We start from the raw sequence: 72,089 nt of genomic DNA on the forward strand, positions 1-72,089 counted from the left end.
AATGGGGTGGCGGTGGCGAGGAGGTCGTGGTGGAGTCGGCTTGGAGATGTTGTTTGAGACAGCAGGCTCTGTGTAAACAAACACGGTGTTATTTTGGGAAAGGTGTTTGTTGGTTTAATGATAATGATCTTGAGTGTACGTAGTGTCCAAAATAAAAATGTATGTACTTAGCATTGAACACTTCATATAAATTCAATGCGAAATAACTCTACCTAATGTTTATACTAAATGAAAATACAAAATTTAAAAATAACTTTTCTGGATCTATGTATTTAGCGCTAGTATTTTATTAATAGAGAAAATATATTAAAATTTTTATAATACATACAGTTTGACATCGCACAGTCTATGAAATTATTATGTAGATTGTAAAACGCCAACCAAAATTTGTCTGATCATCCTCATCAATAATTTAATGATTCCATCTCCAAATTTTGCATGGTAAAGAATATTTATATTTATATTTAAGTACATTATTTGGTCCAGTTGGAACTTTACAGGTAAGATACATCTGGAAATGTCACCGAAAACAGTATCAAAGTAGCAAACATTTTCGAGGTACTTTCTGTAAGTGCTTTACGAAAGAGCAACTATCATGCCTAAAATTTCATAAACACCCAGTCTAAACTGATTCGGTAGACTTTCCAAGTAAAATAATTTATGAAAAATTAAAAAGTTAAAAGGGTCGAAATGCCCTGGTCCTGATTTCATTCCACCTAAAATTCTGAAAACCTGTGGTGACGTTCTTCGTAATCCCATTAGTGTTTTAACGGATCAATCATTTCGTTCAAACTCCCTGTCTTTAGAATGGACCATAGCCACAATCCGGCCAATCATTAACAAAGACGCTAATTTCGACGCTGCCAACTAAGATCGATCAGTCTCACTTCGATTATCGTGAAAGTTATGGAATCCATTATTTATGACCGAATTATGAAAATCCAATGATCCTTCCCTGCCTGTCTCATTGGACAACAAAAATCGAAGTTGGAAATACAGTCAACGGTCTTTAGGTATGTGGATTTTTCCAAAGACCTTGATCGTGTCCCTAAATGTCGCTTATGGAATAAACTCTAACATCTGGATTTAAGAGAAAATCTCTTAAGGGTCCCCAGTCGTCGCAAAATCGGTTCCAGTGAGAAGAATTATTTTTTGTAACTATGCAACCCAAAGTACCGACCCATCGCAGGTACCGACCCAAAATCACAAGAGATTATGGTCACTGTAGGGAGTCCGTCATAAAATGCAAATCGGTAAACACCAGATAAGCTTATTTATTTTCAAATGAAGTTTATAGGGAAATAACCATCGAAATTCATTTGTATGTATTTTGAAAGAAATTGAGTTGAAAGTTTAAAATGGTGCGGAAAATAGATTGAGAAACCCACAAGGTTCAGTCTAATACAACTTTTTATTTTCTTTATAATGTTTTAAAAATAAATAAAATAAACTGTTTATGTTCAAATATAACAGCAAAAAAATTGGTGGAAAGTTGTTTCGACAGAACTTCCCTAGCACCTAAAATACAATGAAACATATCCAGCATTTTCGAGTTAAATTTTTACTTTAGGTACACAATTTTGTGATGAAATCATCAACATTTTGTAAGGACGCGTAAATCAATGTGGATTAGACTAAAAATAACAGTATTCCCAAAATTTCTGGGAAAATGGAGTGAGTCGTTCCTGATTTAATCAATAGAATAAATTGACTCATTCATTAATTTTTTGTGCCACCTAGGTATATAAGCAAGTGTAAAAAATATAAATGCAATGATGAATTACAAGTAAAAACTCATCATATTTTGCACATTTTTAGTAGAATTTATTCGGCAAAATTTTGAGATACGTTATCAATTTTTTAGTAGCATCATCCTGAACTTGTGGTTAATAAATACGTTATTGAGATTTTTCGGCTTTTCGGTTTTTCGATTTTTCAACTTTTGATGTTTCAATTTTTCAATATTTCAATTTTTGACAGTTTCAATTTTTCCATGCTTCAAATTTTCGATTTCTCCATTTTTTTATTTTTCGATTTCTCAATTGTCCGATGTTTCAATGATACGATTTCGCAAATTTTCAACTTTTCGATATTTTAATTTTTCATTTTTCAAAATTCTAGATTTTTCGATTTCTCGAGTTTTCAGTTCTTTTATGCATATTTCAGTTTTTCAATTTTCGGAATTTATTAAATTTCTGATTTTCCATTTTTTTTTAATTTTTCGATGTTTCGATTTTTCTATTGTAGGATTGTTCAGTTTCTCGATTTCTAAATTTTAGATTTTCCAATTTTTATTTTTTTGATTTTTTCATGTTTGGACTATTTATTATTGCTAAAAATAAAAGTAAAAAATAACTACCAAAATTGTGACTAAAAATATGTAAAAATTAATAGAAAATAGAACACATTGCTGCTAAAACATAAAAATAACTGTACTTTCCCAAAAAAATCAATTGCATGATTACTGTTCCACTAGGATTGCTAATTTAGGACGTTAGCATCAAACGCAATGCAAGAATTAATTCTTAGTTAAACAAAAAAATAGTTGCATGTCAAAATCGAGTGAAACATGTGAGATGTGTCTAAACAAGAGCATCTAAATAATAACTATTTCCCGCAGAAATTCTGGAGGCTTATAGAGTCGACATTGGCGTGAGCGCGCTCCGGTCTGTGGATCATACAAGTTCTCGGGCGTTGACGTATCTAACCAGGCGACTGAAATAACTGATATGTCATAGCGCAAAAAGTATTTCTCAAAAAACTTTCAAACGTTGATGTCTTTTTAATCGAACAAAACACAATTCGCGAACGCAATAATCCAGAATGGTGCGCAGAAAAATCCTTTAGACTAACCGAACGTTATTTTGGTAAAATTTGCAAAATGAGAGAACAAGTAACACGGCTAATCCTACTGTACTGTGAAAAACATTTTACATCCCTGCCAATCTAGTTCAGTATGTACTCTTCCAAAATCTTTACATAGAAAATGAAGCAAGGGCAACTGAAGCATTTTGCAGTAACACCAAACTGACAATAAGACAATGCGGTTTGTACATTTTTAGCGGCATCGCCAGACGGCTTAATAAACAAAAACGCTATCGTAGAAATATATAAAATGTCCAATTTAAATAACGCTTAATTCAACGAGATGATAAATTTTGGAAAAATAATATGATAAGGCCCTAGAAAACTTTTATTTATATGCCCTACTTCCGGAGAGAGTAGATTCTTGTTATTAAACAAGTCAACTCATTAGACAAATTGTAAAGAAAAAATTGTACAATTAAAATTTTTTATTTGCATTCGCGTTATGTGCAGTTCATATAAATCTTTTGACCTTTTAGTATAAACACACACAGGAATAAATATTAATAGTGGAATAGGTTTACTGGAGATACCACGTAAAAAACGTGCCTATAATACTCTACCTCATAGGTGGTGCGGAAAAGAGTATCAAAAAATTAAATTTAAATAAATATGATTGTTCAGGTAAATAAGTGGTTAGTGAAGTGATGAGAATCTAAATCTTGTCAGATTTGTGTATTGATTAATATATAAAATGGCAGATTAATAAAAAATATTTGAATAATTTTTTGAAAGAAAATGTTTTAGTAGAATGTATAAAATTATAAAAATTTGCATACTTTTAAATCAAATTATGTCAGCAATGAAAGAAGTCGACTTGTAAAACAGTTTCAACAATGTTGGTGAGTTAAGAGTATTTATAAATTTTATGACCTGAACTGATTACCTGAAAGGGTCGGTCGGCAAGGCTCCCTGCTATGTAAGACTCAACTATTATTGAACGGATCTTTGTAAATAGGGTTGTCTAGTTTCACTTTATTTTCATAATTCAGTATTTTTTTAAAAAGCAAATATTTTGATAACTATAAATTTTAAACAAAAATGAGCGGGTCTTCCCCATAGAGCTCAATGTTGTCTTTGCACTGATATAAAAATTGAAGCGAAAAATGCTCTCCCCTCGTCTAAAAATGCAATTTCCTTCGAAGAATGAACGATTAATTAAACACTAAACAATCACTTATTTTAAAAAATATTGTGTCTTCCTCAGTGACTTAGACATAATCTATCAATTGAGATGTCGATCTTTTTTTCAAAGTTGAAATTACGCCCGTAAAATGAAATTCTATTTAGCTCATTTTTCGGTCTGCTACTGAGCACCCTTAAAATGGATTGATACATTTCTCTCAAATAGAATATTTAGGATCAAAGTGGATGGCGGTTTCAGTGAGTGGTTTGAGGTGCAGAGCGGGATTCCACAAGGATCAGTCTTAGGTCCGTTGTTATTTGTTGCATGCATGGCCGACCTAAAATATGCACTCGCCTTTTGCAATGTACGCAGATGACATTAAAGTTAGCAATGAAAATAGGCACATGAAAGTTTCAAGATAACGCTATCTCCTTGCCTAATCGTAATGTAGATATTATTAATTATGTGTTCATTAGTCAATGCTTCAAATATTTTTTTTTCATTCGAGACTGTCAGCGAAATACAAGGACATATATGGTTTGAAGGTATGTGTAATCAAATCAGTTAAGGACTTATTAATACCATCATTAATAAAATTAATTAACAATTTATTGGTAATTCCACTGTTCCGGATCGCTTAAAATTTGCCTCGGTCATTCCCATGCATAAACAAGCTGATCTTAATGATATAAATAATTATCGACCAATAACTTTGCTTCCTGTCTTCTCAAAAATTTTTGAGTCATTAATGTTTGATCAAATACTAAAATATTTTGATAATAATAAATTATTTTACGGATTTCGTAAAGGTATATCAACCGAAATCTTTACAATATCGTGAATACTTTTTAGCTACATTTCTAAACTTTAGTAAGCTTTTAATTGTACGCGAAATATTATTACGGAAACTTTTTTTTTATAATTTTGGTACGAATGTTACTAAATTAGTACTTTGCTATTCCTCTAATAGATATAAAGTAGTTAGTGTAAATGATAAACAAAACAACAACAAAAATGCAACAACTAACAACAATAAAGTTATGTACGGAGTGCTACAAGGCTCCATCTTAGGGACTCTGTTGTTCTTCATGTATGTCAATAATTATAATTTACCTCATTAGTTATCCAGCTTGTACGCAGATGATACGACAATTGGGCAGTGTTGGGGACAGATATTTTTACAATTATCTAGATACAGATATAGATATATGGAAGATAAAATTATCTAGACACAGATTGTTTTCAATTTTTTCGAAATGTATCAAGATAATAGGTACAAAGAAACAGATACTTTTTGAAATTTTGGCCAATAAAACAAATCTCACTCACTCACTCACTCACTCACTTACTAAAAAGTTCTAAAATAGAACTATGATCCCGAGGGCTGCTTCCACTTAATATTGACAAGGACCCGTACTCCAGCTATGTAAAAAATCCAGAAGTACCATATTATATGTATAAGGAATAAACAGATTTCGGTGTCTAATTGCTGTCCATCTACACCTATTGCCAAATTATATAAAATTATAAATGTATCACATGTTTCGTATAAACTTAGATACTCGTACCGGAGGTCATCGTTTTAGGTTATCCAAAGAAAAATTCACTACCACTGCCAGACAATATTTGATTACAAACAGGATGGGATCGAACTAACGAGAGTAGAGCTCATGTTCTTTCCTTATTAGGTTCATATTTGTCTAACCGTTATTTGTTTGTCAAACTTAATGGATTTCAATCTGAATTGTTTCATCAGGCAACGGGTGTTCCTCAGGGTTCGGTTCTGGGCCCCTTACTCTTCGATATATTCATTAATGATATAGTAGAAATTGTAGATGTGCATGCACTTTTATTTGCGGATGACTTAAAGATTTATAGTGTCATAAATACTCATGATGATTCACTACGATTACAAAAATGCCTTGATAAAATCTTTAATTGGTGTAAAGACAATAATCAGGTACTGAATAAAAACAAGTGTTATGTTATGACTTTTACGAAAAAAGTAGCACCTGTTCTCTTTGATTATAATATAGATGGCACTATTCTTACTAAACCTGAAGTTGTACGTGATCTTGGTGTAGTGTTCGATTCAAAATTATCATTTGGCTCACATATCCAATCTGTTACTGCATCTGCCTTTAAGTCCTTAGGTTTTGTTGTGCGCAATGGGCGCGAGTTTGCAGATATAGAGACACTGAAAATTTTGTATATTACTTATTGTAGATCTCGTTTAGAGTATGCTTCAGTTGTATGGTCTCCTATTTATAACATACATATCTCTGCTCTTGAGCGAATCCAACGGAGGTTTCTGAAAACGGCAGTATACGTATTAGATGGTGTTTACCCACCTAGAGGTCATCCTCAAGAATTCCTCCTCAATCGACTTAATATGTCTTCTCTGCTCACCAGACGTATTGAGCACTCTGTTGTATTCTTATTTAAAATAATTATTGGAGTCGTAGAGTGTCCTACAATACTTTTCAATACTCAATTTAAGATCAACAGAATAAATGCACGCACTAAAAACACTTTCTCCTTCGACACACCACGTACGAACAGTGGAATCAGTTCGCCACTTACACAAATGCTGTCTAATTATAATAATATTGAGAACAAAATAGATATTTTTAACTGCTCAATTAACCAAATTAAAAGATGCTACTCAACCATTTGTTTTAGCCATGTTTGAACCTTGTCCCATAATTGGGCTACGGCCTGTAGGACATTGTATGTAATAATAATAATAATAATAATAATAATAATAATAATAATAATAATCAATGCATATCATTACTTGGTCTTAGTACCCGTAATGATAGAAGTCTTGCCTGAATGCCGGTCATTTCCGGGTCAGTGGTGGGTCTTAATGTTCTCTAAGTAATCCACACGTCCGCTTGTAGTCGTTACGAAAGTAAGCCAAATATCAGTTATGCGCACAAAAATTTTTGTCAAGTAATTGTGATACAAATCAAGGCAGACTCATAAATCACAAATATAGCAGCATGTTATGTTATAAAGTGTATATATGAGTTACCACAAAAAAAAAGAGTTTACGTCATTGAATTGTTAATGCAGATGATTAGATAAATTTTGGTTAGCACGATAACCTGAACTAAATGTGGAAATTTATTTTATTTATTAAATCAAGAACGACTCACTCTATTTTCTCGAAATTTTGGCAATACAGTACTGTTCTTATTAGTATTGAACTGCATTTATCCAAATTACTGTTTGGGCTTGTAACAATGTTGATGACATCATCACAAATGGAATAGAAAAACTCACTTAAAATATCAATCTAGCACCTTTTCTACATTTACTTTATCACTGAATACATATTTTTATTTTGACTTATATGGTTTCTTATAAAAAAATAACATTCGCAAAATCAAGTTGTGTAAGTTTTCGAAAAATCCATCTATGTTTTATTGTACTTCAGGGGCGAGGGAATAATGATGAATGAGAAGAAGAAATATATATTATCTTTTATCATTATATCTTATTTATCTTATTTATGAAATAGGAGTAACAATTTTAACTAAAGATAGAAAATTGTGTTAAAATTTGGACCCCAGACAAGGTGTTAATGTGGAAGCAAAAATGGGATAAATTAAGAATTGCAAAATTTGGAAAATTTAAATTTTGGCACAATATTCTATGAAGTTATCAAAATTTACTTCCCTCTCTTTTTCAATAGATCAAATTAATAGAAAGATTTATTTAGTCACGCTTAGCTCATTGTCGACCTTAAACACGATTTTATCAGTTTCAATTTTGAAAAGCTTCTTACACATGAAGCCACCGAAACAAATAGTTAAAAAAATGTTAGACAGAGCGCTAGACTCGGAACACTCAGAATAACCCCATTTTACGATGAATCTGAAAAACTCAAATGCAGTCCACTGAACCGCTTCTTAGGACAAAATGCTGGCGTCTTTCAAGTGGTGCCTCAGTGGTAAAATTTCCAAAATTATGTCCTCTGCAGAAAATTCATCGTAAATTTTTGTCAGATTTGGAACTATTCCATGAAGAGCTTTGTTTGATGACGTTAGCAGTGGGATTTATAAACTTACCGTTGCAGTTGCTGTTCCCGCTGACGTTGCTTTTACAGCTGAAAATTGTCATTTATAAACACCGTTGCCAAGTTGCCGTTGATTCTAACTTTGATATTCAAATTTTGACGTATTTAAAAGGGCTGTAGATGAAAAGTGAAGGATTTAAGTTGATTACTACAAAAATTTACTATTTTAGACATGTTTTAAGTTTCTTGTTGTCGAAATAAGTTTACACATACTAAGAAAAAGAGGCAAAATGTAGCCCCGCCCACCCACCCTTTCTCAATTGTAATGATTTTTTGTTTTATTCGTGGTGAGCGAAGGGAACGGAGCTTAACTGCAAAATCCTTATTTCTCACAAGAAATTAAAAACATGTTTTTGAGTATCGTACTGTTCAAAGGATAGGTACTAAGTATATTAAGAAAAAAAAAGAGCCGAAGATTAGGCCCCACCCATACCCGCCCCGATCGCAATTCTCAATTGTGATGAATTTTTCATTCGGTGTCAGATCGAGGGGCGGGGCATAATTGCAAGATCGATATTTGTCTACAAGAATTTACCTTTTTAAACATGTTTTAAGTTTCTTGTTTTGAAAAGACAACTATATATATTAAGAAAAAAGGAACAACATAACCCCCGCCCACCCGCCTTATTTCATTTGTGATGGTTTTTTATATACGTCGAGAGCCAGACGAGCGGAATTTAGATGCAAAATTCTTATTATTTCTCTCTCTACAAGAAATTACCATGTACCTTAAGACATTTTTTTGGGTGTCGTATTATTTAAAGAATATTATGTATATTAAGAAAAATTTTAAGTCAAAGATTAAGCCCCACCCATAACTGCCCTGATCTAAATAATAAAGAAGTTTTCATTCGTTGACAGTCCTAAGGCGGAGCCTAATTGCAAAATCCATATTTCCTTACAAAAATTTACCATTACAAACGTGTTTTAAGTTTCTAAAAATAAAAAAAAGCATCGCAATTAGGATGGGGTGGGTGGGTGGGGTTACATTTTGTCTTTTGTTTTAATATGTGTAGACTTCTTTTCACAACATGAAACTTAAAACTTGTTTAAAATGGAAAATTTGTATAAGGTTACCATGGTTTAAGTTTCTTGTTATGAAAATATGGCTATGTATATTAAGAAAAAAAAAATGCAAAATATTATTAAAATTAAAAGTTGGTCATCTCTAACGTCACTCCAACGGTGTGCCAACTTTCAACGGCAACGTCAACGGATAATATAAACAACGCATACCTTCGCTGCGTATTTATCTTACAACGGCAACGTCAGCGACAAATATATATATCGACCTTTAGTTTGAACAACACTAAATGTTACGAGAATATCTCATTCATTGCCCTGTAACGACGGTCTAGTTCTTCGTAAAATCTATCAAGACATTATTTTTACTTACCAGGCGTAAGCGCAGGAAATATTGTAATCAAGTCCATCTGTCTGTTTGTCTGTCTGTCTGTTCGTCTGTTTGCCGTCCCGATTTTTTTTGTATGTTTTTGCAGAATGATTCTTCTGTAAGTATTCTCGGACTGTGCAAGTGAATTGCCGTTGTCACCCCTTGGTGATGCTTGGCCCCCAGCACCCCCCTTTTACGTCACCACTGAGTATGGCACTCTAATTTTCGAATAAATGGGGTGAACCGTTCTTGATTTATTCTTTCTTCAATGCCTAGTTATGCATGAATTAGAAATATTTTGTCAAATTATTCTCCTCATTTTTACTTGCCAATGAAATATTGTATACTCAGTTGACATTACTTAGTTAGACTTTTAGGAGTTAACACAAACTATTCTTATAAATCAAACTGGCTAATGTAAACTGCAACAAACAAATTTTCGAGTACTTTTATTTAGAAAAATACCAGAAAAACCCAAATAGATCCAGAATATACACAAATATGCACGCAAATGCTCAAACCCAAAAAATATGCAAAGGATCGTCAAAATATGCAACAATTAATTTACGTCAATTAATTAAAAAAGGATAATTCAGATGTATACTAAAATATTTATTTGTCATGTCAAAAATACGGGATTACAAATTGCGTATTTGGAACTCAAAGTTTAATGTTATAATTTTCATAAATTTATGCACTCTGTAATTTGCTTTAAGATTTATTTCTTTACTTTTGTAGTAATTTATAAATTAACAATCTTTTTTACCAAAATGAAAAAAAACTTATCGATGTTAGATCCAACCCTCGATTCGCGAATCAGTTTCCAAAAGGCAAGTGAGCTCGGCTACCGTAGCCAGCCGATGCATATATCCAATAATTACGTGGTTATTATCCTCGATGGTCGGTAAATTATATTGCGGGCCCACGCACATATCGGCGAGATAGCGGGCGCTCGCTCCACCAAAGTGGCTTTTATCGTCTTGGTACAATAAGGACGAACGACGGAGATGAACAGGAGCCCCAGGTGACGCCCTGACAATGTCTTATAATTATCAGGCCATGCAACGGAATTCGGTCCCGAACCCGCTCAAGCCTCGGTTATTCGTGATGGGTTATTATTTGCATTCTTCGCTGGATGAGGACTTGATTGGGCCATTTTCTAAATGGAATCTCAACTATGTCACCCGATTTGTAATTAAGGGAAATTAATTTGCACGATTTTGGGTCGTTGGGCGGGCGAAGATGGAGAAGATTGGGTGTCATTATGAAGTGCTCCTGGTACCTGGTTAGTTTTGTTATAACAATGTTTTATCCATTTGTCCCCCACGGAAAGTTGTTGGTAAAGGCTTAAAAATATGGTTCGAAATTCACTACTGCGTTTTATTTATAAAAGTACTGATAAGACCTGTTTGTCCAGGTTATTTTTTGTACCTAAAAGGAAATTAATGTCATGAAAATTAACAGCAGCAAATTCAACATGAAATTTATTACAGTACATTTCCACATTTAGGGAATTACAGTAAGAAACAACACATTTTGAATGAGGCACCTAACCCATATATGTTTTTTATAGTGTCGGGTCTAAAAAATCCTGTCAATTGTAAGTAATTCAAAAAGTCGTTAGTACTTGTCTTTGTAATGAGGGACCATTACTCACGTGACAATCGTTTGCCACTAGAATATATTAGACATCCATTTGGGTCACTGAAATAATTAATAGTAAACATTTTCAGGAACTTGAAGTCATTATTTATACCATTAAAAGTCAATACAACTGTATTACTCCACGAAGTACCATCACGATACGTTTATGTTTTTAACCTTACCTAAAAAGTAAGGGCTGTGTGTTTAACACTTTTATAAATGTAGTGTCCTGCTTTCAGCTCGAGTTATTACATAAATAGTTTTGGATAATCCATTTCCTTTTGTTTTAATTCGTGATAAAGCATCCGGTCTTTCCCTCTAACGTCTATGCACACAACTATCCAGGTAATCATGGTAATCTTGAGAGAAGCACTTGTCCACTTGCTCATTATCTTGTCAGATCTTTTTTTTACAGTCATCCCTAACTGTGTTATGAAATTAAATTTTAATGTTTCTTGCAAAAAGCTGAATGCTTAGGGTAAAAAATCGAAGCGGAATCATAAACCACTAATATGTTTTTTTATAAAATGTAAATAACATTTAATAATATTTCAGTTCATAAAGGTAAGTGTCCACTTGCGAGAAATCGCCTCAAAATCAGCCCTGGAGAGCTCCGAGTCCAGTCGAGTAAAGACGAAACACTGATCGGCTGATCTCGCCGCGAACTATATTCTCTCCAGTGGACAAGCCAAACTGCGTTTACTTGCGAGAGATACTGTCCGTGTGAACAAGCTTCGAATTGGGGAAGTATTCCCCGAGAGTAAGCAGTTCATCATAAATTATTTCTCGAGTAAAGCCGACTTATTTTACACGTTTATGATTCTATGCAAACAGTCGTGAAAAGGACTACGCAATTCGGCCAAATCTGATCGTTTACCTGACTTCAACATTTATACAGCGTTTTGAGATAGGTAACACATTTTTATGAAATTATTAAATACTAAAAAAAATGTAAAACGAAAATAAATGACTAAATTATGTTCATTTGTCGCAAATCTGAAGCAAGTAATGTGAAAAGTAGACTAGATTAACTTTTTTAATTTATAATTAAACATCATAGTTTGTATAAGTGATTCTGATTATACTTCATTATTATTATTATTATTTTGTTGTAGTACGAGATTAAACTATGCACAACGAAGTAAATTCATTTTTTATTATTCAAATAACGTTTTTAAATGAATTTTTAATAATAATTTACATATTAGGTACTACAAATGTATTGTTAAGTAGCATGAGTATTCAAAAATTAATATTTATTTTTATTTTCGGTGTTTATCCACAAGTGCTTTTATAAATTGATACCTGCCTCACCTGAAAATATAATTATTAGGGACAATAATTTTATAGATGTTTTTACACACTACAACATTGCATGTAATTGTCCTTTGATGAATCATAACCTGCCGGGATGATAATCTTCAGGTGCGGGTCGTATTAAGCGCTCTTACCAATCTAACCCGGGAGACAATTTACCTATACCCTTTTTGCTACCTGTTTTCCCAGCATTTACATTTCAGTTGAATTTCTTGAAAGAGGATTAACAAAAAGCTCATAAAATCATAAATTATTTGTCGGTCCAGCACAAATCGCTCGTTTCTCTCGCTAGTGTACCCGAGCAGTGGACAGGGTAGCAAATTTGCTAGAACTTGGGCTCTAGTTGGAAACCAAAGCTGTGCCTCTCTGGAGGTACTTTCACAATACGAACACGTTTCGAATTCCTACAGTTCTGTCCGCGAGTGGTGAGCTTTGCCATGGCCAAATTTGGATGGTCAAAAGACCAAACTGCAGAACTAATTGCACGATATGGAAAAAAAGGACTATAGAAACCGCGTAGCATACACTAAAATTATTTTCAACTATACAGAGTGTTCTGTTTTTGAGGCGTAATATTCAACGTACTTTTTTAAATAGAATGCCTAATTCTAATTTTCTAAAGAATTTTTGTAATGAAGCGGTTCACAAAAAAATCGCAATCGTATTAATTTTAAGATCTGTGTTATAATATTTTATGGGGAGGTAAACAAAAGTACGTGCTTTGCTATGGTATCAATTAAATTCATTTCTAATATGCTGAGTCTTTATAAAAACAAAACAAAAATATTAACAATTTTCAAACATCGTTATTTCCGTCAGCCCATTCTCTACTTTTACGTTTTCTCGACCTTTCATGACCCCTAGAGTACGAAAAAATAAGTCTCTAGTTTCCGTCTGTCTGTCTGTCCGTCTGTCTGCCGTCCCGATTTTTATTATACAGATAATCTCCAAAAGTACTGGGTCGATTCCAGATTTTTGGAAAAGAAAACATAAAACAACATTTTACAATTTAATTTTGATTCTTACAGCTGTTTTAAAGTTATGATAAGCATAATAAACTTTTAATCAAAATATATTTGCTTATCCCCTCCAAAAAATTGATAACGTCAGTTCAAAATTTTGCCGAATAATTTCCACCCGAAATGTGCAAAATATATATGATCAGTATAATACTTGTAATTTATTATTGTGTTCATATTTTTTCGATTTGCTTATACAGGGCGACTCAAAAAAAAATGAATGCGTGATTTTAGTTTCCTGAATAACACAAGAATTGCAAAACTGAATAGGTACTTTGAAATCTTCCAGACGTTTTAAGGTTATTGTAAGCGTGGTAACTTGTTAATCAAAACATATATGTTTATTCCCAACAAAAACTTGATGACGTCATCTCAAAATTTTTCAGAATAAATTCTATCCAAAGTGTGCAAAATATGTTGAGTTTTTAATTGTGATTTATCACTGCATTCATATTCATCTACTGTTATTTTTAGTATTATACTGCACCAATCCAAGTTGATATACGTGACCTTGCAAAAATGTTGATGACGTCATCACAAAATTGTGTAAAGAAAAAACTCAACTCGAAAATGTTAGATATGTTTCATAGTTCTTTCGGTGCGAGGGAAGTTCTGTCGAAACAACTTTCGACCAATTTTTTACATTTTTAAGAGATATGTGGAAAGAAGATTTTACGTAATATTAAATAAGAGTAATAATTGCAATGTTGATTTAATCAAAATCAACTCTACATTAAAATTATATGACATTATAATAGAGGGTGGGATCATATGAATGTGACAACCTGTGACAGAAAAGAAAGGTCCAAAAACCCCAAAATGTACGTGACATAACCTATGGAGAACACCTTATTTTGTTCAATGATTTACATCATACTTTTACATATGTACCTGATACAAAAAAATCGTAATGTTACTATTACTCTTTCATGAATAGAAATAGCATCGTGCATTTGCGTATTTCTTAGCACAATTTTAGGTCCACATAATAATTTATGTCCTCTTACTACCTGTTTTCACAGCTGCAATATTTTACCGTATTTCGTGAAAAATAAATTAACAAAAGGCTCGTAAAATCATAAATTCTTTGTTGGTTCGAATAAAGAGGGTCCATTTTCCTCGCAAGTGCAACTGTGTAGTGGACAGGGTTTTGAGAGCTTTGTCTGATCGACATCTATCGGCGAGCAAAATTTGCCAAAATATCCTCTCAAATCGACAAGCCCTTGAAAGTAACTCTCGCGAATTCTCGCCAAGTCACTCTCCAGTGGACACGTACCTTAAGATATCTGTACAGACGGAGATGGAAACGGAAGACCTATTTTTTCTAAAAGTCATCACGTTTGACATTTTATTAATTTTATTTTATTTAAAGAAAGAAAATTTATTACTGCAATTGACACAACTTTAACTTTCAGATCTTAAAACTTACTTTGCTAAAAAAATTTAAACCTCATACATATCTACTTAAACGACTATCTGACAAATGATGATAATTTTCAAGTGATACGTTTCCAATCAGTGCCCATTGAGTTAAAATACCTCACTCAATAGATTCATCCGATTGTCAATCTACTTGTAGAATTTTGTTACGACTAATTGGATCAGTGAATTAATAATATAAGAATGTGCTTCTGCTTGTCAATGATACCAACCTGCCCCATGCGATATAAAAACCTCCACAGTGCTAATTAACATGTAATTTTTATTTGAGCCTCTACTAATTACGCAGAATTGAATGCATCGTAAATCAGTCAGATACTCGCACGGTCGTTATCAAGCACGTATTAGTACTTATTAGGGTATTTAAGTTTGGTTTATGACTTTCCAGACAGCTACACATTATAGATAGTAGTTACTCGGTAGAAGACAACCACTGCTGAAACAGTAGCAGTCCCGGTAAGTATAATACGGCTATTTTCAGGTTGTTGTGTCGGCAGTTTTATTACTATTATTAGGGAAATTGACTTCTTTTACGTTTATAGGGTAATCTTATATAATTTCGCATGGAAAATTGTTTCCGTCGCGAGTGGACGTTCAACATACCGAAATAATTACCGGTTTTAGTTTTTTAGTTTAGTAATAAAGAGATGATGTTTTTATATTGTCGAGCTTTATAAATTTCACACAAAAGCTAAACGAATATTCAAAATACTTGTTTTTATTATGGCGAGTTTTTTCTCTTTTCGGAGATAACACTCGCCTCTTTAGGGTTATTATTTGCAACCGTGTTCGTGCCTTCTTTTTCTTCTTCAAATAAAATCACGTGGGAGCTTTCAATTTCCTTCAGCATGCTCTGACAGGCAATGTTAGCAGATAGTCGTTTAGTACTTACACAATGCATTAAGGCGGGTCAGCAGGTGAAATTCTCGAACCGAACTCTCTTCTCTGTAATTATCAATCGTGTGTGTTCTCGCGTTAATACTTAGTGTAGCCCTATCTTTATCCTTCGTGGTTAAAGTACAGTTTTTTGTTCTTTTCCGTTATAGGTACTGGCAAAAATTGGATTTTTGAGATAAGTGGTTCGTCGACCTGGACACTTCCTTCACGTAAAAGAATATGTGCAGAATTTTCTTTCTAAAATAGTATAATTAATATGTAACGGGTGTTCATTTAAAAACTTCATCAAGTTGCCATTGCTTCTCTAATCTAACCTTACTTTTTACAATGTACCCCCAATTAGGCGTATTACTGGAATTCTTTAATATTTTTTTTGGTGGTATTATAATTTTTGTTCTTAATTTTATAGATGAAAAAAAAGATAAACAATGTGAATTCTACAGTGAATAAATGAAGACAAAAAAATCACGTAAAAATAGCAAGACTATTCAAAAACTGAGAAAAAGCTGTAAATGTAAGTGAAAACGAGTTTTATTGCTGGTAATATCTAGTTAAAGCTACAATTATCGATTATATATGCCAGTGAGATTATATACCAAAGGTATAAAAACGGCATTGATTTTGTTGTCATTTAAAAAATTATTGAAATCAAACTCGTTTTGACACTGTTGTCTATCACTTAAATTATGCTGTCGCCAGTAAATTTGTTATAAATTCTGATTTTTACTTGCAACAAATTTTAATGCGATATGACATGACTCGTTCACTATCATTACAGCATATGATTAAAAAATAATAGGGTAGACCGGGTACGAAAGTAACGCGGTACAGTTGTAACAATGGAATTATTTCCGAAAATATACGAGGTAGACACGTATAACTCCGACATATCTTTTATTTAGTCTGTGTAAGTCGTTCATTGCCACTAACAGTCTGCCATTGTAGTCGAGAGGTGTTTGACAAGAAAAGATCGGTTTTCCCTGTTAAAAGTAAGTATTTTCAAGGAAGTTTAACTATAAAATACTTGCACCCTGTCGTTGCGATCCGGTATATAATACTTGAATCTGATTTATGAAATAGTTATCTATGATTCTAATTAGAATTTGTCCGTTTATTACTTCATATTTAAACAAAATGTCTTCTTAAAATTAAAAAAACATGATGGGGATAATTGTAACACTAGTAGTCGGGGACAGTTGTAACATTACAACTGTCCCCGGATACCCCAGAAAAAAATGCCTTACAAGCAGAATATGATGCGAAAAAAAAGAAGACAGTGAAAAAAACATTAAAAATATCAGATGAAAGACAAGGAAAGTCTACAACTAGAAACCGACAACAGAAGAAACATTTAGACACAAGTGAGAATGATGAAGAAGAAGACGAAGCAGATTACTTTTGTTTGGTGTGTCTAGAACATTATAACAAGAGTAGACCTGGAGAAAAATGGATGCAGTGCCTGGACTGCAAATATTGGTCCCATGAAGACTGCACAGCTCAGGAAGACCTGTATGTTTGCCACAATTGCCAATCAGAATAGCCTGTTCTTATTTTCGATTTTTTTATATACATATACTCAATGTTCTGTTTAATTAAAGGATTTTTATTTATTTTGTGATTGATTTTGTGATACAGACGTACATAAAGTTTATTTTTGTTATCAAATAGATACTAATAAAATGTTTTTGCAATATTATTTAATTGTTGTTTTGACGACCATAAATAATTATTATTTTGTCTATAAACGTACTGTTACAATTGACCCCACTGCCTGTTGCAACTGTCCCGACGCTTGGTACCTTTGTAACAACTGCAACTTAATTACATTTGCGCTAATTACTTAATACATACTTAGCTTCAAGGAATATAGCTAGGTCAACTTTATAGACAAAAGAACGTTCTAATCACAGATATAATTCGTTTTGCGCTAAATATAATATTTTATTTAATATAAATTTTGAAATGCAAAATGTTACAATTGTACCCGGTCTACCCTACTTAATAATAAATCGAGCCGACGAATGACAAATGGAAGCATCAATCATAAAAACATTTTCTGTAGTGTCAACTATAACGAGTGTTTATGATTATAATGAAATTCAGTTCAGAATGGTTTTTATGATTTAATCATAGTTTTATAAATGACATCAAAGTTAACATGGAGAATGAGCCTATGAAATTCGGGAAATATATATATTGTAATGGATAATGCAACTTTTCACAGTAGACTTATGGTGTTTATTTTAGTTTTGATAAGTAGGTACACTGTTATATATAGTAATCAAGTTACAATGTTAAAAACAAAGACACTATTATTATTATGTTTTAGAATAATTTTCAATTATGACATTTCAATGAAATAAAGAATAATAAAATAAAAAATAATAAAACTTCATACAATTATCTACTATGCAGCTTTAATCTGTATTCAAATTAACACATGTAAAGATAACATAATAAATACAAACACCAATCATATACCCTCCACCCCTCATTGGGAAACACGGTTAAATTATAAAAATAATAACATTAGAAAACAACTAGCTCAAATAACACAGTATCTTAGAGGAGTTAAAACACCACATATCATGACATGTATGCATTCGATACTGACCAACAATAATTTTCATCAAACAACACTATCCCAAATTAAAGATACCCTATTACAAAAGCTTCCCTTATATAGCAAAAGACTTAAACGATACAAACAATCACATCTCAGAAAAATTCATAACACTAAATTTTTAAACAACGAAAAACGATTCTATCAACATTTAACAAATCAAGCAAAACTCAATTATCCGGTGAACTTCCAAGTTCACAGGATGTAACAAGATTTTGGTCAAAACTTTGGTCTCAAGAATTTGAATTTATCCAATCTGCCAAATGGATTCCTCATATATCCCATAAACTATCCACAGTTACACCAATGAATGATGATCAGATAACACTTGCCGAATTAATAAATACCATCAATAAGACACACAACTGGAAATCACCAGGACCAAACAAAATCCATAATTTTTGGATAAAAAAATTAAATTGTGTACATATTCATTTAGTACATCACTTAAATCAGTTCCTTCTTGACCCATCCTCGTTTCCAACATTCTTATGTCATGGCGTAACATACCTAAAACCTAAAGATAACGACACAAAAAATCCATCAAAATACAGACCTATCACATGTTTATCGACAATCTATAAAATATTAATCTCATGCATTACACAAAAAATCTATCAACACTGTTTTAAGTCTGACAACATTAATGAAGAACAGAAAGGATGTATTAAAGGATCCTTTGGTTGCAAAGAGCAATTAATCATAGATTCCATCATCTGTGAACAAGCTAGAAAAGAAAACCGAAACATATATACTGCTTTTATTGATTACTAGCTGACCCCGTGAACTTCGTTTCACCTACAATTTAATTTTGAATCTGCAAAATCGAAAGCTTTGAAATCTTGCAGATGTTTTAAATATATGATAAGCATAATAAATTTTTATTCAAAATATATTTACTTATCCCCTCCAAAAAATTGATGACGTCAGCCCAAAATTTTGCCAAATGAATCCTATCTAAAATGTCCAAAATAGGATGAGACTATACTTGTGATTTATCATTCCATTCATATTTTTTAGTTTTGCTTATAGGGGGTGTCTCAAAAAAATTAATCACTGAGTCAATTTATTTTATTGATTGAATCAAGAATTGCAAAACTGAATTTTGAAATATTGCAGAGGTTTTGAAGTTACTGTTTGACATGGTAGGTTTTCAATCAAAATATATCTGTTTATCAAGCCCAAAAACTTGAAGACGTCATCTCAAGATTTTGCCGAATAAATCCTATCTAAAATGTGGAAAATATCATCAGTATATTTTCGTAATTTATCATTGCATTCAAATTTTTTAGATTTGCTTTTACAGTGACTAAAAAAAAATTATATAGATCAATCATATTTATTTTATTGAATAACTCAAGACTTGCAAAAATGAATACTTTGAGATCTTGCAGACGTTTTAAAGTTATTGTAAGCATGGTAAATTGTTAAGAATATTTATTTATTGCCTCCAAAAAATTGATGGAATGGCTCACTCGATTTTCGCAGATAATTTTGGGAATACAATACAGTTATTTTTAGTATTACACTGCACCAATCTAAGGTGGTATACGTGTTGATCGTAAATGTTGATTAGGTCATCACAAAATTGTGTGAAGAAAAGACTCAACTCGAAAATGCTGAATATATTTCATTATACTTTTGGTGCGAAGGAAGTTCTGTCGAAACAACATTCGATCAATTTTTTGACAATGGTTGATATAAATAAAACTCAGTAGATGCTCATACTCGAAATACTAAGTACTAGATACTATAAGTATCTACTCGAATATCACATCAAAATATTTCTAGTTTTTCTAGATGATATTAATACTTCAGTAGGTAACAGTTGATGCTCAAGTAGCATCTCGATACAACAAAAAAGGACAACAGTGACAGTGTTCAACCATCAAAGCACAAATCGAGTCACCAAAATATAAGTTAGTATGGGGTAGACACCTTGAGATGGGAATCTCTATGGCCAGTGTTATAAAAAACGCAGTGCACAATTTATGCATAAATAAAAGTTAATTGCCTGAAAAGTTTTCGATATTCCTGCTCCTAATGTGTACCTGAATGCACCTTTTGACGACGTTCCACGTTCATGAAAGTCGTCATGTTTAGTTAAAATTCACTCTTACAACGATCCTACTCGTTTTCTAAGCTGATTTACAGACAGCTCAGTTATTTGCCACGCCGATGCTCATTTTTAGATTAAATGCTCACAAAACGCGTAGATGTTCAATTTGTGTCCGGGGAGATACAATGTTTCCAAGTAGTTACTCAGTACATAGAGTAGATGCTCAGGTATATAAGAGTAATAATGAAATAGGTACTTCGTACTTCGAATATTAGTTTCTACTCAGTTTTATTCATACCACCCAATGTCTCGCTTCAATGTTTGATTATGTTGATTATGAGCACAACGCTTATCAACTTCCACATCCGAATTACCCATGAAATAAATCATTGCGGTGTGCACCTGAGGTAGTTCGTCGCACATTTGATTGACTTCGTGGACCTATGTGAGGTTGTCGTCTTCTCGGCATTTTAATGAACTTCATAAAACGACACAGAATTATTTTCACAGTCAATCAAATCTGTAAATTTTGTCTTGAGAATTTTAAAATATTGAAAACTTCAAATTAAATCCTCGAATAACGGTAAATTTTGAGGTTTTGTCGAAACCAACAAAGTGAATATAGGTAAATAGAATGGCAGATCAAAATGAATAAGAAACTTTCGCAATGTGTAATTAAATTCACTTTAACCAAGACTTTTCTTAAAATAAACGACGTTTTTTTTTACGAAAAAACAAAGAACGATTTGAAATGCAATATACTTTTCACAATTGCGCGGAAGAATTAGTTTTGTATGACACGTCAGTTAGACGACAGGTCCGTCAGAAACGCGAACTATTGAAGTTAATTCGAAGTGGCGATTCCCATACAAAATTTTTAGAATTTTTTTATTTTTTAACTGTTCTTTTAAGTTTTCCTTATTTTTTTATTTATAAACCATCCCCGTAATATAAAAAATTCTTCAGATCGGTCAAGCCGTTTTTGAGTCTTAGCGAGACTAACAGGAACAGCAATTGATTTTTATTATATAGACGATTAAAAAATGGGGGTTGGTGGTAGAAAGGTGAAAATTTAGGGTTATGTGTATTTTTTGATGGCAATTCTTAAAAAAATAAAAATAAAAAATTTTGTCCAAGAAATAGACAAAAATTTTTTAGGGTGGGCCACCCTTATCACTTAGGGGTTTAAGAAATAGTTTACAACCTATTCTCAGACCTACCGAATATACAGTAGACGCCGCTTAATGTGATCACGGTTAATGTTATCAACCGCTTAGTGTGATCAAAATGGCTTGGAACGGGCCCACGCAGTACCAACGCAATACAGTTTTTCCGTTTATTGTGATCAATATTTCGCTTATTGTGATCAATCTCGCAATTCTTATACAAGCGGGAATTGCTTTTTTGGAGAAGCGAAACGAGTGAAACTAGAATTGTATTTTAATGAACATTCATTGCTCGCAAAAAGTACATTCGCTTATAATACTCACTTTATACAGCCACAATCAGTGATAGACTTTGGTAATCGGTACGTTTTCGTCTTTTGAATGAACGAATTTTTTCTGTTTTAAATTTGAGTAGTACTTATGTAAAAATGAGCACGTCAAAACGACGAGATCTCAGCTTATCAGAGAAAAAAATCTCAGCCTTTTCTTAACAAACTTCTAAAATAACCTAAGGAAATCAAGAGTTCCTTTCTCAGAATGATAACCAAAATTAAAAATAAATTCTAATCATTATGTATCTTCACCTACCAGCATAATGAACACTGTCTTGTTCATGATTTTGCTTTCTTTCAGTTTTACTGTCTCTGATGGTGGTTTTCGCTTATTGTTATCAGTCGGTTAGTGTGATCAATTTGTCTAGGTCCCAAAGTGATCACATTAAGCGGCGTCCACTGTACATGAAAAATTTCATACAAATCGGTCAACCTATTTCGGAGAAGTTCGGTTACAAACACTGTGACGCGAGAATTTTATACATAATGCATTATTATTTTAGAACAAATTTCATTACCATAAAAAAGGTTATACTGACTTGACCTTAAAAGATAGACATAATATGCTGTCGCGGACTTTTCTTTAGAACTTTTAGAGAGGAACAATTTTGTAATACATGATTTTTACGTAACTTTAACCGTTTAAGCAGCGTAAGCAACGGAAGCTGTTCTGAACAGCTGCAATTATGGATTCAATATAAGAATTAACAAACAAAGAGAAAACAGAATAAGTCACTTGCTGTATATGGATGACATAAAAATATATGCAAGTACACAAAATCAGTTAACAAACCTATTAAATCTGACTGAACAGTTTTCCGGTGATATTGGTATGTGTTTTGGTATTGAGAAATGTAAGACCCAAGCAATCAGAAAAGGCGTCCAACACCAAGTACTACATATAACCCAGAATAACGAAACAATCGAAGCCCAAGAACGAAATGATACATACAAATATCTGGGTTTCTGTCAATCCTCCCACATCAATCACACCAAAAAGAAAACACAGTTGAAAGATCAATACCTAGCCAGATTAAAATTAATATTGAACACACAGTTAAATGGAAAAAATTTAATGAAAGCAGTAAATACATTCTGCGTTCCACTGCTAACATATTCTTTTGGAGTCATCAGATGGTCCAAAACTGGTCTTGAAAATTTAAACATCACAACAAGGAAAATCTTCACACAGTATAGAAGGCATCATCCAAAATCGTCCATTGAAAGATTCTCATTACCAAGACAGAATGGAGGAAGGGGTTTCCAGAACCTAGAAAACTTACATCAGAGACAAACCTCAGATCTGAAGAAGTATTTCTTGAAACGAGCAGAAAGAAATGAAATGTTTCGCACCAACACAAGAGCAGATTTGAACCACACACCCTTAAATCTGTCGAACACCGAAGAAATCCACACCCCCCACATAATAGACAAAATAATAAGTGGACTAAAACAAAAACAACTACATGGAAAATTATACAAAGACTTAGAAGAAACTCATGTCAACAAGAAGATGTCATTGATTTGGTTAAAAAAAATCAAGCTTGTATGCCGAAACAGAAGGATTTGTGTTTGCTATTCAAGACCAAGTAATCAATACCAAGAATTACAGAAAATACATCATCAAAGATCCGAGTATAAGAAACGACTGCTGTCGCCTCTGCAAAGCAAAACCTGAAACGATCTAGCACATAATCTCCTCCTGCAGCATCCTGGCATAAACTGACTACAAAGCTAGACACGACAACGCAGCCAAAATCATTCACAAAGAATTAGCAACACTTATGAACTTAATCGAAGATACGACACCCTATTACACTTACATTCCATCTCCGTTCCTTGAAAATAACAAATACAAATTATACTGGGATCGCACAATATTTACAGACTTAAACATTATAGCTAACAGACCAGACATCATACTTATCAAAAAACACACGAACGAAGCCATTCTCATTGACATTGCTATTCCTAACACAAACAACATTATTCAAACATACCTACCACACCAAGATTTCAAAATATCTACAATTATCGATAGAAATGAAATCCATGTTGAATCTTAAAAAAATTTCAACTCTACCCTTAGTTATCTCTAATGTAGGTGTAGTCCCAAATAGCTTAGTTGAGAATTTAAAGTCTTTGCATTTGAATGATTCAATAATAATTGTCAAAATTCAAAAAGCTATTTTGTTAGGAACATGTCATATTGTTCGTAAGTTTCTCGAACAGTCTGATCATGTCAGTCAGATTAGATTAGCACCAGTAGGTCAGAGTAGTGTAGGTCACTTTCCAAGTGATGCGCGGATAAATGATCGGTAGTTACGCTAGAGTTTTGGGGATGGGGTGAGATTAGAGAATAATAGCAGACTAATTTGTATACTGTAATTCTAGAATCTCCAAAGTTGTTTTGTTAATCTAATCAATGCTTATCATTACTTGGTCTTAATACCCGCAATGATAGAAGTCTTGCCTGAATGCCGGTCATTTCCGGGTCAGTGGTGGGTCTTAATATAAAAAATATCTAAACTGTTAAATACACCAGAGCTTTGGGCGACGAGCATTAGTAGCGCCCCTTAGTGGATTGGTTTCTACATTACAAAAACAACGAACATCGACTGTAAGAAGTTTTGCAGACCTATGCTATAACTTTCGACGGATTTGATGAAAGCGTTGAAAATTTTGAGAGTTACAGTCAAAGACTCGAACATTTTTTCAAATTGTTGGCATAAAAACGACAAAGAAACTAGTGATGCCAAAATTAAGGTATTAATAAATTGTTTGGGCAGCAGACATTACAAATTACTTGCAAGTTTGACCCCTCCAGAACTACCACCTACAAAAACCTACCAAGAATTAATGGATCTTCTAAGAAATCATCTTGCACCGAAGATAAATGTTTTAGCTGAACAACTTAAATTATTTTCAACAGTTCAACAACCAGGTAAATCAATTTCCACATTCATTGCAGGATTGAAAGTATTAATTAAAAATTGTGAATTCAAAACGGAATGTAAAGAAAAAGAACCTCCTTGTTGTACTCTGCGATCCTCTTAGTTAAAGCATTAGAAACAGCAGTGACAATAGAAGCTTCAAGAATTCAAAATTGAGAAGTTTATAACAACTCGTCACACGCGACAAATAATCTTCATAAAATTGGTTTTACTAAAAGACAATCAGCATCAAAATACAATCAAAATAGATTTTCACGTCAAAAATCTTCAAAAACAACAGGCTGAAGCATCAATTTACAAGAATTGGGTCTATCTGGATTGTGCTTACATTCTGGAAAAAAAAAACCGTCAAACTGACAACTGTCGCATTAAAGGTAAACTTCACTGCAATCTCTGTCGAAAAAAAGGGCACACAAATAAAGTATGTATTTCTTCATTACTTCAAAAAAATCGACAAACTGTCAAAAACGTCGAAATCGGTTCAAATTTCTCTGTTGATGAAGAATTTAAAATAAATAATATTATCGACATCTTCAATACCTCTTCGTCAGCTTATGAACCAAGAATGTTCATTACGGTACAAATTCTTGGCAAACCAATTAAATTTGAGTGTGATACCAGCAGTCCAGTCAGCATCATTTCAAAGAAAATCTTCGATGCATTGAATCTTAAAGTGACTCTTCGAAGTACAAACATTCAATTTCGTTCCTATACGAAACAAATATTTAAACCTCTGGGTTACGTACGAATACCTCTTACATATAAAAAGAAGAAGTTCATGGGAGATTTATTTGTCGTTTCTGATTATGGTACAGCCATTATGGGAAGATGATGGATTCGAAACTGCAGATAAGTCTTCATGATTTTTATTCTGTTTCTACTTGTCAACCATCAATGTCAGAAATTCACAATCAATTCAGCGACGTCTTTCAACCAAAAGTTGGTGAAATTCCAAACTATCAATGCTTTTTATCTCTTCGAGTTAATGCACAACCAATTTTTATAAAGCCTCGCCGAGTTCCTTACGCTCTCCAAGAGAAAGGTGAACAAAACTTAGGTGACTTAGAAAATCAAGGTATTATTAAGAAAACTGATCACTCCGAGTGGGGAACACCTTTGAATATTGTGCCGAAGAAGAATGGTGACATTAGACTGTGTGCTGATTATTATTATTATTACAAAGTAACTATCAACAATCAACTTCAAGATAATCGTTATCCTATTCTCAGAATAGAAGATAGTTTCAATATTATGAAAAATGGCAAATATTTCTGTACATTAGACGTCTTCAAAGCACGTTTACATGTTCCTGTTGATGATGAAAGTGCACGAACACAAACAATTTCAACTCATCGAGGTACCTATTTAGTTAAACGACTCTTCTTTGGTATCAAAACGACTCCAAATGAATTTCATAAAGTCATCTATAAAATTGTTCACGATTTAGAAGGTACCACAGTGTATTTTGATGATATAATGGTTCAAGGTTCTTCTATTGAAGAATGTAAATTTCGTTTAATTAAAGTTCTTGAAAGATTACGTAAAGATAATCTGCATATGAGTCGAGAAAAATGTCAATTTTTCAAGAAGAGAATTCAATATTTGGGTCATGTCATTTCAAAAAAAGGACTCGAAAAATCTGAAGATAAAATCAAAGCGATCATAGAAGCACCAAGGCCGACCTCTTTAGAAGAACTTCAACGTTTTCTTGGAATGGTGATGTATTAGACAAAACTTATTCCCAGTGCATCCAGCATGTTATATCCATTAAACCGTCTGTTAAGAAAAGACACACATTTTATATGGTCTATCGAATGTGAAACAGCATTCAAAAAGCCAAAGCTGAAATAGCCATTGAACGAGTTTTCATGTCTTTTACACCTGATTTAGACATAACACTTGCCACAGACGCCAGTCCGTATGGACTTGCAGGTGTTTTGTCACATCGTTTTCCAGACGGATGTGAAAAACCAGTTGCTTTTGCATCCAGGTCGTTGACAAAAGCTGAACGTAGTTAGTCAGTTAAATAAAGAGGCAACAGCCATTTATTGGAGTTTCAAAAGATTTTTTCATTATATTTATGGAAAGAAATTTATTCTAATTGTGGATAATAAACCACTGAGAATTATTTTAAATCCTCAAAAACAACTTCCAGCCTTATCTGCAACCAGAATGTTACGATATGCACAATTTTTATCCGGTTTCAATTATTCCATCGAATGTCGAAAATCCAGTGAACATGTAAATGTTGATTATTTCTCCAGAAGTCCATTGAAATTATCACCAAAAGAATAAGAAAAAACTGATGACGAATACGTGTTAAATACGATTTTAATTAATCAGATTAGTACGGAAACAGTCACAGCTCATAAAATTAAAAGAGAAACAAGAACAGATCCAGAATTATGTACAATGAAGAAAGAAATTCTAAATGGAACCAGAAGAAATCTAGAATTTTCACTGCATGATGGAATAATATTTAGAGGACATCGTGTGGTAATCCAAAAAAATTACAACACATTATTCTACCAGAACTTCATTCAACACACCTAGGAATGGTTAAAATGAAATATCTAGCAAGAAACTATTGCTACTGGAGAGGCATCGATTCTGACATCAAAAGTATGGTTAAAAAGTTGTCAAATTTGTTGCGATGTTAAGAAAAATCCTACAATGGCATCGATTCATCAATAGGAAATACCAGAAAAGAATTGGCAACGTGTATACATGGATTATGCAAGCCTATTTTGCAACCATGTTCTAATTCTTGTTGATGCCAAATCAAAACGGCCAGAATTAATTATGGTTAAAAATTCGCCTACATCAGCAAGCACCATGTATCATTTACGAGAAATCTTTAGCTGGTATGGATTACCAGAAATATTAGTTAGTGACAATGCAACCATCTTCAAATCAAATGAATTTAGAACAATTTGGGAACGGAATGGTATTAAACAACGGATGATTGCACCAGGACATCCAGCCACAAATGGTCAAGCAGAACGATACTGTCAAACATTAAAAACAAAATTTAAATGCATGATGAATGAACCCGGTGATTTACACGCGAAACTTTGTAAGTTCCTCCTGCAGTATCGAGTTACTCCGTTATCTTCTGGGCAGACACCTTCTGAACTCTTTTTTCAAGTTCCTGCTTACGTGGGAAAATTATAATAAAAACATGGAAAAGATTCTGGACGGCTGTGAAACAAATCAAGTCATTATCAATATAAATTCCGTTTCAGATGATAGTGATAGTAAGATGATGACAGTAGTGTTGATCATTTAGGGTTGTGTTAAAAATTACTCTAATTTCTAATTTTGAACTTCTGCAGTTTGCATTGATGTTACCATAGCAAGTTATCCGTAACATACAAGTAAACACATAATTTTGGTCACTAAAAAAACGTCACAGTCACAGTGTCTTGAACAGTGATATTTCCACAACTTTAGATGGACCTGGGCCATATTTAATTCGATTATATAAGGTTTGGAAAAAAATCCCTGACTTTGCTGTAGAATATAGTGACTTTCAGTATATTTTAAACGTCAGTCAGCTTTCGACGTGACTCTTTCTACATTAAAAAAGCTGTAAACAATTGTATTTTCACCACCTGATCCAAATATATTTTTCATTGTATACTCGTTATAATTACTTACGTAAAATTTGCCACTGGATGAAATATTTATACATTTTCCCTGAAGAAAACGAAAGTAACACGCTCGTAAGATCACGCCTCGAAGGGTCGAACGTTGAAGATTTCTTGAAATTAAAAACTCTCCATCTTAAAAGCTCAAAGCAAAACATGTTCAATACAAAGTGATGTTGTGGTGTTCACAGCGTTGTAGCCCAAACTATTCCAATGGCTAATTTTAGATGATCGAGGAGGTTTGAATCCAATAATTATATCTTAACGAAGATGAGAGGCAATATGTTCGTAGTGACTGTGTCCGGCGGCAAAAAAGTCACCTGTCCGTACGTAAAAGAGCGTGGCGTTGTGCTATTCTCTCCCTCGCTTGTATTCGTTTAAGAGTTGCCAGAAGTGGGGCATACATTACCACAAGATACATAATTAAGTGGCAATCGGCCGATGGTTCACACTTACCCCGAAGGCACGCTTACCGTGACCGACCAGACACTACCACCGATATCGATACGCCTTCATCCTGTCGAATTCTTTTCTTTGTTCAGCAATCACGACGAATTTTATAATGAATCGTGCTGAAGAGAAAAATAGAGAAGTGGAAATTGTTGTTATTAAAGCACTCGTACTAACTTCAGCAAGAGTAGAGTGAAGGTTTAGCCAGTTTTGGTACTCGTCTAGACATTTTCATCTAGATAAGTGAACTACCCGTAAGTATTTAATATAATTTTATCTATTATATAGATAATTTGTGAAAAAATACATTTTATCTACGTCTAGATTAAAATAAGTCGTATCTAGATGAACAATTTTAATTCAAAGGATTTAACGATGAAAAAAAAAACGGTTAGTATAAATTTGATGCGTCAAATTATCGACCTCTAAGTTACTAACAATAAACGCAAAATACAAGCACGCATAATAAAACCTAACATTTTAGACAAGTTTGAAGTTAAAGTATCAAAATGTTGTGAAAAAGTAAGATTTGCATCAAATATTACACCTAAATCTTTTATGTTGTCAACAAGTGTCAAAGCATTACCATTTACAGTGTAAGCAGATGCAATATACCTCATTTTACGAGTAAATCTAACATAATAACATTTATTCCAATTGATCTTTAAACTATTGAGTAAACAATACATAGTTATCTTATTTAAGTTTTGCTGCAATTTTACTACATCTTCAAAATCCTTGACGGTGGAAAAAAATTTCAGATCATCAGCAAAACCAAGAACATTGCAAGTAAGAGAAGAAACCTGATCATCAATATACAACACAAATAACAGAGGGCCCAGGTTTGATACTTGTGGGACCCCGGATGTTAACATGTATTCACTAGATTTAAAGCCATTGTAAAAGACATAGTTGATCCTATTAGAAAGATATAATTCCATAAGCCTCACAAGAGAAGGAACAAGACCAAAAGCACTAAGTTTGTTTAACAATAAATTGTGGTCCACCGTGTCAAAGGCATTGCTGAAATCAGTATAAATAACATCTGTTTGTCCTCTTTTGTCCATTTCTTTAGCAATGTATTGTGTAACATTTAATAAATTAGTTGTAGTGGATCTCCGAGGTAAGAAGCCATGTTGATTACTTGAAATATAACGATGAGTACCATTACAAATGCAAGTATAAATGACCTGCTGGAATAAGTTTGAAAGAATGGCAATCGGTCGATAGTTTTTTAATTGCGTCTTATCATCTTTCTTATAAACAAGCGTTATTCGTGCTCTCTTCCATAAACTAGGAAATGTGGACGATGAAATGGCTAAGTTAATAATATGCAAGAGTGGTCTTACGAGTGCAAATCTTACATTATGTACAATGAAGCTCGGTATTTGATCATCTCCAGAAGTGTGTTTAGCAGGAAAACGGGCCATGTATTTAAGCAAATCATCTTCATTAACTGGCTGTAGCTGAACACAAAGACGATTTGACGGAATATCTTAACATCTATTTTAGGAGAAAAGTGTTAGTAAATATAGAAGCAAAAGCATTAACAATATCTTGAGGAGAATCGTACGATTTAAAACCATCAAACATCTTTCCAGATATCCTTGTAGTACCATTTTTCATATGCATATAGTTGAATATTTCACTGGAAGTAGATATTATGGACTCTTCAACCTTTTTCATGTAGGAATTATATGCCAGTGTAATTTGAGATTTACATATCCTTCGCAATCGTCTAAATTCATTGCACATTGCGTCATTACCGTTTGCTAGCCAGTTGCTTCTATATTTATTTTTAAGTTTCAAATTGTAAATAATTTCGGGTGTAAATCACGGAGGAAACCGAATATTACGTTGTTTGTAATACGGAAGTGAGGCTTTAAATATTTCATAAAGATGAAAATAAAACATCTCCAACGCATGATCAACATTATTAAGTTATTGGAGAAAAGACCAATCTTTGCGCAGAAAATCACCATAAAGAATAATAAGTTAGCTTTCCGAAAATTGAAGCGGTTATTACATGCGATTGGAAAAGAATTAGTTTTTTCATAAGTTTCTAAATCAAGATTGATTGATAAAGCAGGGTGGTAAGCATCTTTCTTGACAAATGGATATTCAGCATGATCAACAACAAGGTTCAGTTTCAGATTACAAAATAATAGATCAAGCATGTTTCCATAAGCATTTAAGATATTATTAAACTGTGTTCCTTCAAGTGAATTTGAAAAATTTTGGAGAAATTGAATTTTAGAGGACGCCGGACTATGGACATTACTAAAACCAGGAGCATTGAAGTCCCCGATCAAAATAAATGGTTTATCATAAAGATATGCTTCCAATGCTTCAAGAAAAATTTCATAGTTGTCAATAGAAGTATCAGGTGGAATATATGCAGCAACCAGAAAGAATGAAGTTTTACCAACATAACATTTGCAAATTATAAAATCAATTTGTGACACTAAATTTTCTATACTATCAATGTGCATGTAATTTTATTAGACAGAGCAACACCATCAAATTTACCAGTTAATTTAAAATTTCAGTCACATCGAAGAACAGTATAATTAGAAGGAAACAATTCGCCATCCGTAATCGAGTCATTTAACCAAGAAAACTTGAACAAAAAAGGAAAGATCGGCAACGGAAAGGTACCACAAGAGAGACAGAGTAACACAACAGCGCGTGCAAGTGCAAGCACAAAAACTGTCGATAAGATAGTCGGAGGTATTGAATTGATCAAACCTTACCACTGATATAGCGTCACAGTCACAAGGGTTTTACTATTACTCCACATAAAGAGCTGAACTATTTGGATCACCTAGTGTAAATTTTAATCAAATATTCACTAGACCGCCAGCAAAAATCACGATTAATGAGACATAAGTGCCAGCGTGTGTAAAGAATACAATTCGTATGGTATATGCACTTTGTGTGAAACAAAAATCACCAAATTTTGAGTAGATCGTAGAGTCTTATTTCGAATTTTGGAATTTGTTATTTGTCCTAGTCAAAAATGAAAGGATTTAACGACCAAGCAAAACAAATAATTTTAAGCGTGTCAGACTATCTTGATCGAAACCAAGATGTTTTGGAATTTAAGAAAAAAGGACGACAGAACTGGCCGTAGAAATGTTGAAAATTTCTGAAAGATCTGTCTACCGGCTATAAGAAAGACCAGGTTTAAGTGACTTTGAATACCAGAATATATATATCTTCTAAAATTAGCCACATAAAATGGTTGTTTCTAAAAAATACATTATCTACTATTAAGTTGCTGTACGATCGAGAAATGGAAGACATTCCCGTATTTAACGTTGGTCCTATATCCTTAACCAATTGGATAAGGAAAATTGGTTTCAAATTTAAGAAAAAATGTAACAGATTATTTTTCATGGAACGGCCTTCAGTTAAATTAAAAAAAACAAAATTTTTACGTGAATACCACCAACACAAAGGAAAAAAATTATATGAACCTCTTATTCTTGATGAAACCTAGGTATTTAGTAAGGGTATCATATGCAAAAAACATGGCAAGACGGTTCATTAAACATTGCTACTGCAAAAACTGGAGAAAGGTGCAGGTACCTACATTGTGGTTCACGCTGGAAATATAAACGGTTTTATTGAAGGAGCCTCTTTTATTTTTAAAGCTAATAGCAAATCTGGAGACTACCATGATAATATGAACCAGGAAAATTTTGAAAAATGGTTCAAAGAACAGTCGATACCAAGTTTGCGGGAACCTTCTCTTATTGTGATAGATAACGCAAGTTATCATCGTAGAGTTAAAGTGTCAATTTAGTCTTCATAGGTATTCATATGTTATAATAAAACTTTACATTAAATCCGAAATCACTGAAATAAAGAAATCAACAAAAACGCAAGGTGAATTAGCAAAAGATACTGATACATGGTCAAGGTAAACGTATTTTTACTGATGATCAATTGCTGGAAGAGTTTGAGGAAAGGCAACGACGTGCAGCGAATATTATTGTGAGTAATTTACAAGAGAAAAATGAGAGTGATGATGAAACCACCCCAGAGACTGAGAATGATTTAACCAGAGTAGTCGAAATCATATCGAGTGCTGGCATAAAAAATGCTGAAATTATTAAATGCTACCGCATTGGCAAAAATTCTCAAAATAAGTGTCGACCAGTTCGAGTTGTACTTACTTCGGCCAATCTTGCTTATAATATAATTGCAAATTACAAAATAACAAATAAAATTTATGTTAATAGAGACCTTACTAGACAACAACAGAATAATGCGTATCTGGTTCTTAAGGAGTTCAAAACTCGCACCAATAATAGCGAGGTAAATCTAAAATTAAAATATATGAATGATATGCCAAAAATCATCACACAAAAAAACAAGTAGATACCCAACAGACGACCAATCAGAGTGTATTCAGTCTTAATATATTATACCAAAATACAAGAGGATTAAATACAAAAACTCAAAATTCCTTTCTTAATGTTTGTGAAGCGGATGTAGATCTGGTATTATTAACTGAGACCTGGCTGCATGAAGATGTCTTCTCCAATGAACTTTTTTCCTCGCAAATTTGAAGTATTTAGATGTGATCATACAAATGGTAGAGGAGGAGGAGTATTGATATTTGTCAACAATAAAATGAACGTAAAAAATTTTAATCTACCTAACTCTCCAAACAATATTGAACTTATGTGTGTGTAAAAATGATTGCAGATGATATAATACTGTCAGTTTTAGTTGTCTATGTGCCTCCAGCTTCTTCCTGCCCAAAATACATGGAACTATTTGAGTAGCTTGAGCAAAATATTGACTTTGATCATCCTGTAAAACTGGCAGGTGGTTTCAATATTACTTAACTTACTGATTGTATATCGGGAGCAAAATCAACCTCTTTGTATAATACTTATGCTCACTTTATAAATTTAAATAACATCACACAACATAACAATATTCTGAATGCCAATGGTAGAATTCTGGACCTAATTATTACTACAAATAACATTTCTGCAGAAATAATGAGGCAAGAGGAACCACTAGTCATTGAGGATTTGCACCATCCTTGCCTTGATCTTATCCTTTCCGTGAGTGAGACCAATAAACCAAATTTTGGTCAGAAAGATCATTTTGTGTTCAACTTCCGTAAAGCTAATCTGCAAACCTTGTATATGGACTAATTGAACATAGACTGGACCTGTGTATTGCAGTGTACTAATGTTGATAACGCTATATATCACCTTTACCAACTTCTAAATGATGTGTTCGTAAGGCATATACCACTACGTAAGTTAAGCTCAAAAAGTTACTATCCGATGTGGTATTCTAAAACTGTCATAGATCTTATTAAGATGAAAAAAAGATACTGGAATAATTATAGAAAATCTCGACTACTATACCATTTACAAAAATTTAAAGACCTTAGACGGGAAATTAAACATGCATTGCGGCAAGATTATATAAATTTCATTAAAAAGTCTGAAAATTCAATTAAACATGATTCTAAAAAATTCTGGTCAATGATTAATATGAAGAAGAAATGTAGTAGTATACCAGGAATTATGAATGATGGAGAAAAGACGTTAACCTCGCCGCAAGAAATATTAGATGCTTTCGCGCAACAGTTTGCTAGTGTTCTCAGCCGTGTGATAACATTGATCATTGCTGTGATATCAACTGTGATACTGGTTGTAGGGCTTCCAAATTCTGTGATAAATATTGTTGTCCATCTGTGAATAGTGATATTCAAGGCTGTGAAGTTACTGAGTTTCTCTCGAAGTTTACTGTGTGCGGATAACGTACCAGCATTCATTGTTGTTGACTGTATTAATTGTTTTGTTGTACGATTGCTGCATATTTTTAATTTAATTATTGCAACTTGTACTTATCCTCAAAACTGGAAAATATCTCGTGTTTGCCCTGTGCCTAAGTCTAGTGATACATCTGATGTATCCGGATTCAGACCAGTTACTCTCTTGTGTAATGTTGCTAAATTGTTTGACTCTATAATATCAGAAACATTTTATTCTCATGTGTCCAAATAAATAGAATCTGACCAACACGGATTCATTAGGCGCAGATCTACTGCAACAAACTTAAGTTCGTTTACGCACTTTGTATCTAAAGCATTAGATGATAGATTGCAAACAGATGTGGTTTACACAGTTCTAAGCAAGGCTTTCGACAAAATCAACTATTGCATTTTATTACATAAAATTGAAAAATTTGGATTGTGTGATCATTTAGTATTACTTGTGAAATCTTTGCTATTGGGTAGACAACAATATGTTGAATACAACGGTTACAAATCTCAACCATTTCATGTTAATAGTGGAGTAGCCCAAGGCTCAAATTTGGGTCTACTGCTGTTTGTTGTTTTTTTAATGATGTTATCAATCATTTAAGGTGCAAAGTCTACATCTATGCTGACGACTTAAAACTTGTTTGTACTATTCGCACTTATGAACACTGTTTATTACTGCAAGATAACATCGACAAATTCATTGAATATTGTAAAAATAATTCCCATAAATTAAATGCAACAAGGAGACTAAAACCTTCCAAAGTTTTTCAAAAGCAAAGCATTAGAGGTTTCCGAGATTTTTCAATTTCTTTCAAAAACAAATAAGTTACGCCGAAGATTCTTTCACGTTTATAAAACAGAATCACCAGGAGCTCTCAACATCTTGAAATTTTTTCAAAAATAAAACACGAGAGACACCAGGAACCCCTAGGATTCTTTCAGATTTATAGAAAAAACACCAGGGATCTCCGAGATGTTCTTACATTTTTTTAAATATAATTTTGTTGTTGTTGCTTAATCATTGACATCTTTTTCTTAATGTATATGGAAGGGGGCCTAAAGCGGGCATAGAGCCTAAAGCGGGCACTCTCTTTAGTTTTGGCGTTTCAAAAGATGGTGCGCCCTAACCGCGCCGACATAGTGCATCGCCCCCCCCCCCGCATACTTCACATCAGTCGCCCGGGCCTCCTGAGAGTACCCAATTATGTGCTGTTATAAATAAATAATTTTCACATGATTTTGAAAAATATTGCAAAGTGTGTCACATCTGTTTTTTCTATGTTTGTGATTTTTAAGCTAAGAATGAAATTCGTTAATCAATTTGTGTTTATGCGGCTACCATAAGGTAGCAGTTAACTGCCACTTGTCGCATCATTTTGAGTTTAGATGTTGTTTGCAATTTTAATTGTCGAAATGGGCAAAGCGGGCAGGGCAAAGCGGGCACTTGTCCGGTTTGTCCTTCTAGTGTATTTACTAAATATCTATAGTTGTTTCGAAAAGAAGAACAAAGGCAATGTGGAGTCTGTGAAACAAATTATAAAAGAAGAACTTGCTGAAGATAAAACGAAGTCTAAGAAGTGAAAAAACCAAAAAGAAAAATACGAGATATATCGCTTTAAAAAAATTATATTTCGAATTACCAAACGTCAATCCAGGGGACCTTCATATTTATATTCATATCTAGTCTACAGTTTTTACAAAAAAAAAAATTATAAAGTTGAGCAACTTTTACATCACACTTTAATCGGCACATTGATGCATTTTTTTGACGAAGTGCTGAAGAGGTTTGCATTTTGAGATAGAAGGTCCTCTGGGGAAAAGTGTCAGCTTTCTTTTGATACCATTTATAATCCTAAAAAAATCCATGACTGAGGTAAATAACTCTCGAAAAGTCAAAATCTATTAAAATGAGCTTACTTAACTTCTGGTTTGGTTGCAGACTTCAGTATTTCTAAAATGCAATTCCGGAAACCCCGACAATGTTTTCAATGTATTTAGTATAGAGCGAAACCGAACCAGACGCCAACCTTAACCATTGCCTGGTTTGCCCTAGCTGAATGCCCGCTTTAGGCCTCCCCGTAGGGCAAAGCGGGCAGTTGTAAAGATTTAGTTATCTGCTTCTAACTTTTTTTTTAATAAAATTTCTTCAATTTTAGTTATGCATCATTGAAAAGGGTTAAATCAAGCATTATAATATAAAAATTTAAAGGATCTAGATTATCCATATACTACTTTTTTTAATATTTTTCCTTATGGTGCCCGCTTTGGGCCCTCTTCCCCTATAGTTTTTTTTAAACACGATACTTCAAACAAAATTCTAATCTCAAAATTAACTTTTTGATATTTTAAGTATTTTACTGTTGAAAGAAGACTAGTATATTACGAAAAAAAAAAATCATCAAAGAATAAGCCCCACCCACCCGCCCAATCTCAGTTGTGACTAATCTTTTTATTTGTTGTGAAATGGACGGCGGAGCTTAAATGATGCAGAGTTCATATTTTTCTACAAAAAATTACCATGTGAAATATGTTAAAAATGAGGAAGTGCAAAATTGAAATGTCTTTACTATTTTGTAGAGAAATATGGATTTTGCAGTTAAGCTCCGCCCCTAAATCTGACATTAAATGACAAATTCATCAGAACTGATATAGGGTGGGTGGGTGGGGCTTAATCATTGACGTATTTTTCTTAATGTATGTATGTTTTTTTTTTTTCAAAAACACAATACCTACTTAAAACATAATTCTAATCTCAAATTCACTCTTTATTTTAAGTATTTTACTGTTGAAAGAAGACTGGCATTTTACGAAAAAACATCCAAGGATAAGCCCCATCCACCCCAACTCAATTGTGATTAATTTTTTTATTCATCGTGAGAGAGAGGGGGGCGGAGCTTAAATGCAAAGTTCAACAGGGGACTCCTAAATTATTTCATGTTTAAAAAAAATCTACGAGTGGTCTCTAAAATTCTTTCACACTCTTTAAAAAAAAGATACAACTGGCCCCAAAGATTCTTCCACGTTCTTAAAATCAAGACACCACGAGCCCACAAGATCTTTTGAAGTTCTTTCAAAAATTGATTTAAAGATTTGAAGATTTGAGGATTTTCGAACGTATTAATGCTCAAAAAAATACAGTGGACGTATGGCCATTGCAACCGTACAATCTAGAAGGGCGTTAAATGCAAATTGCCAGCCGAAGAAGACATCTACGTAGTTAATATATGAGCATCTGGTGAGAATTTGGTATTGATTGGCGAATTTGGCGATTCGAGGATTTGGTGATACGAGGATTTTGAGGATTTGGCGATTCGAGGATTTTGAAGATCTGAAGATTTGGTAATGATTCGAGGAATTGGTGATTTGAGGATTTTGAGGATTTAAAGATTGAGGATTTGATATTGATTTGAGGATTTGGTAATTTAAAGATTTTGAAGATTTGAGGAAGAAAGAAATATAATGAAAATATGGCTATTGCGACCAGATAATCTAGATATCTGTAATGTGCGATTCTTAGAAGATACCTAGATAATTAATATAGTTGAGGATTGGGTGAATTGCGGCTTTTGAGGATTTGACGATTCTCGAAAACATTAACGCCCAAAAATACACTGAATACCCACCCTATACCATTGCAACATAGATAATCTACACGATGATTTGAGGATTTTGAGGATTTGGTGATTTAAGGATTAGGTATTGATTTGAGGATTTGGTATTGATTTTAATATTTGAAGATTTGAGGATTTTCGAACGCCCAAAAAAATATAGTGGACGTATGGCCATTGCAACCACATAACCTAGGTGGTTGCAATGTAAAATGTTAAATGTAAATTGCCAGTCAAAGAAGACACCTATATGACTTTTAGTGATTTAAGGATTTTGAAAGTTTAAGGATTTGGTGATATGAGGACTTTGAGGATTTGAAGATTTGAGTATGGCCATTGCGATATAGATAGATAATTATCTACACCATGATTTGAGGATTTTGAAGGATTTGGTAATTTGAGGATTTTCAGAATTTGAAGAGTTAAGGATTTGGTTATTTAAGAATTTTGAAGATTTGGGGATTTGGTGATTTGAGGATTTTGAGAATTTGAAGAGTTGAGAATTTTCGAAGACACTGACGCCTAAAAGAATACAATGGAAGTATGACAATCTACATGTTTGTTAAATGTTCATTGCAAGTCGTAAAATACACCTAGATAATTAATATATGAGCATCTGGTAAGGAATTGGTGATTTGAGAATTTAAAGATTTGATTGATATAAGGATTTGAAAATTTGAAGGTTTCGAAATTAACTGTAAAAAATGCACAGTAATGTCGTACACACGAAAAGAGAGTATGATAACATTTCACTATAATATAAATGGCTTTGTTATTAAAAGATGCACGAGTTTCTCTGATTTAGGTGTCATTGTGGACACATCACTAACCTTTTCTAATCATATAATAGACATTACCAATGGTGCAATGAGGCTATTAGGATTTATTATAAGAAACACCAAAGATTTTAAGGATATTTTTAGTATTAAATTGTTGTACTTTAGCTTAGTTAGATCAAAGTTGGAATATTGTTGTGTAGTATGGGGTCCCTATCAACAAAATCATATATCACTTATTGAAAATGTGCATCGGAAATTCTGTAAGTACTTATATTTTAAAAAGTTTGGGTCATACCCGCACAGGCACTGTGAACAAAATGTACTTTTAAATATTATAAATGAAAGACCTCTCTTTGCAAGGAGAAATGTACTTAGGCTAATACTCTTACAAAAGATTGTTAATGGTGAAGTCAAATGTGTGGATTTATTTAATGAATTAAGTTTTTGTGTTCTTTGGACAAACTGTAGAACTCCTAACATGTTCTATTATAGAATACCAAATACCTTCCACCACTTCAACAGTTCACTTATTTCTTGTTTAAGATTATAATTGTATTATGCATCACCTTAATATTGATATGTTTTTTGATAATTTTAAGTGTAAGTCAATTAAATCTAATTTCTGTATTTTTAAATAGAACTATTACTAATTGATTATCACAAATTCCACATTTTCCCAACACACCTTATCTAAAACACCTACCCACGACGCATGAACACAACCTTTCTTAGGAGCCTTTTTTGTCTTAGCTGATAACACTAGATAAGTTGTACGTGGTGTGTGTTAGAGTGTGTGTGGATATTAAAATTTTCACGTCACAATGTCAGAATTCATAACCGACATGGAAGCTCTAGAAGACGAACATTTTCAACGTCTGAGGCACCTTTTTGCTTCAACCAAAAATAAATTCCAAAGATGTACAACTAACGCAGAGCGTGTTAATTTCTTGCTGGCTAATAAAAAAGTTGCAAAGCTAAGTAAAGCTGGCCTTAATCAAAAAAAGTCGGGCATCAAATCGAACTCAGCCTTTTACGAATTAACCGAAAGTGGAGATAAGCACTTTACAGATGGATACTATGAACGAGCTCTAGCTACGTATGGTACGGCTTTGTCTTTTGCTGCTGACGATATTACTTTGGCTATCGCATTCTACAACAGATCTCGGACATTTTTGGCATTGAATATGTACGATGAATGTTTAACAGTAAGTACATAGTTTTTTTTTTGACCAAAATGTTTTTATTGTTGTTGTAGGATATTGACATATGTATGGCACGAGGTTATAGCCAACACTTGAAGATAGATCTCATTAATAGGAGAAAATATGTGCAAATATTGAAAGAACATGATGCCCCTCCGAGAACTGACCCGAACACAACCAGAATCCAAGAAATTCGAGAAGAGGAGAAAAATCCTTTAATTCAGTCTGCCAGGAACTGCATTAGGATACAAACAGATGACCAATACGGCCAATATATAGTTGCCAGCAGGAATATTGAAATCGGCGAAATCCTAGTTGTTGAAAAACCATATACATGGGTGGTATTTGATCATCTGAGTATGTATTGTCATGAGTGTTTGAAAATGTGTCGCAACGTAATACCTTGCAATAAATGCATTCTGGCCGTATACTGTAGTAATACCTGCAAGAAAAATGCTTTCAGAAGTTATCATCGCTACGAATGTCCAATTCAACAAAACATACTCAGCTTCTTTTATGATGTCAAAGAACTCGTGTTCTTTGCCTTAAAAATGACACTCTTGGTCAGAAATGATAACGACGCTAATCCCGATGAAAGCATTTATCGTTCGGACAGGTACCACGAAATTTCAAAATTGGACAGTCGTATCGATAACTACCCAAAAGAGAAACTATTCACTCTGTCTTTTATAACAGCAATGGTGTTTCAATTTGCTAAACAGAAGACCGACTTGTTTTCGGTACGGACTTACGAAGACAAATTTAAGGAACAATTTTTGTTTAACTTGCAAATTGGTACCATGCATTATCGTGAAATCGAACTATATCGTGGAAAAGAGGAAGATGATAACCCAGTCTACAGTAACGTGATATATCCTCTGTCTAGCTTGTTTAAACATTCTTGCAATGCAAACGCGTTGTGTTACACTTTAGGATCTACATTAGTGGTCAAATCTGTTTCTACGATCAAGGAAGGAGAACAATGTTTTATTTCTTACGGGTAAGTTTTCTTTTTTGATTACTATGACAACAACCATGTTTAGTAGAAGGGTTGGAGATAAACATTTTTTAAGTTTCGAATATTTTATGTTTTAGTCCCTCTTGCGTGTATCTTAACAAACCCAAGCGCCAAGAAATACTTCGATACAAGTTCCATTTTACCTGCAAATGTAAGCCCTGCGAAGAAGATTGGCCACAAGAGAATAATCCTGAAGACTACAAAAAGTTTAGAGTGGTAGCACAAAACCTTTTAGCGAAAAATAGACAAGTAATAATCGATCATATGCAGAGGATAATTGCCGATCTGAATGAAGCACTAGAGACACAGAGTGAATCTTCTAAAGAAGTATTACACCTGACTGAACGGCTTAGAATTTGTTATGAGCTTTTAGGTTCGTTGTTAGTTTAGTAGCAAATTTTATTGACGAACAAAATGTTTAAAAAATCTGGTTTTATATTCAGTGTTTGTAAAATTAATATTTGTAGTTTCAGTATGTTTTGTGCGTATACAATATTGACCTAAATAAATCTTATTTTAATCTGCATTAAAACCTTGACAGTGTTTTTACGTTAAATATAAATAAATAAAGATAAATCTGCTGTTTTCAAGCGTGTGCTTTTTTTGTTTTTTTGACCTTTCATGAGCCCTAGAGTACGAAGAAATAGGTCGACAGTTTCCGTCTGTCTGTCTATCTGTTTGTCTGTCTGTCTGCCGTCTGTCCGGATCCTTATTAAACAGATAATCTGCGAAACTACTGGACCGACTCAAAACTGTACATGATCAATGGGTTCGAAATTGTCTAAAATAACAAAGTAGTTTATGACTCCGTACTGAGTTTTTACCCGAAATGTCCAGATTTTTGGAAAGAAAACCAAAAATAAAAAACATTATTTTGCATTTTAATTTTGAATATGTATGTTTTTGATAAGTATGATAAGTTTTTAATCAAAATTTTGCCGAATAAATCTTATCTAAAATCTCCAAAATATGATGAGTCTATACTTTCGGCCAATTTTTATTTTTCGTTTTTTCATGTCTTTTATTTTTTCAATGTTTCTTTCGATTTTATAATTTTTCGTTTATTCAGTTTTGAAATTTTCAATCTTTGATTTTTCAGTTCCTCAAGTTCCAGTTTTTAAATTTTTCAATTTTGTAATTTTTGGATTTCTCAATTACATATTCGATTTTTCTATTTCTTTAATTTTCAATGTTTTCATTTTACAATTTCTTTTCGATGTTTCAAAGCTTTCATTTGATGCTTTTCATTTTTTCATTTTTGATTTTCCAATTTTACAGTTTTGCAACTTTTCCATTTCTTTGATTCGAAAAGTTGAAAAATCGAAAAATTAAAAATCAAAGACCTAAAAAAAAGCGAAAAATATAAAAATGCAAATTAGAACTAAAGAAACGAAAAATCAAAACATAACTAAAACTCGAGAAACTTAAAAATTGAAAAAAATTATGAGTTGAAAAATTGGAGAGAAGAAAAAACGACTCGAATCGAAAAATTGGAAAGCCCAAAAATTGTCAAGTCCAACAATTATAGAATCGTCAAAATTGTAAAGTCGAAAAACTGAAAGCTCGAAAATTAAAAAATTAAATATCGAGATATTGAAAAATCGAATAAAAGAAAAAGTTTTAAATCCAAAAATAATAATTATTAAAAAATTGTAGATTTCTAAAAGAGTAAAACTGAAAAAGTGAAAAAAGTTAAAGTAATTATTATTATTAGCATTACATACATATTTAAAATGAAAACTAGAAAAATTGCAAAGCAAAACTGAAGAGACGCAAAACCGAAAGATCGAGGAACTGAAAAATCTAAACTAAAATAACCAAAAATTAAAATATCTAAAATTTGAAAAATTGAAAAATTGCAAATCCAAAAATTGAAAAAGTCAAAAATTGAAAAATTTTACATTTAAATGAAAAAAAAAATAGGAAAACCGAAAAATTAATAGGTAATAGGTAATAGGTTTTATTGTGCCTTAAGAAATGATACATTTCAGCAATGTCAAGACAGTATGTCATATCGACAATAAATATGCACGTGGTACAAAACATACATGTGTATATGGACAGCATAACATTTAGCAAATATAAAAGATAGAAGCAGCACCCACTCCACATTATTTATTAAATACTGATTTAATTGACCTTATATCAGTATCATAAAGTGGAGATTAAAACAGCAATGTTTTAATTTTTATTAGAAACTGGGGCATTGGTAGTGACGCAATATTATCGGGTAGGCAGTTGTAAAACTGAGGACCATAGTAATTGATGGAGTTTCTACTTTTATTTATTCTCCGAAAGTCAAGGCAGATATCATCACCCTGTCTGGTGTTATAACAATGGTGGTCGCGATTTTTCGTGTAGCTTTCAATGCGCGTTTTCACATTTACTAAGCATTGGTATACATAGAGCGATGGAACTGTCAAGATTCCATGTTCTACGTAATATTGCCTCACATCTTCTCTATAGTTCACATTAGATATTATACGAATTGCTTTCCTCTGAAGTTTGAAAATTCTGGGAAGATGTGTTGTATGTCCCCAAGTCGCAAGAGCATACGCAAAATGGCTCTGGAATAGGCTGAAATATACTAATTTTTTAATGTTAAGTGACACTATACTACTGAGTTTACGTAATAGGTAAATTGTTTTTGCAAGTTTCTTGCTTAAGACATCAACATGAGCTTCCCAGCAGAGAGTTGTATCCAACGTTATGCCTAGAAATTTAGTGTGGTTAGGATTGTCTATGCCAATATATCGCGTGGAAAATATCATTGTAGATGTTTTGTCTTTGTTCAAATATAGGCCATTGCGATGAAACCAGTTCTGAGCATTTGATTGTGCAGCGGCCAGCTTTCCAGTCACAGTCGCTAATCTACGGTTAGCTGTGCTTAGGGTGGTATCATCAGCATATAATATTGGATTAACATCATCAACTGCTGCTGGTAGATTGTTGATATAAACTATAAACAGTAGGGGTCCCAAAATGGACCCTTGTGGAACGCCATACGTCGTTATTTGGCATTGTGACAAATGAGAATTATATAATGTGGTTTGACAGCGTTTGGATAGATAGTTTGATAAGAGCGTTACAGATGAATTTGCTATACCTATATTTCTTAGTTTTGAGACAAGTAAACTATGATCAACACAATCAAACGCCTTGGAGAGATCACAAAATGTAATACCGACATATTCCTTATTTTCGAAACCGTTGCTGATAAAAGAAACAAGTTCGTTAATTGCCATAGAAGTCGACTTCTTTGCTGTAAAGCCAAACTGTGATGTATATAATATATTGTTATTGACCAGAAAATCAGTTAGTTGTTTGTTCAAAACCTGCTCAAAGATTTTTGATAGTACAGGGATTATCGCAATTGGTCGATAATTATTATAATCATCTACATTACCTTTTTTGTGAACTGGGACAATTTTGGATTTTTTTAGACAATTTGGGAATATACCATATCTTATGCTGTAATTTATCATTTTTGTGAGAGGGCTTATGATTGAGTTTATAACAGATTTTATCATTATAATGTTGAGTTCGTACAAATCTTTACTAGTTTTATTTTTCATTTTGCCTATCAGTTCTCTGAGATAAATGGGAGTAATTTCACTAAAATTAAATTTTACATTAACATGATTTAATGGTTTGTCCTTTAGATTCACGTGATTTTTTGGTATCTTTGATTTGAGTAGATTAATGTTATCAATGAAGAATTTATTAAAACCTTCTGCATTGAGATTTTCCGAATATACATTGGAATGATCATGATTTCTATTAGCATTAATCACTTTCCAAGCAGCTTTGTGTACGTTTACAGAGTTTGTCAAGATCTGATCGCAGTTGTGCATTTTAATTTCATTTATTTTATTGTTAAGAAGTTTTTTATAGTCTTTTAAAGCAGTTTTGAAGAATGCAGTGTTTGGGAAACGAGACTTTAAATTGTGAAATAACTCAACTAAGTTTTTTAAGCGTATTATTTGAGGATTCTTATTTAGCACCACGGTAGTAGAATACTTGCTGCTATTGAAGGTTCTTAATGGGAATGATTTTATTGCCGCGTTTGAAAGAATAGTCACAAACTCATCCCATTTATGTTCTAGGTCTGCTGCCTCTGTAATGTTTATGATATGGTCCCAATTTATTTCTGATATTTGGCTATGGAACAGATTTAGACCCCTTTGTGTAACGGGCCTGTATGTAGTTGTTTTTCCGTTCTGCTGGTACACGCTAATACAGTTCAGCTGAAGGCTGACTGCATCGTGATCAGAAAGTCTAGTGTGACTTATATTTATTTTATATGGTACTTTACTGTTAGTAACAATATTATCCAGGCAGTTCGTTTTTCTGGTATTTTCTGTGATTAAGGTTCTCATGTGAAAGCTATTTATAAGATCCAAAAAGGATTTGACTTTATGGTCAGGATTATTAAAAAGTATATTAAAGTCCCCAATTAAAAAGGAGCACGTATCGTCTAGTTTTAGTAAGAGTAGGTTTAGTAAGTACAGAAATTCTTCGAAATCGCCATCTGGAGGTCTATAAATGGTGATGATATTTACCCTGTACTCCGTTAGAAAGATGCCGGCAACCTCAGCAACCGTTTGCTTAGATATGGATGCTAAATTTAATTCCGAATACCTTACATTTGGTCTTATTAATATTGCAGCACCACCATACCCTTTTTTGCGACAAAAGCTGCTGGCCACCTTATAGTCAAGTAGTGTTAAGATCTCCACCTCGGCTGCCGTTAACCAGTGTTCACTGAAACAAACAATATGAGGTGGGTTGTCTGATAAATGTAGATCTAAGTCATTAACTTTACGCCGCAGTGACTGTATATTTAGATAAAAAAGGTTTAGCCAGTTGACTCCTAGTGCGGTTTTCCTACTTGTATGGCTGTTGTCTGTTTCGCTCATCAGCCTTTTACCTGGGTTGTCCTCATAGGCGTTATGGGCAGCTAAGTGGATTTTTTCTGTCGGCTTCTTCGGTGAAAATATCGCGTAACATAGCTGCCATTGGGCCATATTTGTGGATTCATTGCATCTTGGAAACGGTGTAGGTCAATTGTTACTTTGAAAGCAGAGTAGAACATAGGATATTTGGTTTCCACTTGTTCACATTGGACTTCCGGGAATTCACCTTTCAGTAGTTCGCAAACTTCAGTCGGTTTTGTATTTGGCGCCAGGCGTGATACAAAAATAAATCCTTTTTTGGGGGCAGCCTTAATAGAAGATTTTGTAACATCTTCTTTATTCCCTATTACTACAGACACTACTTTCTTTTTGGTTATCTTTTTACGTGATACGGTTTCCCACTTAACGCTTGTTGTGTCATCTGGTGCTGATGATTTAATTGTGGGTGATGTATTCTCCGTTTTCGTGGCTTTCTTCTTTTCGTCTTCAGTTGATTTACTCACAGAATGGGCAGTTTTATTTCCTGTGTGGGACGCCACTGGATTGGGTTTCGTTGCAGTGAGTTTATCACCATTTTTTATTGTGATCTTATCTTTGGGTCGACAGCTGACGGTGGAATGAGTTGGTCTTGGCAGTTCACTCACATGCATTGTTGCTTCAAATTCTTGGATTTTTGTCACGACGTAGTTCAGAGTATGTGCTAGCTCATCCTTTGCTTAGATTGTTTTCGATAATTTTCTTATCAGAGAGACGGGTTTTTGCTACTATCTCGAGGAGTTGTTCACGCAGTCTTCGATTTTCGTTCTCTAAAGAGGTTACTTTACACTTGAGCTCGTCGATGGTATTAATTCTACCATCATCGTCATCATCACTGCAGTAGATTTCGCCACTCGTATTTAGGTCTTCGTTGTATGTGACCGAGTTGTCCTTGACACTTTTTCTGTCGGGAGTTTCCTCTTCTAAATGTGGGTTTGCACAACAGCTTTTATTCACCTTGCTTTTCCCATACCCGGAACAACTATAGTGAGCATATTGACCACAATTTAGGCACATAACTCGTTTCTTAACCGCTGGTTTTTGACAAAACGTGCAGAGCACTTTATTTTGCGTGTCGTGGCTTTCCGCCATCTTTCTCGACTTAAGAACTAAAAAACCAAAAAATCGGAAAAATTGAAAATTCGAAAAACCGAAAAGACGAGAATTTTCAATTCAAAAAAGTGGAAAGCAGAAAAATAGAAAATTTAAGAACTGAACAAGCAAAAATTCAAAACATTGAAAAACTAAAAATCGAGAAAATTAAAAATTAAAAAATTGAGAAAAATTGGACAGAAGAAAAAACGACATGAATCCAAAAATTGGAAGGCCCGAAAATTGGAAAGTCAAACAATTATAGAATCGTCAAAATTGTAAAGTCGAAAAATTGAAAATTCCAACACTAGAAAAAGCCAAAAATTGAAAACGTTTATATTTAAACGCAGAAAAAATATAAAATCAAAACATAGGAAAACCGAAAACTTGAAAAAATAAAGAAAATAGAAAACGAAACCAAAAACTGAAAATCAAAAATTGAGGAAATGAAAAAAATCTTAAAATTAAAAAAAATAATACTCCTCGAATTTCAAATCGAAAAATTGCAAGATTTAAAAACTGAAACTTCCAAAATTTGAAAAATGGGAAAAGTGAAAAATTTAAAAATGAAAACTCCAGAGTATGCATATCGTAGAGTTGAAGAAATAAAAAAAATAAAAAATTGAAAAATCCTAAATCGCAAAATGGTAGAAACGAAAAATTGAAAAATCGAAGAACTGAAAAATCTAAATTAAAAAAAAAACACAAATTAAAAAATCTGAAAATGGAAAAATCGAAAAATTGTAATCCGAAAGTTTGCAAATCCGAAAATTGAAAGAGCCAAAAACATTTAGGTACATTTCAAGGAAGAAAAATTAGAAAATCAGAACACAGAAAAACCGAAAACCTGAAAAAAATTAAGAAAATAAAAAATTTAAACGAATAATTGGGGAAACGAAAAACTGAAACATCCAAAGTTGGAAAAACAGAAAATTGAAAAATTTAAAAATGAAAACTCCAGGAGATTCATACCGTAAGATTGAAAAAACGAAAAATTGAAAAATTGTATCGAAAAACTGAAGAAACGAAAGAATTAAAAAATTGAAAATTATAAAATTGCAACAGAAAAATCGAAAAATTGTAAAAATAAAAAACAAAAATCGAAATCAAAACTTCCATACTGAAAACTTGAAAAAACAAAAAATTAAATAATCAAAAATTCAAAAATCAAAAACTCGAGAAACTATAAACCGAATAATTGCAGAATGTAAAATTGAAGAAACGAAAAATTGAAAAATGGAGGAATTGAGAAATCTTAAATAAAAAAAAAACAGAAATTAAAATATCTAAAAGTTGCAAATCGAAAAATTGAAAAATCCAAAGAGTGAAAAATTTTACATTTAAAGGAGAAAAATTAGAAAATCAAAACATTGGAAACCCCAAAAATTGAAAAAATGAACAAAATAAAAAATTGAAAACTTATCAAATTGCAAATCGAAAAACTGAAACTTCCAAAAGATGGAAAATAGGAAAAATGAAACATTTAAAAATGAAGAAACCGAAGAATGAAAAAACAAAAAATTATAAAATCGCATCATAGAAAAATCGGAAAATTTAAAAATAAAGAAAATAAAAACCGAAACCAAAATTTCAATTCGAAAATTTGAAAAACAAATAATTAAATAATTAAAAATTGAGAAATTGCAAAACGTAAAAACTGAAGACAAAAAAAATGAAAAATTGAAAAATCCCAAATCGCAAAGTTGAAGAAACGAAAAATTGAAACATCGAATAATTGAAAAATCTAAATTGATAAAGAACCACAAAGTAAAAGATCTAAAAATAGAAAAAATATTGAAAACCGAGATTTTGCAAATCGAAAAATTGAAAAAGCCAAAACTGGAAAAATTTCACAATTCAAAGAAGAAAAACTAAAAGCTCGAAAATTGAAAAATTAAATATCGAGATATTGAAAAATCGAATAAAAGAAAAAGTTTAAAATCCAAAAATGATAATTATTAAAAAATTGTAGACTTCTAAAAGAGTAAAACTGAAAAAGTGAAAAAATTTTAAGAGTATAATTATTGTTAGTATTACATACATATTTAAAATGAAAACTAGAAAAATTGCAACGCAAAACTGAAGAAACGAAAAACCGAAAAATCGAGGAACTGAAAAATCTAAACTAAAAAAAACAAAAATTTAAATATCTAAAATTTGAAAAACTGAAAAACTGCACATCCAAAAATTGAATAAAGTCAAAAATTGAAATATTTTACATTTAAATGGAAAAAATTAGAAAAATCAAATCATAGGAAAACCGAAACATTAATAAAATTGATAAACCAAAAAATCGGAGAAATTGAAAATTCGAAAAACTGCAAGATCGAAAATTGAAAAATTAAATATCGAGAAATTGCAAAATAGAATAAAGGTAAAAGTTTTAAAATCCAATAACAACACTAATAAAAAATTTGTAAATTTCTAGAACAGTGAAACTGAAGAGGTGAAAAAATTAAAAAAGTATAAGTATTATTACATACATATTTAAAATGACTAGAAAAATTGCAACTTAAAATTGAAGAAACGAAAAATTGAAAAATCCAGGAACTGAAAAATCTAAAATAAAAAAACAAAAATCTAAAATTTGAAAAATCGAAAAATTGTAAATCGAAAATTTGAAAATTCCAACAATAGAAAAAGTCAAAAATTTAAATGTAATATAAAGGCAGAAAAAATAGAAAATCAGAACAAGAAAACAGAAAAATTGAAAAATGAACTAAATAGATTCTGAAACCTAAAATTGCAACTCAAAAAATTGAGGAAATGAAAAATTTTAAAATGAAAAAATTGAAAGCGAAAAAACAAAAATTTAAAAAATTGCAACATAGAAAAATCGGAAAATTGTAAAAATAAAGAAAATAAAAACCGAAACCAAAACTTGCAAATCCAAAATTTGAGAGACAAAAAATTAAATAATCAAAAATTCAAAAATTATAAATTGAAGACTCGAGAAACTTTAAATTGAAAAACTGCAAAATGTAAAAATTGAAGAAACAAAAAAAAATTAAAAAATGGAAAGTCCTAAATCGCAAAATTGAAGAAACGAAAAACTGAAAAAACAAAGAATTGAAAAATCTAAATTGAAAAAAAAAACACAAATTAAAAAATCTGAAAGTAGGAAAATCGAAAGATTGAAATCCGAGATATTGCAAATCGAAAAATTGAAAAAGCCAAATTTTACATTTCGAAGAAAAAAGATTAGAAAATCAGAACACAGAAAAACTAAGTAAACTGAAAAATTGGAGAAAATAAAAAACTGAAACGAATAACTGGGAAAACGAAAAATTGAAAAATCCAAAAATTCGTGAAATTGCAAATTGACAAACTGCAACATCTAAAAACTGAAGCACCCAAAGTTGGAAGATCGGAAAATTGAAAAATTTAAAAATGAAAACTCCAGGAGATGCATATCGTGGTATTGAAAAAACAAAAAAATGAAAAATTGGAAAAATTGCATCGAAAAACCAAAGAAACGAAAGAATGAAAAAAATTGAAAATAAAATACAAAAAATTATAAAATCGCAACGTAGAAAAATCGAAAAATTGTAAAAATAAAGAACATAAAACCCAAAATCTAAACTTGCATATCGAAAATTTGAAGAAACAAAAAATTAAACAATTAAAAATTGAAAAATAAAAATTAAAAACTCGAGAAACTATAAATCGAAAATTTGCAAAATGTAAAATTGAAGAAATGAAAAATTGAAAAATCGACGGACCGACAAATCTAAAATAGAAAAACAAAAAAAAAATATGTATCTAAGATTCGAAAATCCGAAAAATTGAAAATCGAAAAATTGAAAAATTCTAAAATTAAGAAGTTTTACATTTAAAAGCAGAAACATTAGAAAATCAAAACATAGGAAAACCCAAAAATTTTAAAAATGAACAAAAAAAATTGAGGAAATCTTAAAATTAAAAAATTGAAACTTGTCAAATTGCAAATCGAAAAAATGCAAGATCTAAAAACTGAAACTTTCAAAAGTTGGAAAATTGGAAAACTGAAAAAAACGAAAAATGAAAAAATTGAACGTGAAAAATCAAAAAATTAAAAAATTATAAAATCGCAACATAGAAAAATCGGAAAATTGTAGAAATAAAGAAAATGAAAACCGAAACCAAAATTTGTTAATCGAAAATTTGAGAAACAAATAACTAAATAATTAAAAATTGAAAATTGCAAAATGTAAAAATTGAAGACAAAAAAAAATGAAAAATTGAAAAATCCCAAATCGCAAAATTGAAGAAACGAAAAATTGAAACATCGAATAACTGAAAAATCTAAATTGAAAAAGAACCACAAATTAAAAGATATGAAAAAAGAAAAATCCAAAAATTAAAAATCGAGATTTTGCAAATCGAAAAATTGAAAAAGTCAAGAATGGAAAAATTTTATAATTCAAAGAAGAAAAATTAGAAAATCAGAACACAGAAAAATCGAAAAACTGAAAAAAATTAAGAAAATAAAAAACTCAAACGAATAATTGGCGAAATGAAAAATTGAAACATCTAAAAATTAAAAAATTGAAAATTCGTGAAATTGCAACATCTAAAACTTAAAGCATCCAAAGTTGGAAAATCGGAAAACTGGAAAATTTAAAAATGAAAACCCCAAGAGATGTAAATCGTCGGAAAATTGCATCTATAAACTGAAGAAAACTTGTAAAAATAAAGAACATAAAAAACCGAAATCAAAACTTGCATGTTGAAAATTTGAAGAAACGAAAAATTAAATAATCAAAAATTGAAAAATTAAAAATTAAAACCTCGAGAAACTATAAATCGAAACAAAAATATCAACAATTGCAAAATTACAAATCGAAAAACTGAAGAATGGAAAAATGCAAATCAAAAATGTTGCGGGAATGATATTTACGTTTTATCTACATTTTCGTTCTCTAGTTTTTCATCAAAATTGAAGTGGCTTTCGTCAAATGTAGACTCTGGTTTTATACGATTTCATTTTGAACCTTCTCTATAAGCAAGCTGTTAAGAATTTTTTTAAGCTTTTGTATAGTCTGAATTTTTTAGTCTTTGCAGTTTCTAATTAGATATTCAGGCTGTCTTTTATATTTGATACAACACCTGTAATTGTTTAAAAATGTTTGCAATAAATTTTGGAGTTTGTGCTTTACTAGTACTGCTTAATTTTTTTAGTTTATCATTCTTATCAATTATTTTTAACTGGATAAAAACTGAAACAATTATTTTGCATCTATATCTAGATTTTTTTTCATTTTATGCCTATTTGTGTCTGGATAAATTGAACTATTATCTTTTGTAAGAATTATTGTTATCAGAAAAATGCAATGTTGTCGATTTGTAGTGATTTTGTATTCTGTTCTTTATAATCAATTCTTTAGTGCAGTAACCTCCTGCTGCGCTAATTTCAAAACACCTGTATGTGCATAATTTCGTCAAAACTCAAACATATGACCTCGTTTTTACAGAACATTTGACGCATGCACAGTACACTTTTCTTTCTTGCTTGAGTTTTCTGTGCCTGAAGATAAGTTGTAACTCGTGTGTATTATAGTGTGTGTTGTTATTAAAATTTTCACAATGACAGTCTTCATGGATCTATTGGAAGCTTTAGACGAATATTTCCTACGTCTGAGACGCATTTTTGGTTCCAAGAGAATTAAATTCCAAAGGTCTATAAATAATGCAGAACGCGTTAATCTTTTATTGAGAATGCCAAAACTGCCGAAGCTAATTAAACCAACTCCTACGGCAAATCCATTGGCTTCCAAATCCGACGAGGTCTGTTACGACCTAATAGCAAAAGGAAAATACTACTTTAACCGGCAGGAATATGAAAAATCTCTAGCTATGTACAGCATGAGTTTGTCTTATGCTCAAAACAACCATACTTTGTCCTTTGTATACAAAAACAGATCTGAGGTACTTTTCGCAATGGGTCTGTTCAAAGAATGTTTAACAGTAAGTACTCAAGTTTTTTTGACCAAAGTGCATTTACTGGTGTTGTAGGATATTCAGAGGGCTGCGGATAACGGTTACCCCGAGAACTTGCAGGCACATCTTGTCCGAAGCAAAGCATTTGCTGAAGAAGTGACACAACAAATGCAAACCCGTCCGGAAACCAAAGAGAACACCTACGAAATCCCAGAATCCGAAAGAAATTCTTTGATTCAGTCCGCCAGGAACTGCATTGAGATAAAAACAGATACCAAATGCGACCAACATATCATTGCCACCAGGGATATTAACATCGGCGAAGTCCTTGTAGTTGAAAAACCATATGCATGGGCGATATTCGATCATCTGAATTTGTATTGTCATGGGTGTTTTAAACTCTGTCGCAACGTAATACCGTGCCCTACTTGCGTCTTTGCCGTATACTGCACTGACACCTGCAAGGAAAATGCTTTCACAAAGTACCATCAGTACGAATGTATACTGCAGCTATACATAAGAAAGTTCTTTGATGATATCAAAGAAACTGTGATTTTTGCCTTAAAAATGACATTCTTAGCCAGAACTGATAGAGTCGCTGATATCGATGCAAGCATTTATCGTTCTGACAGGTACTACGAATTTTTAGACTTGGACATTTCTGACAATAAGTATCCAGTAGAGAGGTCATTCGTACTGGCTTTTATAGCAGCAGCTGTGTTTAAATTTGCTAAAGAGGAGACCAACATGTTTTCGATACTTGGTTTGGAAGATGAATTTAAAGAACTGTTTTTATTTAACTTACATATTAGTACCGTATATTGTCGAGAAATTCATCTACATTGTGTAAAAGGTGATGATGATCACCCAGGCTATAGCAACGCGATATATTCTCTAATTAGCCTGTTTAAACATTCTTGCAGTCCAAACGCATTTTGTTACAGTTCAGGAAGTACATTGATAGTGAGATCCGTGTCTACGATCAAGAAAGGAAATGAAATTTGTATTTCGTATGGGTAAGTTTTCTTTTTTGATTAATATATTTAAATTTATCGACAGATTTATTAATAATTAATTTAATTCTCAGTCTGTGACTTTTTGAATAAGAGTGACAGAAATATGTCTATTCCCTCTTTGATTTTTTCCCACTAAGAATCTGCTTTATGTTTTAGTCCGTCCCACATTGATGTTGACCGAGCCACCCGTCAACAAGTACTTCGAAACAAGTACCATTTTACCTGCAAATGTAGGCCCTGCAGGGAAAAATGGCCACGAAAGAACTTCCTTGACGAATACAACAAATTTACTGTGATAGCACAAAACCTTGCAAAAGAAAACAGAGCAGTATTAATCAGTCATTTGCATAAGTTAATTGCGGACCTGAAAACAGCAGAAGAGACACAGCGTGAACCTTCTACTGACATAATACGCCTGCGTGAACGTATTAAAATTATTTATCAAGTTGTAGATGGATCATTGTAAAACTTTGTTGAGAAACAAGGTGACGTTTTTACTTTAGTGTTTGTGAAATTGATCTTTGTAATTTCAGTTGTGTAGTGTGTTACAAAATTGTAGAAATGCTGACAAAAATAAATTTTATTGCAATTTACATCAAAGATTGTTGAGTGTTTTCATCTGGAAGATAAAGCAGCGATTTAAAATTCCAACATGGAACTATCGAAGAGTTCGCTTGGTTTGTAGAGTCCATCTGGTTCCAACAAAATGGAGTACCACCTCACTTCGGACGTCAAGTACGGCATCGAGGAACTCCAAGGAAGTATTTCAAATTTTAATGTGATTGCTAAGTTTATGTCTAAACAACAACCAATTTCATCTCCAGTAGCAGGAGTCGAAAGCCTGAAAACTCAGAAAACTGAATGATCGAGGACAAAAAATCTAAAATTTAAAAATTCGACAAATTGAAAAATCATGGAACTGAAAAATCGAAAAGTCGAAATAGTGATAAATCTAAAAACCTAAAACTTTAAAAACTTAAAAATTAAAATATCGAAAAATTTAAAAACCGAGAAAACACAATATCAAAAATTTGAAAAATTGAAGAAACGAAATATAGCAAAATTCCAAAGCTGAAATATTGAAAACCCTAAAAATGGAAGGAAAATTAAAGAATAGAAACAGCGCAAAATCCCAAACTGAAATACTGAAAAATTGAGAAATGGAAAAATGGGAAAATCAAAAAAATTGGTCTAAAGAGTTTAGACAGTACTTCCCTCGCTATCGGAAACGTGACGACTGCTTGCCTATTATGTTTTTTTTTTTCACATTAGATTTCAAAGCATTCGGTTTTGAAGTTCCTGATTAAACCAATAAAATAAATTTGCGCACTTATTAAATTTTTTGAGTTATCCTTTATATCCAAATCCAAAAAATATCAGTGGAATGATAAATTACAAGAAGAGACTCATCATATTTTGTAAATTTTAAATAGGATTATACGGCAAACTTTTGAGCTGACGTCATTAATTTTTTGGAGGGGATAAGCAAATATATTTTGACTAAAAATTTGTTATGCTCTTTATAACCTCAAAACATTTGCAAGATTTCAAAGCATTGGGTTCTATAGTTCCTGATTAAATCAATAAAATAAATTTACACATTCATTAATTTTTGGGGTCATCCTGTATATGCAAATCTAAAAAACATGAATGGAATGATAAATCACAAGAAGAGACGCATCATATTTTATACAATTTAGACAGGATTTATTCAGCAAAATTTTGAGGTGACGTCATCAATTTTTTAGAAGGGATAAGTAAATATATTGTGATTAAAACGGTCCTAGTTTAATGACAAAAAAATATTGTTCGTCTATAAAACAAGCTCGTCTTAGACAAAGTATTCGTAAAAAAAATATGTCGTAAAAAAATTTACGTATGCTGGTCCCAACTGCGACTATGGTTTAAATATTTTTTAGAAAATCCTGTCATGGATGTAGAAACATTTGTGACAGCCAAAGAGGTTTTTTTGAGAAAATTATCTTTGAATTTAGAGCAAATTTAAATAGACACTAGGCAACAGGCACATTTGGGCAAAAGAAAGACAAATTAGGGTTACGGCTTCAAATTTTGGACGTATTTACAAACTTAGACCGACTACAGTAATAGCTAAAACTGTGGAATCTCTGTTGTACAGAGGTAATAATCATACATACTATGGACAGCAAAGTGAGAAAAAAGCTGTCAAGTGTTTTGAAATAAATAAAAATATAAAAACCGAACAGTGTGGCTTGTTTATTTCAAAACAATTTCCTTACTTGGCTGCTAGTCCAGACAGGGTTCTAGAGGATAGGAGTGCATTAGTCGAAATTAAATGCCCTTCAAAATCGCAAGATTTGTCTCCCGGAGAAGCGGTTAGAAAAAAAATAATCAAATTTTGTATATTGACAGACAGAGAATTGAAACTAAAAAAAATCATGATTACTACTTTCAAGTCTAGGGACAAATGCTTGTTACGGGTATTTCACAAGTTTATTTTGTTGTATGGACACCCAAAGGAATAAATATAGAAAAAATTTATAAAGACGAAGAAATATATGTAAAAGATGGCAGATAAACTTGACAGATTTTACTTTGGCGCATTATTGTCCGAAATAATTGATTCAAGAAGAAAGAGGAACCTGCCTTTGCGAGAGATTTTTTTTAAATAAATAAAATTTGTTTCTATTTTTTATGTACTTTAATAATTTATTAGGAGTACATTTTTCATCACCAAGACTAGCATATTTTTATTATAAATATATTTTGAAAATGATCTCTCCGCAAATGAAAACATATACGAGCACTTTTTTCGAGTAAACAATGAAGGGAGAAGCTACTGGGCGTAGGGCTTTTTTAAAACACCTCCTTTCTGGGATAAGTAGTAGATACACTTAGCTACTTATACGTGTTAAACAAAAGCTGTATTTTATATATTTTTTATTATTATTATAAATATGTTTAATAGTTTTATTAATTAACAAAGCAAAATGTATATTAACAATAATGTTACAATGAATTTTTAGTAATCATGTGTATTGAATTCAGGATCCTGAGTGGAGTAAAAATATTATAGTTCCCCAGTTTTAATTCGGTTTTATGATAGTACCTCATTGCGTAAAAGTTAATTTCCTTAACAATAGATTACTACGGTCGGTCCTGGCGGCTTGTTATAAAACTGAGTTCCTTGCCATAAATTAGAAAAATCAGCCGAGAACTCTAACAATCAACTTATGGTAGAGCAGGCGATAAGGGTTTTACCTGGAAACTCGCTTTCCGTAAATTTTAGTGGCGCTCCTATCGGCAAAGTACTGAACTAACTGCTCAAATTCTGTCGAATTGATACCCATTTTTTTCAATAATTGTTAGTTTTTGTTAAAAACTCTGCTAACCAATAGATCATTAATTTTCCTCTGATATTCCTGTTAAAACTATTCGACGTATTTTGCATTAATTTATGGTATATTTTGATTTTAATAAACACATTATTATTTAAACAAATTATACCACTAACAAACATTTAATGACTCTGCGCCCTGTAAAAAGTGATGTTTTATCCATGTGCGAATTTTCAAGCGATTCTATGATGGTTATACTCAAAAACCTTGAAAAGAAATCATACAATGGTGCTTTTTTACGATATTTCTCAGGCATATTTTTTTAGTTGATTGAACTGGTCTCTGCGCTCTAGAATATGAAAAAAGCTGCAGTTTGATGTATGATACATCTATATTAATATCATTTTTTCATTCAAAAAACCAAAAAAATATTATACCTCGTCTAGCGAGTCCCCTTAAGTCAATTTGTTGAATATAACGGATATCGTTCACCTAAATATTTTTCATTCACGGGAGTAACACAAGGTTCGAATTTAGGTCCAACACTGTTTATTATATATTTTAATGATGCACTTTCACAGCTAAATTGCCCCATGTTTGTGTATGCTGATGATTTGAAAATTGCTAAATGTGTAAATTCTATTGAGGATTGTATTCTTTTACAAACTGATTTAGATATTTTTGGTGTCTGGTGTGATCAAAACCGTCAAAAAATGAATCAAAGCAAATGTAAAGTTCTGACATTTTCTCGTTCGACCTCGACAATACATTATGATTGTAAAATAAACGGAACAACGGTAATCGAAGTCAATCAAATTAAAGATCTAGGAGTCATTATAGACTCTCATTTAACGTTCGTGCCACATATTCAATATGTTACCGACTATGCCATAAAAATGTTAGGCTTCATATTCAGAAAAACTACAAGTTTTACCAAAATTAAATGTTTGCAGCATTTGTTTTAGCAAATCTTGTAATTTGTATTTGTAGGTATATATAATTTTTTTTTTTAAATATAATAGGTATTAGACGTAAGTCTGTTAGATAATAAAGTAACGTAGGTAAAGTATATTGTGATATTTTTCCTAATATTCTAACAGATTCATTTTAAAACTTTATACAACGTATTTACTATTGCCAGAAGTAAATGGAAAACATTTCGAACCTTTGTTTTAAAATTATTGTTTCTTAAATGTTTGTTTGATCTTTTTTCAATAAAGTAATTTTTTATTCAATTTTTTCAAAAAGCTTTCATCACAATGTAACCCTCAGTTCTGTCATTTTTACAATGATTGGCCACTAGTATAATTTTTGAATGAATTGTCCTACGCCAGAACTATGACACGCGATAGAATAGCTGCGATTTTCTAATTTTCAGTATTTTTATTTTGACAATTTATTTTTTGACATGTTGGGAAAAAATAAAATAATGCATGTACTTATTACATTTCTGAATTCAGAAAAAAATCACTATTTAAAAACGGTACATTTCACTACTAGTGTTATTAAAAAAAATGAATTTAGCCCCACATCTCAAAAAGAAATGAAGTTTTTTTCGCTTATACACGTTGGACGGGCGATGTGTCTCGCTGAGTTACTAGTGTTTTCTATTAGTTTAATTCGCTGGTTTGAGCCGGAATTTTATACAGGAGGTGTTTTTGATATTTACATTCCTGTTAGGGTAAGCTTTATCATTAGTTTTTAATTTTGTTTGTCACCATAATCTCTGTTTTGGGTTCAGAGGTTTTATTTACTTTTTACTTGCGATTTTTCTGCACTCTTTTTTGTTAAAGTTCTTAATCGAACGATTAAGTCTTTGTGAAATAAGTAAGACTTCTATGCCTCTTGGCGCTGCTTATCAGTCTGCCATACCATTTTCTCAGAATGTTAATCTGCCTGTTGCAGAATTTATGCGTTTAATTGAAGATGTTATTAAAACTCACACCAAACCTCTAGCTGATCAGATTGGAGAACTAACTACAGAAATTCAGATATTATCTAAAGAAAATTCTCAGTTGCGTGCAGCAGTTATTAAGCTACAGAAAAAAATTGCAACCGCGTAATCTTTTAGGAAAGGAATTGAGTCAAGATGAAATAAATGCCAAAACTTCATATGCACAGACTCTAGTAAAAAAATCACAAAGTACAATCATTGTTAAACCAAAAGATAAGAATCAGTCCATCTCTAAAACTAAAGCTGATATTATCACTGGCGTCAATCCATTAGCATCTTCTTTAAATATTGGTATAGGCAAAAATCTGAAAGACGGTGGTATATTACTTGGTTGCGATAATAATGATTATGACATTCAAGCAACTAAACCATTACGTCCTAAAATTAGAATTTCAGGCTTCTCAGAGAACATCCAAGAGGACAATCTACTAACCTATCTTAAAAATCAAAACGAGTTCATTTTTGACGAAAGTTCTGAATGCAAACTTTTAAAAATCTATCCGACTAAGAAAAATGTAAAAATCTTCCAAGCATTAATTGAACTTGATCTTTCTTCTTACAAAAAAGCTCTAAGTATTGGTCATTGCCTTATGGGATTAGATCCCTGCTCAATCTTTTGTGCTCTTGAAGCTCCGCGGTGTTTTAACTGCAACGGTTACAATCATTCATCCAAGTCCTGCAAGAGCAAAATCTCCATCCTCGATGTGGTGAAGAGCATCGTGTTAAAGACTGCAATGCTAATAAACTTTGTTGTGTCAACTGTGTAAACCTGAAGTTAAAAACCAATCAAGAAAGACATAAATACTGAACATGCAGCATGGGACAACAACTGTCACGTATATCAATACACTGTTGATAAACTGAAACATGATGTGTTTGGTATTGGCATATAGGAATCAATTCCTGTTCAACATGATCTTTCTCCTCACAACTTTTCTTCCGAAATAGCGTTTAGTATTTACTGTCAAAATGTACGCGGTTTGAGGACTAAAGTTCACAGCTTTTATCCTGCTGCTACTGTTTGTGAGTTTGATTGCATCGGTTTGTCCGAAACTTGGCTGTCTAACGAGGTTTCTAATTGTGAATATTTCGATAATAAATATGTCGTTTCTCGTTGTGATAGGAAATGTTTAGTAAGACTCCACAAACAATGTGGAGGGGGTGTACTTCTTGCTTCAAAAAGTAGACTGAATCCAGAAATGCTTAATTTAAATGAAATCATCAATACCATACCTTCTATTGATATTATTGGCTGTAAAGTCAGACTAGGTCCTCAAATGGTTCTTTATATTATAATCGTTTATATACCGCCAAATCGTTTTTTATCTGATTTCGAATATTTCTTTGAACTTCTAGATCTTTATATTATCGACAAAAAACAAATCTTAATAATGGGTGACTTCAATGTTTTAAATTGGGATAATTTAAGTGTAAACGACTCAAAATCTGAATTAATCAATAATTTCTTAGCCTACTATGGCCTCAACCAGTGTAATTTTATATCTAATTCAAATAATTACATATTAGATTTAGTTATATCTAATGTCATCTGTAAAGTTGTCTATGATGATCATCCATTAGTCCCTGAAGAGTTCCACCATCCGCCTCTAAATATTGATATGGATTTTAAAGGCCCTAAGTCTCGTAATTTTCCAGGAAATATGGAGTATAAGGTATATAATTTTAAGAAGGCAAACTTTACGGCGTTATATATCGCCCTTTTAGAAGTAGATTGGTCAAGCTTATAGAATTTCGCAAATGTCAATGATGCTTGTTCTGATTTTTATTCAATCTTGTACTCATAGTTTGATGAAAATGTTCCTATTTTTAAGACTCAAAAGTCTTCTCGAAAATATCCAAGCTTGTACAGCATTGAAATAATTAAAAATATTAAACTAAAGCATAAATACCTACCAGCAATTCAAAAAACAGGTAATGTAGAGCAGCTGAATAAATTTAAACGCTTGCGGTCTTTAATTAATTCTCAAGTACTTCTTGCATACAAGTTATATATTGACACAGTCCAGGTTAAGTTAAAAACTGATCCAAAATATTTTTGGAAATATGTCAACAACAAAAAAAATGTAACAAGAATTCCAGCTGTTATGTACTATGACAATAATACTTACTCTACCCCAGAATCAATAGTTAACGGATTTGCTACATATTTTAGTAGTGTTTTTACTACTAGCAATAATTCGACGGATGATGTTGACACAGCTTCCTTTCTTAATGTTACTATAATGAATATTTCTGAAAACGATATTAAAAATGCTATAAAGAAATTTAAAAACAAATTAACCGCTGGTGACGATCAGATACCCAGTTTTTTTTTGTTAAAGATTGTTCTTCTTTGCTTGTTCAACCACTGAAGATATTATTTAATTTATCTCTTTCGACTTCTACCTTTCCAGAGGTATGGAAAATTGCACGTGTATGTCCTGTCCTCACAGGTGGCGATGCATCTTTATTTACTAATTATACACCAATTTCTGTGCTCTCTAATTTTTCTAAAGTCTTCGAAATCACTATTTACTCACATATATATACTTCTTGTCGTCTTTATATCTCTAGTTTTCAACACGGATTCATGGAGCAACGTTCTACTGTCTCTAATCTTACTTGTTTTACACAATATATTGCTGATGTCCTTGATGATCAGGGGCAAGTGGACGTTATTTATACGGATTTTTCGAAGGCGTTCGTCAAAATTGATCACACTATTATTTTAAATAAACTTGTTTTGTTTGGATTTAACTGTCCCTTAGTGATTTTTTTTAAGTCTTACTTAAACAGTAGATCTCAATATGTGACCTATAATGGATTCAAATCGCGGTCCTACATATCGACATCGGGTGTTCCTCAGGGTTCCAACCTAGGACCATTATTATTCTCACCTTTTATCAATGATATTGTTAATATAATTGATTGTGGGAAGCTCTTATTTGCTGACGACTTAAAAATATTCACTAGGATCTATACACAGGAGGATTGTCATCATCTGCAGAACAGTGTCAATGAAATACATGCTTGGTGTGAGGTAAATAAACTCCCTTTGAACTATTCTAAATGCAAAATAATGTCATATTCAAAGAAAAAATATCCCATATTATTTGCGTACAGCTGTAACTTTCTTCCACTTAATAGAACTTCAACGATAAAAGATCTTGGTATAACTTTTGATAACCAAGTTAATTTTAACGATCATGTAAGCAGTATCATAAATGTGTCAATGAAGTGTTTGGGATTTATAATGAGGAACACCAGTATCTTTAAAAATCCATTAGTATTAAAAACTCTGTATTACTCTTACGTTAGGTCTAGATTGGAATATCGCAGTGTAGTATGGTTTCCCTATTATTTTTGTTACAAGACTAAGATGGAAAACATTCAGAGAAGATTTCTTAAGTTTTTATATTTCAGAATTTTTCATGTTTATCCCGGCAGGGGTTTTAGTCATTGTGTATTATTAGTGACTCTGAATGTCGACTCTTTAGAATTTAGGCGGATACATTATAGTCTAAAATTCTTGTACTCTATATTTCGGAACAAAATTGATTGCAGTCACTTATTATCCCTCTTCAATATCTTGATTCCTCGATTAAATTCCAGACAAACTTTAACGTTTTATTTACGCAAACCTAATACAAATATAATTGTTAAATCTCCCGTGTTTAATACGGCTTCTCATTTCAATTCTATATCTCACCTGTGTGATATAAACACATCGTCACTCCGGGAAATTATTTGCGCACTTAGATCGATCTGTGTTATGTAAGTAGTTTATCATAAGGTATAGAGTGTCATAATGTATTTCGGATTATTATTTAGTCCATTATATTATATTCTGTTTATTTATTTCATTGTAAATTGTCCTGTAATTGGATTGGATCTGTATTATTTATTTATTTAAGTATAAACTTTGAAAAAATTGCAGAAAATAGAACCGGAGTGTTCCTACGGACAGCCCAAATTTCAAAAAAATTCAACAAATCGTTCTCGCGATATATTTTTAGCGACTCTGTATATTGTGACGTTAATTCCGCGCTATCTGATTTCTCCACCCGAATGACAAAAAATCCACTAGATGGGTTAGTTTTCAGTAAAGAAGAAAACGTGACCCAACGACGTGGGATATTACAACGTGCTCGCTGCGTCGGGCCCATATCTCTTTAGAGATTTCCGCTTATGTTAACGGCCAGCTTATCGATATTCCGAAACTCGAAAAAATGTCCTGATTAAAATAAAATAAGAAGTGACCCGGCGATAACATCGCTGTATGCAAAGTACTCCTGAAAAACGTAAGAGTTTGCAGTTACAGTAACTAATGATAATTATTGTAAACATAAGTGTTTTCCGCTATTCCCTTATGCAAGACCTAAGGCGCTGCATAATTGCTCTTCAGCTACCACGCGAGATGCAAAGTAGCACCCATGGCTCCAGCCAAGGCTGAATTCTTGTGGGTTTTTCTCGGCGACTTCCTGGAAATTTTAATGTATGCTTCTGTTGGCTCCGTGGAAGATATGCAAGGGATAATTTGGTATGACATCAGCTTACATAGAACGCCTTGGAAAATTTGCATCGTATGTGCTAGTTATGACGCCATTGTTAAAAATGTTCACTTTTAATACTGTTTTCTAGATAAATTGTTTTTTAGACATCAAAAATATTTCAAAATAAATGACAAACACATGTTTTATTCAGAATAATATCAGATTATGGAACAATAAATTACTAAAGGGTTTGCAAAAAAATTATCATATGACAGAATTGGAATTTGAATGGAGAAATAGGGAGGCAAAATTTGATTCTATAAATCCAAAATTAATAATGGAAAAGATACTGTAAGAATACAGTATACAGCCGCCTTTTCCAAAACATAGTCAAAGTGGAGATCGAAAAGGAACATAGAGGAACTTCTAGTGATCAAGAAAAAGATATTATATATATATATATATAGGTATTTTCTGCACGCTTATACCAAAAATAATTACGGAAATGTGTAAATTGCATACTGAGATTAGTGAGACTGAACCTATTGTAGTCAATTTTTTAAATGTACAGTCCGTCTGTTTGAAGAATTCCATAGTCTTGTAAAACCGTAACAAATAATACTTCTCGAACGTTACTATTTTTGTCTCACTTTCTCTCATTGCGGTCGAGATGGTACGTATTGCCTAGCGTTTTAGGGACGGTCCTAAAGATCTACCGGAACTTTCGTACAAAGCAGAAGTTCTCAAACAAAAAACTGTTGAACTTGAAAAGGAGATGTTTAATGAAACAGATGAAATGTAGGTAAATTTTAATTTAGTGTTATGTTTAATTTCCAGAACACATTTGTTCACTTTTTTTTTGTTTGTTGTATATTATAAATTAATTTAAAGCCTGCAACAATGCATAACTGTTTGAGAACCTCTGTCAAATTTCGGGTTTCACTCCAACAGGCGGAGCTGTGTTTTCTCTCTCGAGCATCAGCTTAAGTTAAAATGAGATAGCACTTTATTGTTCTTGTTTCTCACAGCATAACGCAAAGTATCGGTGGTGGAAAAAAGAGAGAATGAGTTTTACGATATCATGGAAAAATTAAAACAAACGGACTGTAGTAGGAATATCGTGATGTGACTAAAACAAAAATGAAAAAATCTCGAAGCTGGACGACGCAACACTTGCTCACATATCATGCGACTAATGAAAGAGAATATATAAACAACAAAAATTATTGGTATAATAAACAAAATGAAGGCAGATGCATGAACCAAACCTACAGGACTATACATATTATTTTATAAAATTTAAGTTGCGTTTACTAAGCAAAATATTAAAATGACGTCATTCCTCTGTGTTGGTGGAGATGAGGAGACATTTTGGTTAGCGTTTTACCGTCTATACGATCTGTATAAAATAAAATTTTACAACGATCGGTTCAGTAGTTTCGGAGATTATCTATCTAAGAAAAATCGACAAAGACAGAAGATCGACATGCAAAAATGGGCGACCTATCTTTTCATAGTCTAGGGGTCATCAAACGTCGATAAGGCATAAAAGTAGTAGCAATCTCAAATGTAGTAGATTTAAAAGGCATCAAAAAATATGCAAAATAATCTTGTTTTTCTGGGTTAATGCTCTTTCGTTACAAAAAAAAAAATGCAATGCATGTTTGAGAAAAGGGTCTCATTGGTCTCATTGTACCGTCTTCGAGTTCCCATTCGAAAATTCCTTTATTTTTTGGGCCAGACCGCCAAGCTATCACATGCAACCGTTTGCACCCCAACTGTCAATTAGCCAAAGTGCATCACGAACGCTTCCTGAAAGGACTACATTCGTGACGAGGTCAAACATGGCATTATGGCAAAAAAGTCCCTCTTTTTTGAAATTTTATTTGCATATAATCGTCGCTGCTTGCAAATTTTTCATTGTCTGACCTATATTTAGGCCGAATCTCGACTCCGTTCTTTTACTATTTGGCTGATCTAATGGTGGTGCGTCCCTTAACATTTGTCCTAAATTAAGGACCATGCGAGGAATTTGCATAATATGTTGAGGCACGAAACGGTTAGCCAGATTATGTTTTAATAGCGGACAAGTATAGTGGGTTATAAACGCCTCGAGCTAAATTGCACCAGTTATTGCACACACTAGAGACTTTTTCTGAAAATTCATGTTAGTGTGTTAGTTAGGACTTCAGAGTTATCCCGGGATAAATATAGAGGCAACAGTTGACTGATTTTGCAGCTGCGGAGTATTAGACTGTAATTTGAAATGTTTCTAATGACTTTTCGCTCTTCAGTATATACAATACCTATATCTTTGAAGTGAAAATTATTTAAATCGTTTCTTTCTTATATTACTGAAAGTGTTGTTATCTTAACATAAATTATTAGAAAATATTTTACAGCGAATACCCACTTATACGAACTTATTGATTAAGACAGACAGACGCAAACAATTACAAGATGATTATATGTAAGATAAATTTATAATTTGTAATTACTGACAGGAAACTATTAGCTTCCAACTTGTCACACTAGTGTTGGATTCTAATAAACAGAAAAAAGTAATGTAAAAGAAAAAAAACTTGAATATCAAATAAGTGAACTAAGAAATAATGCTAATTTTAAACGAATCGAATTTATAAAAGCAATATCTTTTTATTTTAAGCCATCGAAGAATTAATTTTTCACTTTTTTCTAATTCTTTATTTTAATAATAATAATAATAATAATGTTTATTTCTCAACAGACAATAAGTCCAAACGGGAACACAAAACATACACACGATGCACAAGCAGGTTGAACAATAAGTTAAGTAAAGTACATCGCAATAAATAAAAATGAATAAAATTAAATAAAAATAATCTAAAAAATATTATTTGACGAATAAACGTCAAGTAAATTAGATTTAATTGACTTACACTTAAAATGATCAAAAAACATATCAATATTAAGGTGATGCATAGGGTAAATGTGTACAAGAGTGCGCATATGTATAAGAGTACGCACTGATGATTTCTGCTTATTAGTGCCATCTGGGTAAGATGAAGTTATACCATTCAGAATTTAATGTTAAACCTGAGATAAAGGTGCAAAAGTGACCTGAATATAGTTTATAGTTTGGTCGTACTGACGATTTTATGTTCACACGTTGTGTGGATGTAATTTTTACCGCTCATAGTTTTAGTTTTTTGTAAGGTACGTACCAGTTCTTTTATTTTACAGTAATAATTTTCATTAGTTGTAACTTTTAAGGTGTCGTTATACACTAACAGTTTTACACTTTCTGTCCATCAAAAGCTTGTAACTTTGAAAACATTAGGTTATGTACAAATGTACAAGAGTGCGCAGCGAGGTATTGTATAAGCGTGCGCATTGCTTGCAATATGTAGTCTAATAGTCTTGGAGATACATATCATACGGTAATGAATTATTTAACTCTACTACTTTGTACTGCTTCTCGAGTTGTGGGGTGGTGGTTATGGCGATTTTTTTTTATTTTTACTTCCTGAGCGTGTTGTAATCGAGTCCGTCGACCGACTTTCTATTTTTACGTTTTCTCGTCTTTTCAAGACCCCTAGAGTACGAAGAAATAGGTCTCCCGTTTTATGTGTAGTCTGTAGTCACTTATTCCCATTTATTTTCACCTTAGAAACAAATATTTTTTCATAAAATGTAATGCGTACTCATAAGCGTTCAAATGCGCACTCTTGTGCAATGAACTGTCTAACAGTGCGCATTTACACATCTTGACAAAAATTGAAATTACTCTTAAAATATAGTGGTGTTGGGGCGTACAGTTAAATATATCTGATCTCTAAACATGTATATAACGAACCCATATCATAAAATTTGTCTATCCAAAAAAATTAAAAAGTTGTTGACAGTTTTACACTAAGTGCGTACTCTTGTACACATTTACCCTAATACAATTATACAATCTTAAACAAGCAATAAGTGAACTGTTGAAGTGGTGGAAGGTATTTGGTATTTTATAATAGAACATGTTAGGAGTTCTACGGTTTGTCCAAGGAACACAAAAACTTATTTCATTAAATAAATCCACGCATTTGACTTCACCATTAACAATCTTTTGTAAGAATATTAGCCTAAGTACATTTCTCCTTGCAAAGAGAGGTTTTTCATTTATAATATTTAAAAGTACATTTTGTTCACAGTGCCTCTTCGGGTATGACCCAAACATTTTAAAATATAAGTACTTACAGAATTTCCGATGCACATTTTCAATAAGTGATGTATGATTTTGTTGATAGGGACACCATACGACACAACAATATTCCAACTTTGACCTAACTAAGCTAAAGTACAACAATTTAATACTAAAAATATCCTTAAAATCTTTGGTGTTTCTTATAATAAATCCTAATAATCTCATTGCACCATTGGTAATGTCTATTATATGATTATAAAAGGTTAGTAATATGTCCATAATGACACCTAAATCAGAGAAACTAGTGCATCTTTTAATAACAAAGCCATTTATATTATAGTGAAATGTTATCATATTTTGTTTTCGTGTGTACGACATTACTGTGCATGTTTTACAGTTAATTTCTTATTTATTTTTATTACAGTATTCAATGAATTTGTTATCTTGCAGTATTAAACAGTCTTCATAAGTGCGAATAGTACAAACACGTTTTAAATCGTCAGCATAGATGTAGACTTTGCACCTTAAATGATTGATGACATCATTAAAAAAACAATAAACAGCAGTGGGCCCAAATTTGAGCCTTGGGCTATTCCACTATTAACATGAAATGGTTGAGATTTGTAACCGTTGTATTCAACATATTGTTGTCTACCCATTAGCAAAGATTTCACAAGTAATACTAAATGATCACACAATCCAAATTTTTCAATTTTATGTAATAAAATGCAATGGTTGACTTTGTCGAAAGCATTGCTTAGATCTGCGTAAACTACATCTGTTTGGAGTCTATCGTCTAATGCATTAGATACAAAGTGCGTAAACGAACTTAAGTTTGTTGGAGTAGATCTGCCCCTAATGAATCCGTGTTGGTCAGATACTATATATTTGGACACACGAGAATAAAATGTTTCTGATATTATAGATTCAAACAATTTAGCAAAATTACACAAGAGAGTAATTGAATTGCTAACTGCAGAAAGGGGACATGTCCCATTTTTTACCACAATGACATTCGTACATAATCGTGTTCTAGAGGTCTAAACACATCTTTACTGCAAAAACGGGCCATGTTTAATGATTTAGCTCGGGGCTACAAGCGGATGAAATTTACGGTTGCATCAGAAAAGGGATATGTCCAGGAGATATCGACTTTCTGCAGTAAACACCGTGGTCTCAACGTCTTAAAGACTAAGAGTTGAAAGATTCTACACAGTACCTGAATACATTCAAATAATCTCTGCAGCATCAAAGAATCCTCAGAAATTTTCAATTGTTGAGGTTTCTAGAGATATGATTTATGATTTTAAAAGCTGGTGGTCAAGATTTTACAAAAAGACATGCCTAAGTAATGAGTCTTACGGGAAGCGCGTACCACGCAGTCAGAAAAAGTCATTTGCGATTGCTTCTTTTCATCAGATAACTATTTCCTCACCTAGCGAAGTTGTTTGTTGAGAGCTGATAAACGGTTTACTCACAGACATTTTTAGATTGAGAAATACAGAAAAGAATTTGGCTTTTCCTACAACACAAGCGTATCCCGAAAAACTAGCCATCAGCCAGAAGAAAATGACGGATATAACAAACACTTTACGATTTATCCCAGACGCTTATAACGCATTTTGGCAGGAGATTGCTACTTGGCCAACTGTAGAACAGGAGCGCGATAATGATTAAGTTTTTTAGTCAGATATACATATAACATGTTTGTGTAAAATTATAACTTAAATAAAGCTGATTTTTGTGTTTTTTTTTACCTTTTTTTTCATTTTACTGCAAAAAGGGGATATGTCCAAGTGTCAAATTTGACAGCCAAATTGACCCAAAAAAGAAAACATGCATTTAACCAACACTCGTTGATAACTGAGAACATAGAGAACCGACAATTGAAAACGGGGATCGGAAACAAGTAGTTGTAAAAATCTGAGACGTTTTATTCATTTCCTCAACATTTTGAAAAATGTGATATATCCCCTTTCTGCAGTTAGCAATTCAATTGGTCTGAATCCGGATACATCAGATTTATCACTAGACTTAGGCACAGGGCAAACACGAGATATTTTCCAGTCTTGAGGATAAGTACAAGTTGCAATAATTAAATTAAAAATATGCAGGAACGGTACAACAAAACAGTTAATACAGTCAACAACAATGAATGCTGGTACGTTATCCGCACACAGTCGGAAACTTCGGGACAAAGTGAGTAACTTCACAGCCTTGAATATCACTATTAATAGATGGACAACAATATTTATCACAGAATTTGCAAGCCCTAGAACCAGTATCACAGTTGATATCACAGCAATGATCAATGTTATCACGGCTGAAAACACTAACAAACTGTTGCGCGAAAGCATCTACTATTTCTTGCGGCGAGGTTAACGTCTTCTCCATCATTTATAATTCCTGGTATACTACTACATTTCTTCTTCATATTAATCATTGACCAGAATTTTTTAGTATCATGTTTAATTGAATTTTCTGAGTTCTTAATGAAATTTATATAATCTTGCCGCAATGCATATTTAATTTCCCGTCTAAGGTCTTTAAATTTATGTAAATAGTATAGTAGTCCAGATTTTCTAGAATTCTTCCAATATCTTTTTTCAATTTAATAAGATCTATGACAGTTTTAGAATACCACATCGGATAGTAACTTTTTGAGCTTAACTTACGTAGTGGTTTATGCCGTAAGAACACATCATTTAGAAGTTGGTAAAGGTGATATGTAGCGTTATCAACATTAGTACACTGCAATACACAGGTCTAGTCTATGTTCAATAAGTCCATATACAAGGTTTGTAGATTAGCTTTACGGAAGTTGAAGGCAAAATTATCTTTCTGGCCAAAATTTGGTTTATTGGTCTCACTCAGGGAAACGATAATATCAAGGCAAGGATGGTGCAAATCCTCAATGACTAGTGGTTCCTCGTACCTCCTTATTTCTGCAGAGATGTGATTTGTAGTAATAATTAGGTTCGGAATTCTACCATTGACATTCAGAATGTAGTTATGTTGTGTGATGTTATTTAAATTTATAAAGCGAGCATAAGTATTATACAAAGAAGTTGATTTTGCTCCCGATATACAATCAGTAAGTTCAGTAATATTGAAATCACCTGCCAGTATTACAGGATGATCAAAGTCAATATTTTGCTCAAGATACTCAAATAGTTCCATGTATTATACGTAGGAAGAAGCTGGACACATAGACAACTAAAACTGACAGTATTATAAGTATCGTATACCTATAATCACTTTTACACCGATAAGTTCAATATTGTTTGGAGAGTTAGGTAGATTAATATTTTTTAGGTTCATTTTATTGTTGACAACTATCAGCACTCCTCTTCCTCTACCATTTGTACGATCACATCTAAATACTTCAAATTTGCGAGGAAAAAGTTCATTGGAGAAGACATCTTCATGCAGCCAGGTCTCAGTTAATAATACCAGATCTACATCCGTTGCACAAACATTAGGAAAGAAATTTTGAGTTTTTGAATTTAATCCTCTTGTATTTTGGTATAGTATATTAAGACTGAATACACTCTGATTGGTTGTCTGTTGGGTATCTACTTGTTTTTTTTGTGATGATTTTTGGCATACCATTCATATATTTTAATTTTAGATTTACCTCACCATTATTGGTGCGAGTTTTGAACTCCTTACGAACCAGATACGCATTATTCTGTTGTTGTCGATTAAGGTCTCCATTAACATAAATTTTATTTGTTATTTTGTAATTTGCA

The 72,089-nt window shown here is 32.4% G+C and overlaps 3 protein-coding genes and 1 long non-coding RNA gene across 4 annotated transcripts; 3 read left to right on the forward strand and 1 right to left on the reverse strand.

The window, feature by feature from the left end:
- The first annotated feature begins 25,813 nt into the window (after positions 1 to 25,813).
- On the forward strand, positions 25,814 to 28,814 carry LOC135129857 (uncharacterized protein K02A2.6-like). The gene is made up of 5 exons (XM_064057126.1): positions 25,814 to 26,640; positions 26,745 to 26,929; positions 27,894 to 28,078; positions 28,165 to 28,176; positions 28,797 to 28,814. The coding sequence occupies exons 1-5, from the start codon at positions 25,814 to 25,816 to the stop codon at positions 28,812 to 28,814; spliced, it is 1,227 nt and encodes a 408-aa protein (XP_063913196.1).
- Positions 28,815 to 40,027: 11,213 nt separating this feature from the next.
- On the forward strand, positions 40,028 to 41,816 carry LOC135129859 (SET and MYND domain-containing protein DDB_G0273589-like). Its single transcript, XM_064057127.1, has 3 exons — positions 40,028 to 40,411; positions 40,462 to 41,408; positions 41,504 to 41,816. Exons 1-3 carry the CDS (start codon positions 40,028 to 40,030, stop codon positions 41,814 to 41,816), a joined length of 1,644 nt encoding a protein of 547 aa, XP_063913197.1.
- A 1,785-nt stretch (positions 41,817 to 43,601) lies between these two features.
- On the reverse strand, positions 43,602 to 46,825 carry LOC135130428 (uncharacterized). Its single transcript, XR_010280766.1, has 3 exons — positions 46,247 to 46,825; positions 45,989 to 46,190; positions 43,602 to 44,139 (listed from the first exon to the last, which is right to left on the reverse strand). It is a non-coding gene; the product is annotated as an uncharacterized LOC135130428 (long non-coding RNA).
- Positions 46,826 to 53,035: 6,210 nt separating this feature from the next.
- On the forward strand, positions 53,036 to 55,270 carry LOC135129860 (SET and MYND domain-containing protein 4-like). The gene is made up of 5 exons (XM_064057128.1): positions 53,036 to 53,416; positions 53,465 to 54,405; positions 54,562 to 54,867; positions 54,939 to 54,942; positions 55,091 to 55,270. The coding sequence occupies exons 1-5, from the start codon at positions 53,036 to 53,038 to the stop codon at positions 55,268 to 55,270; spliced, it is 1,812 nt and encodes a 603-aa protein (XP_063913198.1).
- The last annotated feature ends 16,819 nt before the right edge of the window (positions 55,271 to 72,089 follow it).

Source organism: Zophobas morio, unplaced genomic scaffold (assembly GCF_036711695.1).
Source record: "Zophobas morio isolate AGI-343-1 ecotype UQ-CSIRO unplaced genomic scaffold, CSIRO_AGI_Zmor_V1 ptg000017l, whole genome shotgun sequence".
NCBI lineage: Eukaryota > Metazoa > Arthropoda > Insecta > Coleoptera > Tenebrionidae > Zophobas > Zophobas morio.

Bases quoted from the DNA above. Each gene is read 5' to 3' on its own strand.
- LOC135129857 (XM_064057126.1), top strand. From the start codon at position 25,814: ATGTCAGAAATTCACAATCAATTCAGCGACGTCTTTCAACCAAAAGTT. The intron at 26,641-26,744 runs GTATTAGACAAA...AATGTGAAACAG, and splicing joins CGTTTTCTTGGAATGGTGAT to CATTCAAAAAGCCAAAGCTG. The intron at 26,930-27,893 runs GTAGTTAGTCAG...TGATTGCACCAG, and splicing joins GTCGTTGACAAAAGCTGAAC to GACATCCAGCCACAAATGGT.
- LOC135129859 (XM_064057127.1), top strand. From the start codon at position 40,028: ATGTCAGAATTCATAACCGACATGGAAGCTCTAGAAGACGAACATTTT. The intron at 40,412-40,461 runs GTAAGTACATAG...TTGTTGTTGTAG, and splicing joins TGTACGATGAATGTTTAACA to GATATTGACATATGTATGGC. The intron at 41,409-41,503 runs GTAAGTTTTCTT...TTTATGTTTTAG, and splicing joins CAATGTTTTATTTCTTACGG to TCCCTCTTGCGTGTATCTTA.
- LOC135129860 (XM_064057128.1), top strand. From the start codon at position 53,036: ATGACAGTCTTCATGGATCTATTGGAAGCTTTAGACGAATATTTCCTA. The intron at 53,417-53,464 runs GTAAGTACTCAA...CTGGTGTTGTAG, and splicing joins TGTTCAAAGAATGTTTAACA to GATATTCAGAGGGCTGCGGA. The intron at 54,406-54,561 runs GTAAGTTTTCTT...TTTATGTTTTAG, and splicing joins GAAATTTGTATTTCGTATGG to TCCGTCCCACATTGATGTTG.